The 61,145-nt window shown below is 44.2% G+C and overlaps 1 protein-coding gene across 1 annotated transcript; it reads left to right on the top strand.

The window, feature by feature from the left end:
• The first annotated feature begins 28,165 nt into the window (after nucleotides 1-28,165).
• On the top strand, nucleotides 28,166-49,880 carry LOC130272852 (neoverrucotoxin subunit alpha-like). The gene is made up of 3 exons (XM_056518815.1): nucleotides 28,166-28,723; nucleotides 47,295-47,399; nucleotides 47,978-49,880. The coding sequence occupies exons 2-3, from the start codon at nucleotides 47,318-47,320 to the stop codon at nucleotides 49,423-49,425; spliced, it is 1,530 nt and encodes a 509-aa protein (XP_056374790.1). The 5' UTR covers nucleotides 28,166-28,723; nucleotides 47,295-47,317; the 3' UTR covers nucleotides 49,426-49,880.
• The last annotated feature ends 11,265 nt before the right edge of the window (nucleotides 49,881-61,145 follow it).

The raw sequence follows: 61,145 nt of genomic DNA on the forward strand, positions 1-61,145 counted from the left end.
ATTCCGCAGTCTTCTGGTGGGATCTTTCCTATACCCAGACCCTGGGAGTCCAAGCTGGGTTCTCCTCTGCTCTCCCTCCATTCCCGTTCTGTCGGGATGTTTCTCAAGGCTGCTCAGGTCTCCTCGGTCCATGGTTCCCTTATGGGGCCCTGTCCTGCGCCGCTGCAGTGCTTTCCTTTTGGGCAGCTATCCCATTCCTTGAGCTTCTGATGGTTTCTTTCTCTCTAGTTGATCCAGGAGCTTGGATCTCTACAGAGAACGGACCTTCCTTGGGTTCTGGGCCATCTCCTTGGTTGTGAAGTCTTCCGGGTCCTCCTTTTCTGCGCCTAGTGTGCCTCCGTCCGGCTTTCGGACATGTGAGTTCACTCTTGGGACTGTCTCCTTTTCGCTGTTGGTTGTTTTTTCCCACCCTAGGGGACTGCTTTGGTACGTCCCATCAGTTCGGTGTCCCCCAATGAAGAGCGTCCGAGAAAAGGAGATTTTTTTGTACTCGCCGTAAAATCTTTCTCGTAGACTTCGTTGGGGGACACCGCACCCACCCATTTCTTCTTCTTTGTATGTTCTTGGGTTCTCCGGGATTCCTTTCTAGGGTCCTTCCGACATGTTTCCTTGTGGCTTCTCCTACTGCTTTGTGACAAAACTGGTTGCTTCACTGCAGGTGGGCAGGAGCATATACCCATCAGTTCGGTGTCCCCCAATGAAGGCTACGAGAGAGATTTTACGGTGAGTACAAAAAAAAAATCTCCTTTTTCAATGTGTTGTGTTTTTTATAATTGAATTTTCAGGCTTAGTAGTGGAAGCTGTCTAATAGACGGAATCCATTACTATGCCAGGGCTTAGCGTTGGCACCAAAAACAGCTAGCGCTAACCTCCAATTATTACCCCGGTACCCACCGCCACTGGGGTGCTGGGAAGAGCCGGTACCAACAGGCCCGGAGTGTCAAAAAATGGCGCTCCTGGGCCTAGGTGGTAACAGGCTGGTGTTATTTAGGCTGGGGAGGGCCAGTAACAATGGTAATGTCAGGCTGCTGCTTGGCTGGTATCTGGCTGATACTGAAAAAAATGAGGGAACCACACACTTTTTTTTATTTATATATAATAAAAAAAACGCATAGGGTTCCCCCTATGTTCTGTATCAGCCAGATACCAACCAAGCAGCAACAGCCTGATGTTACCAGGGTGGGTTAGGACCATTGTTACTGGCCCTCCGCAGCCTAAATAACGCCAGCCTGTTACCGCCTAGGCCCAGGAGCGCCATTTTTGACGTTCCGGGCCTTTTGGCTCTTCCGGCACACCTGTGGCGGTGGGTACCGGGGTAATAATTGGGGGTTAACGCTAGCTGATTTTGGGGCTAACACTAAGCCCTGGCTTGGTAATGGATTCCATCTATAAGATGGCTTCCACTACTAAGCCTGAAAATTCAAGTATAAAAAACACGACGCATTAATAAAAAAAAAAATCACTCCCCCACAGCCCTCGTTAACCATTTTATTGAAATAAAAAAAAACAACAACACGCTGGTCATCGTCACAGTCCACCGAATCTGATGTAGTCCTCCGCATTCATGTATCTGAAATGAGAAGAAAAAAAAAACAAGAAATATGAGTTAGTCCATTTTTTGCGCTCTCCCCTGGGAAGAGCGCACATATTGCAGTGTGTTTCTAAACAGGGAGCCTCCAGTTGTTGCTAAACTACAACTCCCATCATGGGGGGCAGTAGTTAAGCAACAGCTGGAGTCTCCCTGTTTGGGAACACACTGCTCTGTTCCCATTATGCAAAACGCATAATGTGAACTGAGATCTGTCCCTCTGCCCTTGGACTACTACTCCATCATGGGAGAGTCTGTCCCATGATGGGAGTAGTTGTAGTACCGCAGCGCTGCTGAGGGATGGCACTTGCACATCCCCCAGCTGCGGGACTTTAAGAACTACTACTACTACCACCATCATGGACAGACTCTTTCCATGATGGGAGTTGTAGTCCAGGGGCTGAGGTGCAGATCGCACCGGGTCATTCTGCAGAGACCCGCTACGATCCGCATTTGTTAGGAAGCCGGGCAGTACATGCATCTACATCGCGCTGCCCATGGCTTCTATATACACTGACCTAATTCATAATCCCTGCCGGGAGAGGGGAGCTCTTATTGGTCAATAGGTATTCGCCAATCAGAGCTCCCGTGTTCCGGCGGCGGGGATTATGAATTATGTCAGTTTAGATAGAAGCCGCGGGCAGCGCAATGTAGACACATGTACCGCCCGGCTTGTTAATTTAAATGCGGATCGCAGCAGGTCATTCTCTGGAGATGCGCTGCGATCCGCATTTATTAACTATACAAAGCGGCGGTACATGCGTCTACATTGCGGCTTCTATATACACTGTCATAATTCATAATCGCCGCCGCCGGAACACTGGAGCGCTGATTGGAGAACAGCTATTGACCAATCGGAGCTCCCCTCTCCCGGCGGGGATTATGAATTATTATAGTGTATATAGAAGCCGCGGGTAGACGCATGTACCGCCCGGCTTCATAACTTACATGCGGATCGCAGCGGGTCTCTGCAGAATGACCAGGTGCGATCTGCACCTCAGCCCATGGACTACAACTCCCATCATGGGCAGAGTGTCCATGATGGGAGTAGTAGTCCTATAAAGTCCCGAAGCCGGGGGATGTGCAAGTGCCATCCCTCAGTGCTGCGGTACTACTCCCATCATGGGACAGACTCATGATAGGAGGAGTAGTCCAAGGGCAGAGGGGCCGATCGCAGCAGATCATTCTCCAGAGACCTGCTGCAATCTGCATTTATTAACTATACCAGCCAGCGGTACATGCGGCTACACTGCGCTGCAGGCCGGCTCCTATATACAGTTCTTATAATTCATAATCCTCGCCGGGAGAGGGGAGCTCTGATTGGTGGATAGCTATTGACCAATCAGAGCTCCTGTATCCCGGCGGCGGGGATTATGAATTATGACGGTGTATACAGGAGCCGCGGGCAGCGCAGTGGAGCCGCATGTGCAGCTGGCTTTTTAAGTTAATTAAATGCGGATCGCAGCGGATCTCTGCAGAATGACCTGCTGCAATCTGCACCTCAGCTCCTAAACTAAAACACATTCTCCTGCACTCATCAAGAACAGCGGGGATATTGAATTTTACACAGTGTGAACTGTCGGGAAGTATTTCACCTGCACTATAACCCCGTGTATTATCGGGTGTATGGGGTTAGACTGCGGGGGAACGGGTGATCACAAGTGTCCATAATCATAACATTGTTATTAAAAGGTACATGGAAAGATTTTAAGTATCACAGAGATAATCTGACTGTCGGCAGAAGCAGAGTAATCTCCGCAATCTGCTCTGAACATGACATGGATGATTTAGAGCATCTCGCTAAGTGCAGTCCAAGACGGCTTATATTTGCATTCAAAAAAAGGTACTTGCGGAAAATTTTGGGGTGTAAAGGAAAAGTACGCAGTTAATAAATCTGTGCCTACTATAGATGTCACTCCAAGGTACCCCATATCGTGACATCAGGAGGAAGTGCTCTATCAGAATGTACGCAAAAAAGACTCAAAAAACAGCTTGCGTAAAATTTTGCGCAAGAATTTACACACAAACTGTGTAAATTCTTTGATGCATGTCCCCCATAGTCTCTGAAACAGGTAAGATGATTGAGGGTGTTGGTCAGGTACCTTTATTGTTTTACCTAAGTAATAACAGATATAAATAGTGAAGTCTGCACAAACCTTCTTTCTGCGTTGTTGAATCCTGAGGCCACCCAATATACGGAGATTACGACACACACAGCTCCCTTCTGCTTAGTGTATGGGTGTAATGGATGCGCGCGTGTGTGTGTGTGTATATATATATATATATATATATATATGTGTGTGAATATATGTATGCAGCATAAAATGGCCATTTTGACAAAGCCCAAGGCCCATCCCCCATGCTACCCTACTCCTTTCACCCCCTCCATCAAGAGGGATGTCCTGGAAAAAGGAGGCTTTGGAGCCCCCCAAAATCTAACAGAGGACCATACCTTATATGGTATGCTAGGGCTAAGAACACCCCCCCTGTGAGGGTGAACTTATGTTAATTGCAATGGTGATATAAGCTTGGACGTTTCAGAATAAAGCTCAGAAGCAGAATTTTGAAGTACTTGTAACTGACATGGCTCCGTTTGATTTATTCTGGTATATACATTACGGCTTATGACTTGGCCGGGAGTACGATAGTTACTAGGTAACTGATAAAATCCATATCAGTTTTGGCGCCCGAACCAATAGGGACCTGGGTTTTGGATCATAAGCCAGTCACGCAAGACCAGGCATCATGTTGGGCCAAAAGAGTGTCAGTGGATCATCTCCGGGAATACGGTAGGACACCTTGTACCTAGCCACAGTACCACTGTATCCCTTTTGATTTATCTTGGTGCCTTAACTCGACTGAATCGTGACCAACTAGAGGCAGGTAACTCGCCCAGTTTTATTACCATGTACCTGTCATAAAGTAACTATCTACTACCAGAGTGCTTATAAAATGTGAGTGAGTGGATTCGCAGGATCCTGGCGGGGAGGGGCTGGGTCATAATCGTGGAATATTTAATTGTGGAGTAAACTGATTAGATCAGTGGAGAGTGGCACAGGATGCTGGTTATACTGTCATAAGTAGACACTGAAGGCGTGTCTAGGACGGAGTGTACACGGGACTCTCCGCAATTTTCCTGGGACCTGTCCCATTGCAACGGATTGTATATGTGGTATATGTGTCATGTGTAGTGTTGAGCGGCATAGGCCATATTCGAATTCGCGAATATATGGACGAATATTCGTCATATATTCGCGAATATTCGCATATTCGTTATATTCTTGTTTTATTTTCGCATATGCGAACATTCGCGTATGCGAAAATTAACATATGTGAATATTAGTATATACAAAATTAGCGTACGCGAAAATTCGTATATGCGAAAATTAGCATATGCTAATTTTCGCATATGCGAATTTTTGCGCGCCAGTCTCACACAGTAGTATTACAGCCTTCTTTACACCACACAAGCTGGAAGCAGAGAGGGGTGATCACTGTGATGTGTACTGTGAAAAAAAAAAAAAAAAAAACGAATATTCGTAATTACGAATATATAGCGCTATATTCGCGAATAATATTCGAATTGCGAATATTCGTGAGCAACACTAGTCATGTGTCCATGGATTATTGTTAAATTAGCTAATGTAGACTAAGAGAAGGGAGTAGATCTTCCCTTTCTAATACTAGACCTTGTTAAAAAGGCAGAACTGCATTTAAATGGGTCTGTTAATTGAACTTTAATGTTTTAGAGAGATCTAAGGAAAACAGAGGTTGAGAAGGGATTCTTAGCAGCTGCAGGGCCCACAAATAGGTACCACCTTAAATGAAACAAGGGTGGGGGGCGGGCTCTGGGCTAGTTGCGTTCAACAGGGAGAAGCAGAGGGTAAAGGTTACAGAGCTGCAGTTTTAAACAGAACTCAGTTACTCACTGTGTTGAAAGGGGGAGGGGAACTGTATGGGGCCACCAGCCCTGCAAAAGTGTATGTGTGTGTGTGTAAAGGGATGAATAGAAGGTATGATGGGAGTTGTAGTACAAGTGATAAAACAAGTGAAAGGAGCAGATTGTTGTTTAGCAGCTTGATAGGATTAGAGAGAGAAACACAATGAGGTTATGATGGAAAAGCATGGGGTGAGTGAAGAATGGATATTAAGGCAGTTGATGGACAAAAGTATTCATATACAGCAGTGATTCTTGAGAGCAATTATGATTTGATTTAGTATTGTCGTCATCTGAATGGGTATAGTTAAGTCAAAGTTGTTGGCTAAAAGTATGATGAAAATAACACTGATGTACAGACATACATTTTGGTAACCTGTTGATAGGATGTTGAATAAGAGAAATATCATATATTCAATGAAGATAGCCTTTGTTTTAGGGTGTGGATAATAACTCCCAGATGTGTGAGATTCCATGAATGGAATGGAGATTGGATGTATTCACCGAGGAAAATGCCAGGTGAAATACAGCGAGATAAGGTAAATGCCCCTGTACAGGTCACCGGTCTAACCCAGGAAGAAGTACAGTGCCGCCTAAAAAAAAAAAAAAAAAAATCAAAATAGACAAATCACCAGGTCCAGATGGCATTCACCTGCGTGTTCTAAAGGAATTAAGTAATGTAAAAGACAGACCCCTATTTTTAATATTTAGGCACTCTATAATGACATGGACTTTTCCCCAGTGTGGTGCCAATATAGACCTGTTAGTTTAACCTGGGTTGTATGTAAATTGTTTGAGGGTTTTCTAAGGGATGCTATTTCGGAGTATCTGGATAAAAATAAATGTATGACTCTATATCAGCATGGCTTTGAGGGATCGGTCCTGTCAAACTAACCTGATCAGCTTCTATGAGGAGGTGAGCTCCAGACTGGACCAGGGGAATCGCTGGATGTCATATATCTGGAATTTTCCAAAGCATTTGATACGGTACCACATAAAAGATTGGTGCATAAAATGAGAAGGATAGGGCTGGGGAAAAAGTGGGTAAGTAACTGGCTCAGTGATAGGAAACAGAGGGTAGTTATTAATGGTACTTATTCTGATTAGGTGACTGTTACTAGTGGGGACCACAGGGGTCAGTCTTGGGTCCTGTTCTATTTAATATATTCATTAAATACCTTGTAGAGGTGTTGAATAGTAAAGTAGCAATCTTTGCAGATGATACTAAACTCTGTAAAGCTGTAAACACTATAGAGGACAGTGCACTGTGTATAGTAGATAACACAATAGAGGACTGTGCACTGTTACAAATTGATCTGGATAGGTTGGCGGTTTGGGCTGGGAAGTGGCAGATGAGGTAACACTGATTAATGTAAGGTAATGCACATGGGGAAGAAAGATCCGGGCTGGGATTATGTATTAAATGGGAGCACACTTGGGACGACTGACATGGAAAAGGACTTGGGAGTCTTAGTTAACAGTAAATTTAGCTGTAGTGACCAGTGTCGGGCAGCTGCTGCCAAATAGTGGAGCTGGAGAGGGTTCAAAGACGGGCAACCAGGGTAATATGGGGAATGGGAGGACTACAGTACCCAGAAAGATTCAGAATTGGGGTTTAGTTTAGAAAAAAGCAGGCTTTGGGGGTGATCTAATAATAGTATGTATAAATATATCAGGGGGCAGTACAGAGATCTCTCCATGATCTATATATACCTAGGACTGTATCTATAACAAGGGGGCATCCTCTACATCTGGAGGAAAGAAGGTTTTTACACCAGCACAGACGGGGGTTCTTTACTGTAAGAGCAGTGAGACTGTGGAATTCTCTGCTTGAGGAGGTCATGGGGGAACTCTGTAAAATAATTCAAAAGGGGTCTGGAAACATTTTTGGAAAATAATATTACAGGTTATGGATGCTAGATTTATAGGGACAGAACGTTGATAGAGGGATTTATTTTGAAACCATATTTGGAGTCTTGAAGGAATTTTTACCTCTAGTATGAGTTTTTTTTTTTGCCTTCCTCTGGATCAACTCCGTAGGGACTCATTAGGGATATAGGTTGAACTTAATGGACTCTGGTCTTTTTTTAACCTTATGAACAATGTATATATTAGAATGGGGGTAGCTGTGAGAAACAAAAGAATGTGAAGCCTGAGAAGGTTCTTAGCATGTGACTTAGTGGCAGAGAGAGGGAATGTGAAAATAGTACCGTCTGTATACAGTGCTGGAGTATGCGGAAGTGGCAGCCATATTACCACTCCTGGAAGTGACTGTTCCTCCCACTTCCACCCCTGGCAGCCATCTTAGGATACCTAGTATAGTGAAGTATGTATGATGTGGATTAATGAATCAGGAATACAAGGAGTATAACCAGTGAATGCTGTTTATGTAAGTGTTTGTGTTGTAATGGATCCTTTTAGATTGGTAAAGAACAAAAGAAAATCCACTTAGTATTAATTGAACATATTTGATGATATTTTTATTAATTTCCTAATAAGTTTTGTTTTCACAGTTGCGCAGGATGGGTGCCAAAAATGAAATGTATGAGGAAGTGCAATTGCCTGGTTATTTTATAGGAGTAACAAGAGAAGAAGTTCGGCCAAGAAAAATAAAATAAGATATAAAAAAGCGATTATTATTTAATTGATGAATATTACCTTAAGGATTTAAAATCAGTTAATGGTTTATTGATTATAAACAATGCGCATTGAAGGTGATTTTTCCCAATTTTTGAAAGAGCTCTGTTTATTTATTTTTACATTTGTGGTGAGAATGTGGGCCCTGTGTGTTGTACCTTGAGTATTTGTATATGTCTGTATTGTTACATGTGTCTTGTAAAAGAAACACAGGAATCCAGGCAGATACTAGACGTTCAAGGTTTATTGAAGACTGACCAAACCTGAGGGAGAACAAAAAGCCAGACTCAAAGGGGCGGTTACCAGTGACAGGAGTGGGAGGAGAAAGGTGGGGCTTATAGGGAGATTGATAGCCTTGGTCTACAGATACACAGTCACATTAGATTTATATATCTACTGTTTGAACTTGAATATGTTTATAGTACCTGCATACACAATGTGATATACCTATACTACATTGCATTTATTTGCATAACATCAATTTTGAGTGGATAACTTTAATAATAATTTAGTGTAATATGAAGATGCTGATTGTCTTGAACTTTTGAGGTTAAAAAATTCAAGAGCTATGATAGGATATCAGAGAGTCCATTGTTGATGCTGAAATGTAAATGTAAGCTTACTCCAAGTGATGCAAAGATGTAATCCATAAGCCAGGATATATGGTGACCACACGCAGAATGAAGTTCTACTTCAATAAACCACTCGATCTGAGCTGTTGGTTCAGAAAGTAGAGTTATATATTCACTGAGATGTGTAAGATATCTGAAGGTATTACACAATGAGTATGGGTACAATTTTATTACCGCCCACAAGTATGGGCCTATTGGAGTAAAGGTTTTCTTGAATCCTTGGGCAAACCAATCTGTAGTTTGTAATTCAAGTGTTCAAAGTCCTAGAGCTGCCAGAGAAGGTGGCCCTCATAAAGATCAGACCCACAAGAAGGAAACAACCTCAGAAGCCAAGGGGACTGGATGGTGGAGGAGGGTGCCAAGACTGCCGAGCTCCTGTCCTCCCACAGTTATGGTACAGAGTGTACAGGTGGATGGGGAGATGTGGATCTGTCTGATTAGGTCTCTTACAGGAACCAGCAATACATGCTGAGAGAGAACAATGGAAGAAGAACGAGGTGGTACAGGGCAAAGACGGCATCTGGAGAGTTGGAAAGAAACTGTGTGTGCCAACAGGCTTTTTTCCCATGGTAACAAATATGGCCCCATACACTAAGCAGAAGGGAGCTATGTTTGTAGTAATGTCCGTACATTGGGTGGCCTCAGGATTCAACTATGCAAACAGAAGGCTTGTACAGACTTCATTATTTGCATCTGTTATTATCTAGGTAAAACAATAAAGGTACCTGACCAACACACTCCATAATCATCTTACCTGTTTCAGAGACTGTAAGTTGACTTCATCTAACTGCCTAAGGTGTGCCAATATAAGTATGTCCTTATCTGACTGTACTGATTCCCTAACCATAGATGCAGTAAAGAATATAACTAAGAATCTTTTGTAAAGATGTGCCTAGTTCAGATTCTGTAATTGTTACACAGTTCCTTAAACCTATGAGAGTGTGTCAGGAAACAAGTGAGGAAAGAGACGCTTACATATTGTCGGGGTTAATAACTCATTTATGAATTATGGTCAACAAAAATATGAAAAATCTTATGACCGTTATGAATTGCCAAAAATAAACAATGCAATTCACCATATCTGGGCCCGACTATGTTCCCAGATGTGAGTTCTTTTAAGTAGTGGTTAGAAGTAACTTTTGCAATATAATAAAATAATAACGCAGTTATTAAAATATTTACATTTATTGGTTACAATTGATTAACATTAAAGAGTAATAAACAGACCATGATAAATGAAATTATATAAGGAATATCAATGACAAATTAGTAAGTTATTTAATAAGATTAATCTTAGTCACAGAAGTAGGTCAGTTCAGATATCAATAGATTACTTTGTGTAGAGATCATTACATGATATTTAATGGACATTTTACATGTATAAAATGGGAGTAAACTCCGCCCAGATCTAACCACAAATATTTCTGGTAAGATACGGTACTAAATATACAATTTATAGTACGTAACTAATTCGGAAGACTTAAATTAAGTTTCCTTGTGGAAATTATGTCATGTGTTGGAGCAGAGGAAGATCCCATTAGACTATGCTAATATACAATATGATCATTGTATTGATTCTCATAAGACGCGCCCTGTTCATCTGCAGTAGAAGGGGGTGTGGCTGATAAACTACTATTACCATCTCATAATTGAGGTTATACATAAGCCAGGTCTGCTAAGCTACATGACATAATCCCATCCACATTAAAAAGGAGGTAACTTAATCAAATAAGAAACCTATGTATCTTCCCACCTAGAGTACTTCTGGATAAAAGAAAGATGGCTGCCTGGGGTCCATGGTAATGTAGAGAGGAGTGGGCTTATGGGACCTAGCTTTCTCCCTGGTTCTTCATGGCTCCGCCCCTTCAGGTAGCCTCTAGGAACTTCTGTGATGAGGATGGGGTCCCTCTTTCTGTGTTCCCCTGTTTCCGTTCCCTGATGCCTCTCTCACCCAAGTTTTAACCTCTTTTCCATACTAAGGATCCACCCAAACAATATAATGTCATCCAATGATGACTGGTGGGTGTTTACTATGTAGGTTCAGAGTCTAGTTACATGACATCACAGCTAAACTTTCATTTACTATAATTTTGTTAGAGATGCAACAGATTATTGTGGCACCTTTATTTATTTTATTTATTTATATAACGCCTACAGATTCCGCAGCGCTTACAATTATGGGGTACAAACAAAGACAAGTATCAGACATAAAATTACACAATAACTATTCAAACAAGAGGTGTGGGGATATATTGAGGATATGTTGAGGCCAATTAGAGACTGTTATAGGCCTGTCTGAAGAGATGTGCTTTTAGGCCATGTTTGAAACTATGGATGTTGTTGTTGAGTCTGAGGGATTGAGGGATAGCATTCCAGAGAACCGGTGCAGCACGAGTGAAGTCTTGGAGACGGGAGTGAGAAGTTCGGATTATAGAAGATGTTAGTGTGAGATCATTAGCAGATCGTAGAGAACGTGTAGGATGGTAGACAGGGATGAGAGAGGAGATGTAGGGAGGTGCAGCATTGTGGAGAGCTTTGTGTGTGAGACTGAGGATTTTGTACTGTATTCTGGACTGAATTGGTAACCAGTGTAGTGACTGGCACAGGGAGGAGGCATCGGTGTAGCGGCTGGAGAGGAAGATGAGTCTGGCTGCGGCATTAAGGATGGACTGGAGAGGAGAGAGTTTGGAGAAAGGAAGGCCTATTAGTAAAGAGTTACAGTAGTCAAGGCGGGAGGGAATCAAAGCAATAAGGAGAGTTTTAGCAGTTTCAGTAGTGAGAAACGGTCGGATTCTGGAAATGTTTTTGAGATGCAGGTGACAAGAACGTGAAAGAGACTGAATATGGGGAGTGAAAGACGGATCAGAGTAAAGTATAACTCCAAGACAGCGAGCCTGCTGCCCGGGAGTTATGGTAGTGCCACATACCGAGATGGAAATGTCAGGGGAAGGTACAGGATCAGTTGATGGAGAAAAAAACAAGAAGTTCTGTTTTAGAAAGATTTAGTTTCAGATACAAAGAGGACATGATGTCTGAGATGGCAGAGAGACAGTCACTGGTATTCTGTAGGAGTGCAGGGGTGATGTTGGAGGAAGAGGTATAGAGTTGGGTGTCATCAGCGTAGAGGTGGTACTGGAAACCAAATCTACTGATTGTCTTTCCAATGGGGGATGTGTAGAGTGAAAAGAGTAGAGGAACCAGGACCGATCCCTGGGGAACCCCGACAGCAAGGGGAAGAGGAGAAGAAGTAGAGCCAGAAAACGAGACGCTAAAGAAGCGGCCAGAGAGATAGGAGGAAAACCAGGCGAGAGCAGAGTCCTTGAGACCGATGGAGCGGAGAGTACTGAGGAGGAGTTGGTGATCCAGTGTCAAAAGCCACAGAAGGGTCCAAGAGAATCAGTAAAGAGAAATTGCCATTTGATTTGGCCGTCAGAAGATCGTTAGTGACTTTGGTTAGGGCCGTTTCTGTGGAGTGAAGGGAGCGGAAACCAGACTGTAAGGGGTCAAGGAGAGAGTTCTCGGAGAGATAGCGGATAAGGCGGGAGTAGACCAAGCGTTCCAGGAGTTTGGAGATAAAGGGGAGATTTGAGATGGGTCGATAGTTGGCTGCACAGGACGGGTCCAGAGATGTTTTTTTTCAATAGTGGGGTTATGATAGAGTGTTTGAAGGAGGAGGGAAAGACCCCAGAAGAGAGGAAGAGGTTAAAGATTTTAGTGACAGCTGATAGCAGGAGAGAGAGACTGGATGAGGTGTGAAGGCATGGGGTCACTAGAGCAGGTAGTGGGGCGGGCGGAGGAGAGGAGCCTGGAAACCTCATCCTCCGTTACAGGCTCAAAAACTGAGAGTGATGAAGAGGAGACATGGCTGGGAATTGGATCAGAACTTTTAGTATCACCTGTATACACATAATAAAAGACAATGTCATTGATACTTCTCAGGCATCTCAAATAGATGGACAGAGATATAGATAAATAGAATGCACATACAACCCATTGTTACACACACCTGTATCCAGGTATACAGTGCGGACCCCCCATTGTGTACAGAGCGGACCCCCCATTGTGTACAGAGCGGACCCCCCCCCCCCCATTGTGTACAGAGCGGACCCCTCATTGTGTACAGAGTGGACCCCTCATGGTGTACAAAACAGACCCCTCATGGTGTACAGAGCGGACCCCTCATTGTGTACAGAGCGGACCCCCCCATTGTGTACAGAGCGGCCCCCCCCCCCATTGTGTACAGAGCGGACCCCTCATGGTGTACAGAGCAGATCCCCCATTGTGTACAGTGCGGACCCCTCATTGTGTACAGAGCGGACCCCTCATTGTGTACAGAGCGGATCCCCCATTGTGTACAGAGCGGACCCCTCATTGTGGACAGTGCGGACCCCCCATTGTGTACAGAGCGGACCCCCCATTGTGTACAGAGCGGACCCCTCATGGTGTACAGAACAGACCCCCTCATTGTGTACAGAGCGGATCCCCCATTGTGTACAGAGCGGACCCCCCATTGTGTACAGAGCGGACCCCCCATTGTGTACAGAGCGGACCCCCCATTGTGTACAGTGCGGACCCCCCATTGTGTACAGAGCGGACCCCCCATTGTGTACAGAGCGGACCCCTCATGGTGTACAGAGCGGACCCCCCATTGTGTACAGAGCGGACCCCCCATTGTGTACAGAGCGGACCCCTCATGGTGTACAGAGCGGACCCCCCATTGTGTACAGAGCGGACCCCTCATGGTGTACAGAGATGACCCCTCATGGTGTACAGAGCGGACCCCTCCATTGTGTACAGAGCGGACCCCCCATGGTGTGCAGAGCGGACCCCTCATTGTGTACAGAGCGGACCCCCCATTGTGTGCAGAGCGGACCCCCTCATTGTGTGCAGAGCGGACCCCCCATGGTGTACAGAGCAGAACCCCCATTGTGTACAGAGCGGACCCCTCATTGTGTGCAGAGCAGACCCCCCATTGTATACAGAGCGGACGCCTCATTGTGTGCAGAGCGGACCCCCCATTGTGTACAGAGCGGACCCCCCATTGTGTGCAGAGCGGACGCCTCATTGTGTACAGAGCGGACCCCCCATTGTGTACAGAGCGGACCCCCCATTGTGTACAGATCAGATCCCCCCATTGTGTACAGAGCGGATCCCCTCATTGTGTACAGAGCGGACCCCCCCATTGTGTACAGAGCGGACCCCTCATTGTGTACAGATCAGATCCCCCCATTGTGTACAGAGCGGACCCCCCATTGTGTACAGATCAGACCCCCCCATTGTGTACAGAGCGGACCCCCTCATTGTGTACAGAGCGGACCCCCCATTGTGTACAGATCAGACCCCTCATTGTGTACAGATCAGACCCCCCATTGTGTACAGGAGTTTCACTCTGCAGGACTGTCCTTGGAGATACGTCAGACATCATGGTCTTGTCTTGAGTTGTTTGTCATTCCCCCAGATCCTATTTCTATGTCTTAGAAGAGACGACACCTTTACAAACATTCACAGGTCTGTGATCTTATAATGAACTCCACTTAGGCCTCCGGAGAATTCCTACAACATGGCGGACACTTCATGCTATTATTCTATTAAACATAGTGATTCATTTTTGGGCCTACAATAAGTACCACAATATGACGATCCCGTATAGACGTATCTAAGATATATTCTCTGATAAATCTATGTCTGTACATAAACCATGGTTGTTCTAGAAGGAAAGATAATCACAATGGATTGTTAGGATGTGACCTTGTATGAGGGGAATCAGTGGGTGAACATGTACAAATAGCGGGGTGAAATAAGCATCTTAGTGGGTGATAATGTTATATAGAAAAGGAATACTTGGTGTAAGGTTATAGAAAGGAAAAGCTTAGCTAGCGGGATGAGTACCGTATGTTTCGCCCTATAGGACGCACCGGCGTATAAGACGCACCCAATTTATAGGTGCAAAATCTAAAAAAATAAACATTTTGAACCCATTAGTGGTCTTCAACCTGCGGACCTCCAGATGTTGCAAAACTACAACTCCCAGCATGCCCGGACAGCCGTTGGCTGTCCGGGCATGCTGGGAGTTGTAGTTTTGCAACATCTGGAGGTCCGCAGATTGAAGACCACTGCATAGGAGGTAATACTCACGTGTCCCCGCTGCCCTGGATGTCGCTCCATCGCTGTCCCCGTCGCTCCGGAACGTCTCTGCTGCCGGCCGGGTATCCTCGCTCTCCGTCGCCGCCATCACGTCGTTACGCACGCCGACGCACGTACGCGACGACGTGATGACGAGGAAGGAGAGCGCCGGCCATACAGGGGATCCCTGAACGTAGAAGACACCGAGGAGGCAGGTAAGGTCCCTCCCGGTGTCCTGTAAGCACTAACCCGGCTATTCAGTCGGGCTGTTCGGGACGCCGCGGTGAAATCGACTGAACAGCCGGGTTAGTGTCACTTTCCCTTCAGACGCGGCGGTCAGCTTTGATCGCCGCGTCTGAAGGGTTAATACAGGGCATCACCGCGATCGGTGATGTCCTGTATTAGCCGCGGGTCCCGACCGTTGATGGCCGCAGGGACCGCCGCGATAGGGGTGTATTCGCCGTATAAGACGCACCGACTTTTCCCCCCCAGTTTTGGGGAAGAAAAAGTGCGTCTTATACGGCGAAAAATACGGTAAATGGTAACTACCATAAGGTATGGGATACTTGGGGATATGAAGCTTAGAACCCGATTAGAAGGGAATTGGACTGGAGAATGCACATTAGCCAAGACTCTTCTGCCCATACACACTTCCATTACCGGACCTACAAAGGAACCAAAACCACACTCTAGGAGTAATCATACAGCCCCCGATGGGAGCCTTGACCCCCATGTGTATATTGATGCTATTGGAGTCCCAAGGGGGTACCAAAAGAGTTTAACCCCTTAAGGACGCAGGTCATTTTCACCTTAAAGGGGTGCTACAGTGGAAAACTAAAAAAAAAAAAAAAAAAAAACTGGTGCAGGAAAGTTAAACAGATTTGTAAATGACTTCTATTTAAAAATCTTAACCCTCCCAGCACTTTTTAGGGGCTGTATACTAAAGAGGAAATGCTTATCTTTTTAGATTTCTCTGATGTCATGACCAGAGTGCTCTCTGCTGACCTCTGCTATCTATTTTAGGTACTGTCCAGAGCAGCATACGTTTGCTATGAAGATTTTCTCCTGTTCTGGACAGTTCTTAAAATGGACAGCAGAGGTCAGCAGAGAGCACTGTGGTCATGACAGCAGAGAAATCTAAAAAGATAAGAATTTCCCCTGTAGTATACAGCCCCTAAAAAGTACAGGAAGGATTAAGATTTTCAAATAGAAGTAATTTACAAATCTGTTTAACATTCTGGCACCAGTTGATTTAAAAAAAAAAGTTTAACACCGGAGTACCACTTTAACCCCTTAAGGACTCAGTTTTTGCACTTTAGTTTTTTCCTCCTTACCTTTTAAAAATCATAACCCTTTCAATTTTCCACCTAAAAATCCATATTATGACTTATTTTTTGCGTCACCAATTCTACTTTGCAGTGACATTAGTCATTTTACCCAAAAATTCACGGTGAAACGGAAAAAAAATCATTGTGCGACAAAATCGAAGAAAAAACGCCATTTTGTAACTTTTGGGGGCTTCCGTTTCTACGCAGTGCATCTTTCGGTAAAAATGACACCTTATATTTATTCTGTAGGTCCATACGATTAAAATGATTCCCTACTTATATAGGTGATTTTGTCGCACTTCTGGAAAAAATCATAACTACATGCAGGAAAATGTATACGCTTAAAAATTTCCTCTTCTGACCCCTATAACTTTTTTATTTTCCCACGTACAGGGCGGTATGAGGACTCATTTTTTGCGACGTGATCTGAAGTTTTTATCGGTATGATTTTTGTTTTGATCGGACTTTTTGATCACTTTTTATTCATTTTTTAATGGTATAAAAAGTGACCAAAATACGCTTTTTTGAACTTTGGAATTTTTTTACGTGTACGCCATTGACCGTGCGGTTTAATTAACAATATATTTTTATAATTCGGACATTTACGCACGCGGCGATACCACATAAGTTTATTTATATTTTTATTTACACTGTTTTATTTTTTTTTATGGGAAAAGGGGGGTAATTCAAATTTTTATTAGGGAAGGGGTTAAATGACCTTTATTAACCCTTTTTTTTAAACTTTTTTTTGCAGTGTTATAGGTCCCATAGGGACCTATAGCACTGCACACACTGATCATTGTTATCCCATAGGAGACTATAACACTGCACACACTGATCTCTCATGCTGATCACTGGCGTGTATTAACACGCCTGTGATCAGTGTTATCGGCGCTTGACTGCTCCTGCCTGGATCTCAGGCACGGAGCAGTCATTCCTCGATCAGACACTGAGGAGGCAGGTAAGGGCCCTTCCTGTAAGCTGTTCGGGACGCCGCGATTTCACCGCGGTGGTCCCGAACAGCCCGACTGAGTAGCCGGGATACTTTCACTTTCGATCAGCGATGTGTGGTATTAGCCGCGGGTCCCGGCCGTTGATGAGCGCCGGGACCGACGCGATGTGATGCGGCCCTTTTTCGCAATTCTGACCACCGTCACTTTAAGCATTAATAACTCTAAGATGCCTTTACCGATTATTCTGATTCCGAGTGTTTTTTCGTGACATATTCTACTTTATTTTAGTAGTAAATTTTCGTTGTTACTTGCATCCTTTTTTGGTGAAAAATCCCAAAATTTCATGAAAATTTTGCATTTTTCTAACTTTGAAGCTCTGCTTGTAAGGAAAATGGATATTCCAAATACATTTTATATTGATTCACAAATACAATATGTCTACTTTATGTTGGCATCATAAAATGGACATATTTTTACTTTTTGAAAAAATTAGAGGGCTACAAATTAGAGCAGCAATTTTCAAAATTTTCATGAAAATTGCAAAATCAGAAGTGACAGATGTTACAGAACTACAACTCCCAGCATGCCTGGGCAGTCTAGGCATGCTGAGAGTTTTAGTTTGGCAACATCTGGAGGGCTACCGTTTGGGCACCACTGTAATAGTGGTCTCAAAACTGTGACCCTCCAGATGTTGCAAAAGTACAACTCCCATAGGCGTGCGCACGGGGTGTGCCGGGCACACCCTAATCACCTGCCCGCTGCTGCAGGCCTTTTTTTTTTTTTTCTCACTACTAAACCCCAGCCCCACCGGACATCCCTGACATCACCAGCCCGACTACACAGGGGTAGAATTAGTCCCATAAGCCTCATGGTAAATTCTAGACTTGTCCTCCTCCCTACAATTATAACTATATTGCACCTAATGTGGGGGAACATACTGCACCTAATGTGGAGGAACTGTGCTACTAACCTAATGTGGGGGACTATACTGCACATAATGTGGAGGGAACTGTACTACTAACCTAATGTGGGGGAACTGTACTGCACCTAATGTGGGGGACTATACTGCACATAATGTGGAGGAACTGTACTGCACCTAATGTGGGGGAACTGTACTGCACCTAATGTGGGGGACTATACTGCACATAATGTGGAGGAACTGTACTACTAACCTAATGTGGGCGAACTGTACTGCACCTAATGTGGGGGACTATACTGCACATAATGTGGAGGAACTGTACTACTAACCTAATGTGGGGGAACTATACTGCCAACCTAATGTGGAACTATACTACTAACCTAATGTGGGGGAACTATACTGCCAACCTAATGTGGGGGAGCTGTACTGCACCTAATGTGGGGGAACTATACTGCCAACCTAATGTGGGGGAACTGTACTACTAACCTAATGTGGAGGAACTATACTGCCAACCTAATGTGGGGGAACTGTACTACTAACCTAATGTGGGGGAACTATACTGCCAACCTAATGTGGGGGAACTGTACTATTAACCTAATGTGGGGGAACTGTACTGCTAACCTAATGTGGGGGAACTATACTGCCAACCTAATGTGGGGGAACTGTACTATTAACCTAATGTGGGGGAACTATACTGCCAACCTAATGTGGGGGAACTATACTGCCAGCCTAATGTGAATACAAAAATATAAAATTGTACTATTCTGATCCCTATAGCACTTTTATTTCTCTGTATATGGGGATGTATGAGGGTCATTTTTAGCGCTGTGATTTGTAGTTTTTATCGGTACCATTTTTTTTTTGCTTTTTAGATATTTTTTATGGTATTTGAAGTGACCAAAAATGTGCTAATCTGATTAGTGCACTATTACGACTTTTGGGACCCCACTTCTGATTTTGCCCAGGGCCACGCTAAGCCTAAAACTGGCCCTGGATCCAATCCTCCTATACTATGCAAGCAGGAGTGTGCGTGTGTGTGTGTATATATATATATATATATATATATATAGATATATATATATATATAAATATATATATATATATATATATATATATATACACATATACACATATATAAACACACACACACACACACACACACACGCGTGCGTGGAGTGAGTTTGTGCTTTAGGGTGCACACCCTAATGCAATAGGCTGCGCACACCTATGACAACTCCCAGCATGCCCAGACAGCCTTCGGCTGTCTGGGCATGCTGGGAGTTGCAGTTTGGCAACCACTAGAAGGGCAGCAGTAAAGATCACTTTACTGCCCCCTTCCTCCCCCCACTCCCCCCCCCCCCCCACCGTCGCTTCCCTACCTGCGCTGTGATCTCCACTGATGCCACCAATGATCGCCGGTCCCACCGCATCTTCTCCTCCAGGTACCGGCCTCCATCTTCTCCCCTCGACATTCAGGGGTGGGCAGAGCGGGGGTTTCCATGGCAACCCCCTGTCGTGTGCTGCCATTGGTCAGAATTCATTTCTGACCAATGGAGGGGGATAGGAGGAGATCGCATCACTGCGACCTCGCGCCTATCCCTCAGGATGATCGGGGCTGTCACTGACAGCTCCAATAATCCCTATTTTCTTGGCGATCGGGTCACCAGAAACCCGATCAGCCCGGAATAGCAGAAAATCGCATGTCTGAATTGACATGCGATTTTCTGCGATTGCCGACATGGGGGGGGGGGGGGGGGGGGTCTCAGGACCCCCCTGGGCGATGTGCCGGGATGCCTGCTGAATGATTTCAGCAGGCATCCTGGTCCGGTCCCCAACCGGCTAGCGACGGGGACCGGAATTCCCACTGGTGTATGGATATGCCCCACGTCCTGAACAGGTTAAAGCTATAGGTCAAGTAAAAGCCGGATTTGAGTTTATAATACCCCAGATTTTCAAAAACAAGAATGTAGACTGGATTAATCATATCTACTATAATCAGCAGATATTCCTAAATTTCTCAGTAAATGCTCTTAAAGGTTCGGCCACATTCACGGCATTAGATATGGTGTTAGCGGAAAAGGCAGGATATGTAAAATGTTTGGGGAGACCTGTTGCACATATATCTCAGCCAATACAGGACCCAGATGTAAAATAACCATATTTATCATTCTGATCTTGCTTTTGTTGTGTTTTGCCTTGCCTAAAGATTTGTGAGAAGGCCATCGAAAATGAAACGCCAGTGATGACTAATTTGGATTACAAGACAACAGATGAAGCCTATACCCCATTAAGGAGTTTCAATGCCATCTATAAAACCAGTAAACCTTAAGGACAGCATCTGACTCCATATGTGTAAAGTCTGAGGCTAAGGGGGTCCATGGACAAGCCATGGGTCGTCTAAAGTACAGTGAAGTGTTTGAGAAAACACATTGGGGCAGATGAGTTTGGATGATGGAAATTAGGGGAAGGTAAAATGGTCATTTTAAGGGGGGATTGTAATATATATATGTGTGTGTGTGTATATATATATATATATATATATATATATATATATATATAGTAAATTTGAGTAGCCGTATTAGTCCAGTGAGGCAGATGCAAACCATAAAATGTCGCAGTATCCTGTAATAACCTTTTTTATTGGACTAACAGCATTTTGTAGAGAAGCTTTTGGGATTCTTCCCTTTATCAAGTCCAAAGCAAATCTAAGCGCACAAGTAGAAGACACAGGTTGTGAGATGTAACCTGTGTCTTCTACTTGTGAGCTTAGATTTGCTTTGGACTTGATAAAGGGAGGAATCCCGAAAGCTTCTCTACAAAATGCTGTTAGTCCAATAAAAAAGGTTATTACAAGATACTGCGACATTTCATGATTTGCATCTATATATATATATATATATATATATATATATATATATATAAATAAATGTGTGTGTGTGAGGGTGGGAACGTATGTTAATTGCAATGGTGATAGAAGCTTGGACGTTTCAGAATAAAGCTCAGAAGCAGAATTTTGAAGTACTTGTAACTGACATGGCTCCGTTTGATTTTCTCTGGTATATACTATATATATATATACATTCTGATGATTTGGTCGGGAGTACGATAGTTACAAGGTAACTGATAAAATCCATACCAGTGTCAGTAACTGTTATTACCCTAGGGGCAGATGTTATTAACCCCTTCTTGTCATGATGCCAGGGCGTGGTTTAGCCTTAACCACCTGCAGGTAATACCGCTGGTCCTGGGCTAGGCACGGGGGCAATGAAGACACCAACGCCAAGTTACGGACAACAGTAGCTTTACTGAGTGTAGACAGGTGATACAGTCTATGCAGTACAGCCAATATCCCAAGGAGGTTACCAGTGACATTGGGACCTCACAGGCTTGCTGGGATTTGCAGTATGTAGAGACACTTTAGTGCAGGACACGGTGACTATATAGAAGACGACTGACTTGACATGAAGATGACTTTATCTTACTTGAGATGACTTGTGGCTGTAGACTTTAGGCTTGAGGCCTCCAATGCTCTGGACACTGAGACGACTGCACTGGACCTCAGGAGGAATAGCAATGACCTAAGAGAGAGATTGCAGCCCCTCCCCTGGTTTTATAGGGGGGGCTGTGCAAGGAGCCCATAGGTCACTTGGGGGGGGGGGGGGTCACTAGTGCCTCCTGGGTAACAATCACATGGTAACAGCTATTAAAGAAACAGTACATTTTATTATACAACTTATGTCCATAGGGGACATGGAGAGACTCTGCCTGACAGGGCAGGAGAAGTATGGGGACACACCATCCTGTATTGGGCTACCACACAGACGTGGTGAAGTGCTTACATGGTGACATGGGGGTGCAAGATAGTTCTTGTCAAGTCGTGACACCAGGGCACCGTTATCCTATACATGGTCCAAGGTGGAGACAGCCCCCCCCCCCCCTGGGCCAAACAGGGGGGTGTTAAGAAACACACTGATGTTGGGTTAGGGATAACTGTCTTTTACTGAGCAGGTGCAGGTACAACCCACAGTTCGGAGCAAAGGAGAAGGGATGCAGTGTAACCCCTGGGAGCCCGGTTTCCTTACTGAGACTTATGGTGCTTTTCACCCACTTGGAATTAGATAAACTTAAGACGACTTGAGAAGTAAGAGATCTACCACGCTGACTAGGGTCCTGACAAGGTCCAATCACTAACACCTCCAGGGTATGACTCACCACTGTACAAGAAACTCTTGCAGAATAGCGGGGCTGACTTGATTCAGAGGTTTTCCTCAGGCTTCCCTCTGGATTCATCACACACATCTTCTACCTCCTTTCCACACTGTACTCAGCACTGAACTTAGGCTTAGACTTTGTCAACTCCTCCTGCTCTACACTATGTACTGCAGAATTCGGGGGTTCCCATTGGGCAGACAGGGTCACCTGGTTTTGACTGCATCTCTTTCTTAAAGGCACAGTACATTCATAATACAAAGAACATCACACATGTAATAAAGTGCAAGAATACACTGCTCAAAAAAATAAAGGGAACACTAAGATAACACATCCTAGATCTGAATGAATGAACTAATCGTATGAAATACTTTTGAATGCGCTGACAACAAAATCACACAAATTATCAATGGAAATGAAATGTATCAACCCATGGAGGTCTGGATATGGAGTCACCCTCAAAATCACAGTGGAAAACCGCACTACAGGCCGATCCAACTTTATGTAATGTCCTTAATACAAGTCCCAATGAGGCTCAGTAGTGTGTGTGGCCTCCACGTGCCCGTATGACCTCCCTACAACGCCTGGGCATGATCCTGATGAGGTGGAGGATGGTCTCCTGAGGGATGTCCTCCCAGACCTGGACTAAAGCAAGTTATTAAATTTGCCAATCTTGGTGTTCTCTGGTAAATGCCAAACGTCCTGCACGGTGTTGGGCTGCAAGCACAACCCTCACCTGTGGACGTTGGGCCCTCATACCACCCTCGTGGAGTCTGTTTCTGACCGTTTGAGTGGACACATGCACATTTGTGACCTGCTGGAGGTCATTTTGCAGGGCTCTGGCAGTGCTCCTACTGCTCCATCTCGCACAAAGGCGGAGGTAGCGGTCCTGCTGCTGGGTTGTTGCCCTCCTACAGCCTCCTCCACATCTCCTGATGTACTGGCCTGTCTCCTGGTAGGGCCTCCATGCTCTGGACACTACGCTGACAGACACAGCAAACCTTCTTGCCACAGCTCGCATTGATGTGCCATCCTGGATGAGCTGCACTACCTGAGCCACTTGTGTGTGTTGTAGACTCCGTCTCATGCTACCACTAGAGTGAAAGCACCGCCAGCATTCAAAAGTGACCAAAACATCAGCCAGGAAGCATAGGAACTGAGAAGTGGTCTGTGGTCACCACCTGCAAAACCACTCCTTTATTGGGGGTGTCTTGCTAATTTCCTATAATTTCCACGTGTTGTCTGTTCCATGTGAAATTGATTGTCAATCAGTGTTCTTCCTGAGTGGACAGTGGGATTTCACACAAGTGTCAGTGACTTGTTGTTTAGGTGTTCCCCTTATTTTTTTGAGCAGTGTGTAAGTAACATGGTAACAATGGGCCCAACACAAGAGCAGCATGCAGGCCTGAGGACATCTGCAGCCCACAGGACAACCTTCGGTGCTGGGACACCACACTTAGTTGTCTCCACGACTGGAGGTACATGGATGTGTGACCCCCGGCCACCTCATCTCTTCTTTTCTAATAGTCTGCAGACGCCATCTCACAATAGGTGGGAGTCTCAGGAGTGGAACCCGGACTTATCAGACTTTTCTAGAATATACTGTGAAATGCCATAAATGTCTGCTTGTTGATTTGTTCTCCCCTTCTGCTAAAATTATTATAGGGGTAGTCCAGGAAACTGAACCTTTTAGACACTTATACCCTATCCACATAATAGGGGTAGGTGTCTGATTGCGGGGGTCCGACTGCCGGGAGCCCCTACAATCTCCTGTATGAGGCCCCGGCTACTTACGTGTTCTTGGCGTAAACAGGAGATGAGCGTCTAAAATGTGTAGTTTCCGTGAGTACCCCTTTAACCCCTTAAGGACCCAGCTATTTTACACCTTAGGACCAGGGAGTTTTTTGCACATCTGACCACTGTCACTTTAAACATTAATAACTCTGATGCTTTTACTTATCATTCTGATTCTGAGATTGTTTTTTCGTGACATATTCTACTTTAATATAGAGGTAAAATTTTGTGGTAACTTGCAACCTTTCCTGGTGAAAAATCCCAAAATTTGATGAAAAATTTGAAAATTTAGCATTTTTCTAACTTTGAAGCTTTGAAGGAAAATGGATATTCCCCCAAAAAAATTTTTTATTCACATTTCCAATATGTCCACTTTATGTTTGCATCATAAAATTGACAAGTTTTTACTTTTGGAAGACACCAGAGGGCTTCAAAGTTCAGCAGCAATTTTCCAATTTTTCACAAAATTTTGAAACTCGCTTTTTTTCAGGGACCAGTTCAGGTTTGAAGTGGATTTGAAGGGTCTTCATATTAGAAATACGCCACAAATGACCCAATTATAAAAACTACACCCCCCCAAAGTATTCAAAATGACAAATAGTAAGTGTTTTAACCCTTTAGGTGTTTCACCGGAATAGCAGCAAAGTGAAGGAGAAAATTCACAATCTTCATTTTTTACACTCGCATGTTCTTGTAAACCCAATTTTAGAATTTTTATAAGGGGTAAAAGGAGAAAATGTATACTTGTATTTGTAGCCCAATTTCTCTCGAGTAAGAAAATACCTCATATGTCTATGTAAATTTTTCGGCGGGCGCAGTAGAGGGCTCAGAAGGGAAGGAGCGACAAGGGGATTTTGGAGAGTACGTTTTTCAGAAATGGTTTTTGGGGGGCACGTCGCATTTAGGAAGCCCCTATGGTGCCAGAACAGCAAAAAAAAAATAAAAACATATGGCATACCATTTTGGAAACTAGACCCCTTGAGGAACGTAACAAGGAATAAAGTGAGCCTTAATACCCCACAGGGGTTTCACGACTTTTGCATATGTAAAAAAAAAATTTTTTTTTTCACTAAAATGTGTGTTTCCCCCCAAATTTCACATTTTTGCAAGGGTTAATAGCAGAAAATACCCCCCAAAATTTGTAACCCCATCTCTTGTGAGTATGGAGGTACCCCATAATTTGACCTGAAGTGCACTACGGGCGAACTACAGTGCTCAGAAGAGGAGGAGCACCATTGAGCTTTTGGAAAGAGAATTCGTTTGGAATGGTAGTCAGGGGCCATGTGCATTTACAAAGCCCCCCCGTGGTGCCAGAACAGTGGACCCCCCCACATGTGACCCTATTTTGGAAACTACACCCCTCACAGAATTTAATAAGTGGTGCAGTGAGCATTTACACCCCACTGGCGTTTGACAGATCTTTGGAACAGTGGGCTGCGCAAATGGAAAAGGAAATTTTTCATTTTCACGGATCACTGTTCCAAAAATCTGTCAGACACCTGTGGGGCGTAAATGCTCACTGTACCCCTTATTACATTACATGAGGGGTGTAGTTTCCAAAATGAGGTCACATATGGGGGGGTCCATTGTTCTGGTACCATGGGGGCTTTGTAAACACAAGTGGCCTTCAATTCCGGACAAATTTTCTCTTCAAAATTCCAATGGCGCTCCTTCTCTTCTGAGCATTGTAGTGCACCCATAGAGCACTTTACATCCACATAGGGGGTATGTTCTTACTCAGAAGAAATGGGGTTACAAATTTTGGGGGGCTTTTTTTATTTTCCCTTGTGAAAATGAAAAATTTTGGGTGACACCAGCATTTTAGTGAGAAATTTTTTTTTTCATTTTCCCATCCAACTTTAATGAAAATTTGTGGGGTGTTCAGGCTCACTATACCCCTTCTTACGTTCCGTGAGGGGTGTCGTTTGCAAAATGGGGTCACATGTGGGTATTTATTTTTTTGGGTTTATGTCAGAACCGCTGTAAAATCAGGCTGGTGTAGACCCCAACTTTTCTTTTTCATAAGGGGTAAAAGGAGAAAAAGCCCACAAAATTAGTAGTGCAATTTCTCCCGAGTACGGCGATACCCCATATGTGGCCCTAAAATGTTTCCTTGAAATAGACACGGCTCTGAAGTGAGAGAGCGCCATGCGCATTTGACGACTAAATTAGGGATTGCACAGGGGTGGACATAGGGATATTCTATGCCAGTAATTCCCAAACAGGGTGCCTCCAGCTGTTGCTAAACTCCCAGCATGCCTGGACAGTCAGTGGCTGTCCGGAAATGCTGTGAGTTGTTGTTTTGCAACAGCTGGAGGCTCTGTTTTGGAAACACTGCCATACAATACGATTTTAATTTTTATTGGGGAGACAGTGTAATGGGGTGTATATGTTGTGTTTTACCCTTTATTACGTGTTAGTGTAGTGTTTTTAGGGTACGTTCACACTGGCAGAGGTTTACAGTGAATTTACCGCTAGGAGTTTGCGCTGCGGCGAAAAATTTGCCGCAGCTCATACTTGAAGCTGAAAACTTACTGTAAACCCGCCAGTGTGAATGTACCCGTTCATGCTGGGAGTTGTACTTTTGCAACAGCTGGAGGCACACTGGTTGGAAAACCTTCAGTTAGGTTCTGTTACCTAACTCAGTATTTTCCAACCAGTGTGCCTCCAGCTGTTGCAAAACTTCAACTCCCAGCATGTACTGATCGTCGAAAGGCATGCTGGGAGATGTAACAGCTGGAGGTACACAACTACAATTCCCAGCAGCATGCACTTTTGCAAGATCTGGAGGTGCACAGTATAGAGATCACTGTGCAGTGGTCTCAAACTGTAGACCTCCAGCTGTTGCAAAACTGCAACTCCCAGCATGCCTAAACATCTCTCTGGGCATGCTGGGAGTTGTAGTTCTGCAACATCTGGAGGGCTACAGTTTAGAGACCACTATAGTGGTCTCAGACTGTAGCCCTCCAGATGTTGCTAAGTAACTCACCGGCTTCCTTTGGATCCAGGGAGCTGCGTCGCGGTCCTCTTCTTCCGCTGATCGTCGCCCGCTGCCGCCGCCGATGGGTAAGTGGATCTTCGGCGCCGGTCCCTGTCGGTTTCCCCGTTCTGCCCCGCCTATTGTGGGTGGGCAGGACTGGGAAACCGAAAGTAAACCCCTCCGCCCCCGATCTGCTATTGGTGGTCGCGTCTAGACCACCAATAGTAGAGATAGGAGGGGTGGCACCTCTGCCACCTCACTCCTATCGCTACAGGGGGATCGTGGGTGTCTAGTACATCCGCGATCCCCTTTATTTTCCGGGTCACTATAGACCCGTATGACCCGGAATAGCCGCAAATTGCAAGTGTGAATTCACTTGCGATTTGCGTCGATCGCCGACATGGGGGGGTCTGATGACCCCCCTGGGCATTTGCGCGGGGTGCCTGCTGATAGATATCAGCAGTCACCCCGGCCCGGTCCCCGCCCGGCGGGGACCGAAATTCCCACGGGCATACAGGTACGCCCTTGGTCCTTAAGTACCAGGGAGCAAAGGCGTACCTGTACGCCCTTGGTCCTTAAGAGGTTAATATTTCTAGAAGAAGGGGAGATGAGTACAAATCAACATGTAGATATTTATAAGACATCACAGTGTGTTCTATAGAATCTGATCAGTGCGGTTTGCACTTATTAATCTCCCACCTATTGGGAGATTGTGATCTGCAGAAAAGAAGAGATGAGGTGAGGTCACACATTCTTGTACAGACTTAACTGACGGAGGAGAAATGAAACTGAAAGTGTTAAGGGAGAAAACATAGAGTCTCCACCCTGAGAGTCTCCACCTCTGTACAGTCACCAGAAGAGAGAAGAACGAAGAGCCTCCATCCCGAGCCGTCTGTACAGTCACCAGAAGAGAGAAGAACGAAGAGCCTCCATCCCGAGCCGTCTGTACAGTCACCAGAAGAGAGAAGAACGAAGAGCCTCCATCCCGAGCCGTCTGTACAGTCACCAGAAGAGAGAAGAACGAAGAGCCGCCATCCCGAGCTGCCTGTACAGTCACCAGAAGAGAGAAGAACGAAGAGCCTCCATCCCGAGCCGTCTGTACAGTCACCAGAAGAGAGAAGAACGAAGAGCCTCCATCCCGAGCCGTCTGTACAGTCACCAGAAGAGAGAAGAACGAAGAGCCTCCATCCCGAGCTGCCTGTACAGTCACCAGAAGAGACAAGAACGAAGAGCCTCCATCCCGAGCCGTCTGTACAGTCACCAGAAGAGAGAAGAACGAAGAGCCTCCATCCCGAGCCGTCTGTACAGTCACCAGAAGAGAGAAGAACGAAGAGCCTCCATCCCGAGCCGTCTGTACAGTCACCAGAAGAGAGAAGAACGAAGAGCCTCCATCCCGAGCCGTCTGTACAGTCACCAGAAGAGAGAAGAACGAAGAGCCTCCATCCCGAGCCGTCTGTACAGTCACCAGAAGAGAGAAGAACGAAGAGCCTCCATCCCGAGCTGCCTGTACAGTCACCAGAAGAGAGAAGAACGAAGAGCCTCCATCCCGAGCTGCCTGTACAGTCACCAGAAGAGAGAAGAACGAAGAGCCTCCATCCCGAGCCGTCCTGCAGAATCTGCTGGGTAAGTCCTGATCCTCCTCCTATGAGCTGTAATCTCTCTCTTCATGGACGGCGCAGACTGTATTGTTAGATCTCTAAAGGGGTACTCTGATGGAAAACTTTTTTTATTTTTTTTAATCAACTGGTGCCAGAAAGTTAAACAGATTTGTAAATTACTTCTATTAAAAAATCTTAATCCTTCCAGTATTTATCAGCTGCTGTACAGTATGCTACAGGGGAAGTTCTTTTCTTTTAGGATTTCTTTTCAGTCTGACCACAGTGCTCTCTGCTGACACCTCTGTCCATTTCAGGAACTGTCCAGAGTAGGAGCAAATCCCCATAGCAAACCTCCCCTGCTCCAGACAGTTCCTAAAATGAACAGAGCTGTCAGCAGAGAGCACTGTGGTCGTGCCAGAAAAGAAATAAAAAAAAATAAAAGAATTTTCTCTGTAGTATACAGACGCTAATAAGTACTGGAAGGATTAAGATTTTTTAATAAAAGTAATTTACAGATCTGTTTAACTTTCTGGCACCAATTGATAAAAAAAAAAAAAAACGTTTTCCACCAGAGTACTCCTTTTAAGGATCTAAAGTTTGATGGGAGGACCCCCAATCACTCAACTTTCATTCCAACATGGGGGAAAGGAGAGGTGGGATCTATGTCCTTATGGAGCTGCTGCCTCAATGGAATAGAGCAATGTCAGTAGAGGACAAGCTCTGATATGTGATAGTCTGGGGGATGTAGGGTATGGGGAGTGTAGCTGGGCAGTAATTAAAGGGTGCTTGTTAACCCTTGCTATTCGTGATGCCAGGGTGGGGGCTCCTCAATAATGCTTTTCCTACCGCCACCCTTCCCAACGATAGGAAGGTAGATAATAAGAATAGTTTGTCCACAACCGGAGAGTTTCTGAAACAGTAGTAACTTTTACTGAAGGCTTTTTGCAAGCTTCAATATTACAACAGTCTCTAAGCATAACAAAGGCTTTCCTTGGAGATTGACAATGGTTGGGACTTTAGCATTTAGAGTCTTTAAGTACTGTGCGTTGTTCCACTGGATTTAGTTGCGGTCCAGTAGTCACGCTAGCATTAGTGGGGATTTAGATTTGAATTTAGATTTGAACAGTTTTGGTTCCGCTGAGGCCGGAGGTTTTGAGGCCTAGCGTGTCTTTGAAAGTTGCGTAGCCCCGTCCTGTTAGTCCGGCATCCACGAGAGCAGCAACCCAAGAGAGCGATAATTGGACGCAGCTCCCTTATATGGGCAGGGGCTGGACTAGAGCTAATTGGTCCAATACTTCTGTCAATCACCATTACAGAGATTTGTGGGTAACACGTGACCCAAGGACCTCCCAAGGTCCTACAACATACCATAGAGGTTACCAGCATGGTCACATGACTGACGGTCCTGCGACGCTGAACAAGGTAAGTACTATACATTACTATAGAATATAGCTATAATTATTAAATATCTACATTTATTATTATGAGAGATAGACTTGAGGAGAGGCGACTAGGGACTGTCCCACCTGAGGGACCCTACCTGAACGCCGCCGTTGGCTGTCCGGGCATTCTGGGAGTTGTAGTTTTGCAACATCTGGAGGTCCGCAGGTTGGAGACCACTGATATAGTGGAACACCTCAATAAAGTATCATATTAAAACAGATATACGGTAATTAAATATTGCCTTTTACATTTATCATATAAGAATGGTTATTAGTACAAAATACCTGCCGCGCAACGTCAACCGTACACCAAACAGATGTCACAGTGTGCGCCAACATACAGGTTCTAGATAACAGAGCTCATTAATAATATAAGTATGTAATGTCAAACAGATAACATGCATAGCAACACACATTTAAGCCACATAACACACAGCAGCGATTATGTAGGTACAGACAGACAATGCAGACTACATATATGCAATGTGAATGCCGGCCGTCTAATAAAGTCAGTATCAACCAAAATGCACCAAAAACATGAGCTACAATAAACATGCATATATCCCTGCCAAAACCTATCCAAGGTAAACACTGTGCAGGAGGATTATACCATTAAAAATTATACCCAAATAAACCCATATCCCAGAAACATCAGAACAATATTGGATATGAAAGGTTAAGAACGTATACTTATACAGAATGATGTCAATGATGCCATATAGCCTCCCAGCGTGTTTCTTTCATCACGGATCATCAGGGGAGAGATAAGATAGATGATTAGGCTCAAACCCCTATGCAGAGATCCCATATCGAGTGGCAGCGGTTCCTTTCTCATTCAGGCTCCCTTTTAAATGCCTCGGAGTTCCGGCATACCTGTCCTAGACTCCGCCCCCACTTGCTGATAGGATGGCCATGGAACGCATCTCTCCATCGGTGCGTTCCATGGACCAGAACTGACAACGCACGTCACCTCCCTTGTGGGAGAAAGCATTAGTGTATCCATGGCAATCTGGAAGTGACGTGAATGCTTCCTTGTGTCAATAGCAACAGAGCGGAAGTAACGCGCCGCGCCGTCTCCGTAATTATTTCAAATATTATACTGTTAGTATATAATATTGCATCCACCCTTATGCTGATGCTGGATGATAAAGCAGCATTTTACTTGCATTCACACCACGTTTTGTACATATGGGTGCCGGATCCGGCGGGGGGAGGGGCTCCAGGCTGCACTTTCTGTGTTTGGGCTTCCGTCCTAAGTCTGTGTATGAGTTGGGGGAAAATGTGCTCTTGAGCTTTTTTAAGTACAAATAAAACATAGAAAACTTAAAACCGGGCGCTCCCGTATTCTGGCCGGATCAACCCGTGGCTCCATTTACTTTAATGACCCGACCAGAGTCAAACGGGGACTCCGGTCGGCTCAGTTTTGACCCGTATGCAGTTTTGGACCAGACCTAAAACCGTAGTAAACTACGGTTTTAGGTCCGGTCAGGAAACCGCATACGGGTCAAAACTGAGCCGACCGGAGTCCCCGTTTGACTCCGGTCGGGTCATTAAAGTAAATGGAGCCACGGGTTGATCCGGCCAGAATACGGGAGCGCCCGGTTTTAAGTTTTCTATGTTTTATTTGTACTTAAAAAAGCTCAAGAGCACATTTTCCCCCAACTCATACACAGACTTAGGACGGAAGCCCAAACACAGAAAGTGCAGCCTGGAGTGCTGAGGGGGGGGGGTGTCCAGCCTCATCCAATCACAGCTCCTCTCACACTTAACTGCCATATGCTGTTGGTTGGACCCCCCCCCCCCCCCCCCTCAGCACTCCAGGCTGCACTTTCTGTGTTTGGGCTTCCGTCCTAAGTCTGTGTATGAGTTGGGGGAAAATGTGCTCTTGAGCTTTTTTAAGTACAAATAAAACATAGAAAACTTTTTTTTTTTAACCAAAGTACATTAGAAATATATTTTATTTACCATAAGGAGGGCAATAGCAAAAATAAATTTTTATGAGAGTGCCAATTTAAAGGCCATGCATAAAAAGGATATATGGAAAACATAATGTGAGACACAGAGATGTTCAAATAAAGCAGTTAAAGACCCCTGCCTCATTTAAACCATGGGGGGCTTGTGATCTGATCCTATAGATCCATTGCAGTTCTTTTTGCAATAGGGTCCTATCAAAATTCCCCTTTAGAGGGGAAGGATGTACAATTCCCAAAAACTGTAAACTAGCGCCCTCATAGTCTTTGGGGCAAGTACATTGACAGACATAGATCAGACCCCTAGACTTACAATTGGCAAATTCCCATGAGTATAATATTTGAAATAATTACGGAGACGGCGCGGCACGTTATTTCCGCTCTGTTGCTATGGATGCAAGGATGCTCATTTTCTTTGCATATGGCACCAGAAATGAGCGTTCACGTCACTTCCAGATTGCCATGGATACACTAATGCTTTTTCCCACAAGGGAGGTGTCGTGCGGCATCAGCTCCGGTCCATGGAACGCACCAATGGAACGCACAGCGGTCGCAATGCTGGGACGCTCGGTGGCTAGAATGAGAGATGCGTTCCATGGCCATCCTATCAGCAAGTGGGGGCGGAGTCTAGGACAGGTATGCCGGAACTCCGAGGCATTTAAAAGGGAGCCTGAATTAGAAAGGAACCGCCACTATTCGATATAGGATCTCTGCATACGGGAACGCCGAGAGTTTGAGCCTAATCATCTATCTTATCTCTCCCCTGATGATCCGTGATGAAAGAAACGCGCTGGGAGGCTATATGGCATCATTGACATCATTCTGTATAAGTATACGTTCTTAATCTTTCATATCCAATATTGTTCTGATGTTTCTGGGATATGGGTTTATTTGGGTATCATTTTTAATGGTATAATCCTCCTGCACAGTGTTTACCTTGGATAGGTTTTGGCAGGGATATATGCATGTTTATTGTAGCTCATGTTTTTGGTGCATTTTGGATGATACTGACTTTATTAGACGGCCGGCATTCACATTGCATATATGTAGTCTGCATTGTCTGTCTGTACCTACATAATCGCTGCTGTGTGTTATGTGGCTTAAATGTGTGTTGCTATGCATGTTATCTGTTTGACATTTGTGTCAAGGTCGTTGGGCACTGTGAGGACTGTTGATGGAGACTGTGGGTGGGAGTGGATACACTGCTGACTGTGGATAAGTGGTGGTGCTCAGATAGAAATAGCGAAGAAAAGGAATACCGGCAACTCACCAACTTCTTTATTGAAGCATGTACTCACATTTCTTCATAGGGAGGGGACATAAGACAGGGGGGGGGGGGGGGGACCACAGGCGACAAGCTCCGTTTCGTACTGCACTAGTACTTCATCCGGCCACTGTGACATCTGTTTGGTGTACGGTTGACGTAGTGCGGCAGGTATTTTGCCTAATAACCATTCTTATACGACAAATGTAAAAGGCAATATTTAATTATATCTGTTCTCATATGATACTTTATTGAGGTGTTCCACTATATTATACCCACAGGTTAGGGTATGATAGATAAACCATTACATATATTGGTATAATAAGGTTGATCATGTGATTTATTATTTTGTGCCATTATCTATATAGTTACATAGTTACATAGTTAGTAGGGTTGAAAAAAGACATACGTCCATCAAGTCCAACCAGGGAATTGAAGTGAAGGGGATAAGGGGATAATGATGTAGTTTTATAATTCTGCATAAGCATTAATGTTATTTTGTTCCAGGAATGTATCTAATCCTGTTTTAAAGCTGTTAATTGTTCCTGCTGTGACCAGTTCCTGAGGTAGACCGTTCCATAAGTTCACAGTCCTCACGGTAAAGAAGGCGTGTCGCCCCTTGAGACTAAACTTTTTTTTCTCCAGACGGAGGGAGTGCCCCCTCGTCCTTTGGGGGGGTTTAACCTGGAACAGTTTTTCTCCATATTTTTTGTATGGGCCATTAATATACTTATATACGTTTATCATATCCCCCCTTAAACGTCTCTTCTCAAGACTAAACAATTGTAACTCCTTTAATCGCTCCTCATAGCTAAGATGTTCCATGCCCCATATTAGTTTAGTCGCGCGTCTCTGCACCCTTTCCAATCCGCAGTGTCCCTTTTATGGACAGGTGCCCAAAACTGAACAGCATATTCCAGGTGAGGCCGTACCAATGCTTTATAAAGGGGGAGTATTATGTCCCTGTCCCTTGAGTCCATGCCTCTTTTGATACATGACAATATCCTGCCGGCTTTGGAAGCAGCAGCCTGACATTGTGCTATTCTGTAGTCTGTGATCTACAAGTCACCCAGATCCTTCTCTACCAGTGACTCTGCCAGTTTAATCCCCCCTAAGACATACGACGCTGCAGGTTATTATTACCCAGATGCAGAACTTTACATTTATCCACATTGAACCTCATTTGCCAAGTGGAGGCCCAGACACTTAGTCTATCCAAGTCATCTTGTAACCTATACACATCCTCTATAGACTGTACTGTGCTACAAAGCTTGGTGTCATCTGCAAAGATAGAAACAGAGCTGTTATTACCATCCTCTATATACACAGCCCCCTCTATATACACAGCCCCCCTCTATATACACAGCCCCCCTCTATATACACAGCCCCCCTCTATATACACAGCCCCCCCTCTATATACACAGCCCCCCCTCTATATACAGAGCTGTTAATATCATCCTCTATATCATTGATAAATAAATTAAACAACAGCGGGCCCAGTACTGAACCTTGGGGTACACCACTAATAACCGGGGACCAATCAGAGTACGAATCATTGACCACCACTCTCTGGGTACGATCCATGAGCCAGTGTTCAATCCAGTTACAAACTAAAGTTTCCAAGCCCAAAGACCTTAACTTACCTGTCAGACGTCTATGAGGGACAGTATCAAACGCTTTAGCAAAATCCAGAAACACTATATCCACAGCCATTCCTCTGTATATACAGCCCCCCCCTCTATATACACAGCCCCCCTCTATATACACAGCCCCCCTCTATATCCACAGCCCCCCTCTATATACACAGCCCCCCTCTATATACACAGCCCCCTCTATATACACAGCCCCCCTCTATATACACAGCCCCCCTCTATATCCACAGCCCCCCTCTATATACACAGCCCCCCTCTATATACACAGCCATTCCTCTATATACACAGCCCTCCTCTATATACACAGCCATTCCTCTATATACACAGCCCCCCTCTATATCCACAGCCATTCCTCTGTCAAGGCTTCTACTCACCTCTTCATAAAAGCAAATTAGATTGGTGACAACTTCTATCCTTAGTAAACCCATGCTGGTTATCACTTATAATACTATTATCCCCTATGTATTCCTGTATGTAATCCCTTACAAGTCCTTCAAACAATTTACCCACAATGCACGTTAGGCTTACCGGTCTATAATTGCCTGGCGAAGACCTAGAGCCCTTCTTGAAGATTGGCACCACATTAGCCTTGCGCCAGTCCCTTGGCACAATACTAGACACCAGAGAATCTCTAAATATCATGAACAAGGGTACAGATATTACTGAACTTACCTCTCTAAGAACTCTTGGGTGTAGTCCATCCGGCCCTGGAGATTTGCTTACATTTACTTTACTTAACTTACCTTGTACCATCTCTACATTAAGCCAGTTCAGTACATTACATGATGTGTTACCAGCACTGACCTGTACATGATGTGTTACCAGCACTGACCTGTACATGATGTGTTACCAGCACTGACCTGGCCAATGTCAGCTCCTTTTTCCATAGTGTATACAGAACTAAAGAACCCATTCAGTAGCTCCGCCTTCTCTTGATCGCCTGTGACAACCTCCCCATTATCATTATTAAGGGGTCCTACATGCTCTGTCCTTGTTTTTTTTTTAATTTATATATCTAAAAAAATATTTAGGATTAGTTTTGCTTTCTTTGGCCACCTGTCTCTCATTTTGAATTTTTGCTGTTTTTATTACATTTTTACAGATTTTATTAAGCTCCTTGTACTGTTTAAATGTTATAGCTGACCCATCAGATTTGTAATTTTTGAAGGCTATTTTTTTGTTGTTTATTGCTCTTTTAACATCATGTGTCAGCCATGTAGGATTTAGTTTTAATCGTTTATATTTGTTCCCCTTTGGTATATATTTAGCTGTATAGTTATTTAGAGTTGATTTAAAGATGTCCCATTTACCTTCTGTATCAGTATTTGAGAACCCCTCCCCCCAGTCTATGTCCTGTAGTGCAGCCCTCAGCCCAGGGAAATTTGCCTTTTTAAAGTTATATGTTTTTGCCTTCCCCGTCTGTCTTTGTTTTCTACATTTTAAGTCAAAAGTAACTATATTGTGGTCGCTATTACCAAGGTTTTCCCGCACAGTTACATTACCAACCAGCTCTGCGTTGTTGGAAATGATCAGATCCCACAAGGCATCACTTCTTGTTGGGTCCTCCACAAACTGGCCCATAAAATTATCCTGCAATAAATTTAGGAATTTTCTCCCCTTTGTAGTTTTAGCCAACCCCGGACCCCAATCTATATCTGGATAGTTAAAATCTCCCATTATTACCACTGTACCTGCCCGGGCGGCCCTCTCTATTTGTTTATACAGCCGACCTTCTATCTCTTCAGTGATATTAGGGGGTCTGTAGATTACACCAAATATTATTTTTTCAATATTTCCCTATTTTCATAACCACTTCCAATCACGCATCACTTCCTCTAAACAAACTTGATCCACCGTGACAATTCCTTTTTCTTCCCAATTCACATATTCTATTATTTTCTTTATCTCTGGGAAGTACTCATTATACCATATGGGGGTGCACCAAATGCTACTCAATATACCTGTTATTTGCTTCATCTTCTCCCACACCTGGGTCAACAAATGTACCACTGTGGTCCCTCCTGTTATATCCTTCTTCAATCTCCCACTTTCTAACAGTTCCCAAATTGATCTACATTCTAGACCGTCATTACAAAAAAATCTCATCAGGGTTTGTTGTTCTTCTATCTTCAAAGGTAATTGGACCACAATAAAATACAGAAAAAAATTGGGTATACCTAAGCCCCCTCTTTCTAATGGTAAATTCAGATTCTGGCTCTTAATCCTTACCCTTTTCCGATTCCAAATTCATTCATTTAATTTCCGCTCAAGCCTTTTGAAAAAACTATTTTTAATCCACAGGGGAGTAGCTCTCAGATAATGTATAGTCATTGGGAGTATCACCATCCTCACTAATCCTATTCTGTCTGCCATACTGAGCCTCATTTTACTCCATACATTTATTTTTCCCCCACCTTTCTACTCAGGGGTTCAAGGTTAAGAATCTCAAAATCAGAAGTCTGGTTCGAGATCCTAACACCAAGATATTCTATATTCACTTTGAGCCTGCTCCAATTTTTTCCCATCAGATTTTTTCTGCATTCTTCCAATACTCTTCCTCTAAATATTTTATCTGTTTCACCAGTTTCTCTTCCCTACTCCTCAGCTGTTTCTTGAAGTAACAAATATTTTTCACTAGGATTCCTCTCAGGTATGCTTTTAGGGCATCCCACACCATCAATAGATCTGCCGAGCCTTTATTACTACTCCAAAACCAACTAATCTCTTCTACAATTCCCTTTATTACTCCTTCTACTTCCAACCAATGTGGATTAATATTCATACTTCTGTTTTGAGAAGTGCCTTGGTTTCCGCCCCTTAAATTACACACCATCATGGCATGGTCAGATAAACCTTTGGGCTCATAGCTCATTTTTTGTATTGCCTTGATCCCACTATCATTGGCCAGTATCATATCAATTCGGGAAGTGGTTTTATGCTAAAGCCTTCCTCCCTCCTCTTACTACTCCCCCCCTCCGGTCCCTTTTGTTGTCCATAACCAAATTAAAATCCCCCATGATATACAGATCATTATAAAATTACCCATTTGAGAATTCCATAAATTTTAACAATACATCTGGTTTCAAAGGAGGCGGAATGTATACAAACGCAAGTATCACCTTAATCCTGTTCCAATCTACATATAGAAAGACAAATCTCCCATTTTCGTCACACTGGGCCTTTATCACCTGCATGTTAACTTTTCCATGTATTAAAACCGTCACCCCATATGAATAATTAAACCCAAAAGAGTGGAATTCCTGACTAGCCCAATTTTTCTTAACTAAATATACCTTTTTTTTTTTTTTTTTGGTCAATTGGGTTTCCAGTAAACATACAATTGCAGGTAGATAATTCTTAACCCTATCCATAATAGCCACTCTTTTAATCTTTTCCTTAATGCCCCTTATTTCCATACTAAATCCTTAGTACATTGGTTTTTTCCACCCCGCTTAGTATGGAGCTCAACATTAGATTACTTAACTCTCCACTGTCTCCCTCCTCCATTAAATTTTCTTCTTGTAGGACTGCATATCTAGAGACGTTCATACTCTCTCCATGTCTTTGGGTCCTTGTCTTAATTACGTCTTTAGGGGATTTAAAAAATGTATCCAATTTCCCTGCTTCCCCCGTAGCATTTCCACCTGATCTCCTTGGCTGGATCTTAGGGGCCATTAACTTACTTACCAGTCTTAGTTCTCACGTCCGGGGAAGATACCTATACCAGGAGCAAAGTAAAGATGCATAACAGTCTTATCGGGCCCTGGGGTACATTGAAGCTTATGAAAATTTCTTGCCACAACTTTACAGTACACACTTACGGTTTGAGGCTTTACTATAATTCCCTTCTATACGCTGGTCCCCCCGTTCACTGCAAAGTCCTACAAGACAATGCATGTCATTATGAAGAGCACACAACAAAGCATAACTTTTCCTCTTATGGCCAGTCGGCCTATTTTATCCTTTCATATTATCCCTTCACAACAAAGCCACTCTCCCCTCCTTAGTGACTTACAGTTCTGTGGTCTATTTTTCATTGGTTCCTATTGAGTGTGTTGGAGTCGAGGAGTCGGAGGAAATTTTGGGTACCTGGAGTCAGAGTCGGAGTCGGCAAACAATGCATCGACTCAGACTAAATTTCTATTGAAATTAGTGTACCACTATCCTTCTTTTCACAGACAGCCTTTTAAGGCCTAAATGGAGAAATGGCAAAAAAACTTGGTGTTTCTCTGGAAAGAGAAAGTATAAGGAAACTTATAATTGAGGAGGCCAAATGTAAAAAGGAAGAACTACAGAAAGTTCTGAAAGGATGTTTTGTCTTCCTTAAAATGGATGCATGCACACATCACAGAGTCAATTATTTCGCTATTAATGTTAGATTTGTGGATGAAAATAACAAAACAATAACACGGACCCTCGGATTAAAGGACACTCAGGCACATCACACCAGTGATTACCTTCAGAAGTTAGTGGAGGGTGTTCTAGAAGTCTTATGAGGTCCTGTGAAATCATATACATAAAACCATATTTTCAGTACAGGGCTACCCATCTTCCATTCCACAATCACAAAGCTGAGATTTAAGGGGCACCATTAAAAACACAGTCTCTAGCTTCACACAGCCTCAGTCCTCCTCCTTTCATAGTGCACATTTGCCTATGGGGCACTAATGCGCCAAAGACCCAGCCTGAAAGCACATATGGGGGGGTGATATTGTTCATCTCACCAGCTTCACGGAGTCGCCCAGCTGGCATCCAGGCTCCCCTCCACCGACGCCGGCCCTCTCCTTCAACCTGCCGGCGCGTTGTTTCTCTGCAGCGGCGCTTAAGGCATGGTCACCGGACCTTCCAGCTCACACCGTGCTTCGATCACGTGTTCTTTTTCAAGCCCCCGCCTCCCGGCCGGGTCTCATCCCCCCCAGGCACACCGCCTCACCTCCACATCTCCGAAGCCGGACATAGCAACCGGTATGGCAACCGGGACCACCCCATCTCCAAACAAAGACTCTGAGGCAAGGGAACCCCAGGGCTCCGGTAGGCACATTCCTTCATCTGATCACGGCCCAGAGGCTGGGGTTTAGGGACAGTTTTCAGGACTTCAGAGGAGGGAGAGAGTTCCTGGAGCGCTCAGAGCCGACGGGATCACATCCTCCCGTCACGTGACCACCGCCACGATCAAGTTTGATCATGGCGTCTAAAGGATTAATACCGTACATCAACCTGATCGTCGATGTCCACTATTAGTTGCGGGTCCTGGTTGCTGATAGCAACCGGGACCCAGCAGATAGGAAGCGCGCTTCACATTACAAGGGCCGGCCACGAACGTGAATATACGTTCATGGTAGTTAAGGTGTTAATTTAGTGTTATTACATTTTTATTTATTCAGTTAAGATTAAAATAAACCTTCTTTTTTAAAAGCATTAACTTTGAATTTGTCATGACCGGGGATGGACAGGAAGAGTGAGCCCTAAGCTGTCCCTAGAAACACTCTCCCTGCCTACTTGCCCATCTGCCCTAAACGGCGGATCGACAACCAAGGTGCCAGTCCCTACGTGCAGTAAAGTGCATGGGCATAAAGGTACACAAATAATACTGTACATTGTCGGGGACAGGCCAGAAACATAACAGGAAAACAACCAAACAACCAGATAAACCAGAAAGGATATAAATATACAAACAAGGCAGAATATAGCGTTCTAACATACAGTTCAGAAACCGGAATCAAGATAAACGGAAGATATGAATAAAGACTAGATATGGAATAAGTATACAGCAGAAACCAGGAGATGCAGGGGATGAACAGGTTAACTGAATGTAAAACACTGAACAGGTCAGGAGACATAGAGCACTGTTCACACTGGACACTGAACAAAAAACAAACTAGACTCCACACTCCAAACATGGAGGGACATCAATGCAAACACCATATAGACTTCTAGCCAGCGGGGCACACTCCACTGTGTGATCAGGATACTGGCCTAGAAGGAAACAGAAATATAATACACGGAACACTAAACTGAGAACCAGATGAGTCTGAACAGACTCCACAAAACCAAACTCCAAAACATGGAGGAATACAGGTCAGGATACAAAACAGGAATATTACAAAACCAAACTCCAGACATGGAGGAATACGGGTCAGAACTATGAACAGGAATACTAAATACAAAGCACGGGTACAAGCAAGACTCACAGTGGGAACACAGACTGAGATATAACAAGGTTCTAAAGCAGAACGGACATACACAGTCCTAAAAACCAACAGATGTACTAAAAACCAAGCAGACTGAACTCTATCATAAACAGGCATAATAACCATGGTTAAAACTCAGATGAACAAACATAGCAAAGGTAAAACTAATAACATAGTCAGAGTAGATCTAGTTATGTTGGGGGTGACACCATTTTCTTCTGCACCGGGTGACACCAGCCCTAGCAACGCCACTGATGTAGGTACTGCCTCCAGTAAATTATGTAGGCCCAGATACTACTGCCTCCGGTAAATGATGTAGTCACAGATAAGACTGCCTCTGGTTAATGATGTAGACACAGATAGTACTGCCTCTAGTAAATTATGTAGGCACAGATAGTACTGCCTCCAGTTAATGATGTAGGCACAGATAGTACAGCCTCCAGTAAATGATGTAGGCACAGATAGTACTGCCTCCAGTAAATGATGTAGGCACAGATAGTACTGCCTCTAGTAAATGATGTAGGCACGGATAGTACTGCCTCCGGTAAGTGATGTAGGCATAGATAAGACTGCCTCTGATTAATAATGTAGACACAGATAGTACAGCTTTCGGTAAATGATGTAGGCACAGATAGTACTGCCTTCGGTAAATGATGTAGGCACAGATAGTACTGCCTCTGGTAAATGATGTAGATACAGATAGTACTGCCTCTGGTAAATGATGTAGGCACAGATAGTACTGCCTCTGGTAAATGATGTAGATACAGATAGTACTGCCTCTGGTAAATGATGTAGGCACAGATAGTTCTGCCACCCGGTACCTTTCTGTAAAGGAGAAATTGTACTGAAATCATGTTTCTTCCCACAAATAATAAATGCTCAGATACTTCTGCTCTTATGTCTCTCCCTGTAAATGGTGTAGGTATATATAAATAATAATAGAAAAAGAGAGGAAAAGCTGCAGCACTGCTCAATCCTATAAAGCTGTGGTGCCAGCACCAAACCTGATCAGTGTTCATCCAGATAAAAAAAACTCCAATGGCGCAGCACTCCAAAAAAACTAAGATGCATTTATTCAACACATGTCAAGCTGGAAAATGACTCCATAGGAGCAGAAACGTTGCTGTGTAGAGACATGTCTTGAATAAATGCACCTTATTATTTTTTTTGAGTGCTGCGCCATTGGAGTTTCTTTTAATTTTTTTTATAAATAATAATAAATAAAAACTTTTCTCTCTCAGTAACAGATGTAGGTACAGATAGTGCTTTCTCCCTTTTTCTTCCTGGAAATGATGTAGATACAGATAGTACTGCCTCTGGTAAATGATGTAGATACAGATAGTACTGCCTCTGGTAAATGATGTAGATACAGATAGTACTGCCTCTGTTAAATGATGTAGATACAGATAGTACTGCCTCCGGTAAATGATGCAGATACAGATAGTACTGCCTCTGGTAAATGATGTAGATACAGATAGTACTGCCTCTGTTAAATGATGTAGATACAGATAGTACTGCCTCCGGTAAATGATGCAGATACAGATAGTACTGCCTCTGGTAAATGATGTAGATACAGATAGTACTGCCTCCGGTAAATGATGCAGATACAGATAGTACTGCCTCTGGTAAATGATGTAGGCACAGATAGTACTGCCTCTGGTAAATGATGTAGGCACAGATAGTTCTGCCACCCGGTACCTTTCTGTAAAGGATAAATTGTACTGAATTCATGTTTCTCCCCACAAATGATAAATGCTTAGATACTTCTGCTCTTATGTCTCTCCCTGTAAATGGTGTAGGTATATATAAATAATAATAAATAATAATAAATACTTTTCTCTCTCAATAACAGATGTAGGTACAGATAGTGCTTTCTCCCTTTTTCTTCCTGGAAATGGTGTAGGAACAAATAACACTGCTTTCTTGTCTCACTGCCAATTATGTACCCAAAGATAGAACCCAGTCTTATCCTATACATCATATAGGCACTGATAGTGCTACCACCTTCCTCCTCCCTCCCTCAGATAGTGCTGCCTCCATTTTTTCTGATAAATGATGTAGGAACAGATAGAACTACCTCTTAGCAAGGAATACTGGGAGTTCTCAGCTCTAACACCTAAAGCAGCTCCAGACCACGGCTGCCAGTCATCCAAGCCGCCCCCCGAATCTCCCCTTATTCATTTGTAGTGCTGTCTGTAAGACACTGCTACAAATGAACAGCCGCAGCCCGAAGCGAGGGAATGCTGTGTTCCTGCACGGCCATGCTTCTCCTGTGATGCAGGCGGCGCATTTGGCGCTGCCTGCATCATCAGCTCTGGACAGGCCTGACAAGAAGATAAGGGAAAAAACTGTAGTTCAGCTCATCAGTATGTCAGCCTTTAGTAGACGCCAGCACAGCCCTCCTCGTGGAAGTGAACGGACAGAACTCTGGAGTTGTGTCCCCAGGTGCGGTAATCAACCATGATTAAGACTTGCTAGCAGGTCGAAACGCGTTGGTGCGTTTTCCTTTGTGTTCTTACCATTTTCATACTACTTGGATTTTGACCATGTTTGAATAAAGCTTCATTATTTTACCTGACTGGGAGCTGGATCACCTTCCTCTTTGCTGACAAGAAGATGCCAGAGCAGCGGAGCAGCGCAGAACCTGGGACAGGGAGCCAAATTTGTGTTCCCCCACCTGTGACTCTCCAGTTATTGTAGAACTACAGCTCCCATCATGACCTTCTATCCGTGCATGATGGGAGTTGTAGTTTGCAACAGCTGGAGAGTCACAGTGGCAAAGTTCCTGTGGCGGCACAGTTTATATGGAGGCAAGGTGGCATTCTTAATTCTGTGGGCACAGTGTTATCATTAATTCTGTGGGCACAGTGTTATCATTAATTCTCTGGGGCCCAGTGGCAACTTTAATTCTGTGGGCCCAGTGGCATCCTTAATTTTGTGGGCACAGTGGCATCCTTAATTCTGTGGGGCCCAGTGGCATCCTTAATTCTGTGGGCCCAGTGGCATCCTTAATTCTGTGGGGCCCAGTGGCATCCTTAATTCTGTGGGCACAGTGGCATCATTGATTCTGTGGGCACAGTGGCATCCTTAATTCTGTGGGCACAGTGGCAACTTTAACTTTGTGGGGCCCAGTGGCATCATTAATTCTTTGGGCACAGTGGCATCCTTAATTCTGTGGGCACAGTGGCATCATTAATTCTGTGAGCACAGTAGCATTAATTCTGTGGGCACAGTGGCATCACTAATTCTGTGGGCACAGTGGCATCCTTAATTCTTTGGGCACAGTGGCATCAATAATTCTGTGAGTACAGTGGCATCATTAATTCTGGGGCACAGTGGCATCATTAATTCTGGGGCACAGTGGCATCATTAATTTTGTGGGCACAGTGTTATCATTAATTCTGTGGGCACAGTGTTATCATTAATTCTCTGGGGCCCAGTGGCAACTTTAATTCTGTGGGCCCAGTGGCATCCTTAATTTTGTGGGCACAGTGGCATCCTTAATTCTGTGGGACCCAGTGGCATCCTTAATTCTGTGGGCACAGTGGCATCCTTAATTCTGTGGGGCCCAGTGGCATCATTGATTCTGTGGGCACAGTGGCATCCTTAATTCTGTGGGCACAGTGGCAACTTTAACTTTGTGGGGCCCAGTGGCATCATTAATTCTTTGGGCACAGTGGCATCCTTAATTCTGTGGGCACAGTGGCATCATTAATTCTGTGAGCACAGTAGCATTAATTCTGTGGGCACAGTGGCATCACTAATTCTGTGGGCACAGTGGCATCCTTAATTCTTTGGGCACAGTGGCATCCTTAATTCTGTGGGCACTGTGGCATCAATAATTCTGTGAGTACAGTGGCATCATTAATTCTGGGGCACAGTGGCATAATTAATTCTGGGGCACAGTGGCATCATTAATTCTGTGGGCACAGCGGCATCATTAATTCTGGGGCACAGCAGCATCATTAATTCTGGGGCACAGTGGCATCATTAATTCTGTGGGCACAGCGGCATCATTAATTCTGGGGCACAGTGGCATCATTAATTCTGTGAACACAGCGGCATCATTAATTCTGGAGTACAGTAGCATAATTAATTCTGGGCACAGTGGCATCATTAATTGTGTAGGCACAGTGGCGTCATTCATTCTGTGGGCACAGTGGCATCACTCATTGTTTAAGAGACACAAAGGTACAATTAGTAGGTACAAGGCACAGTGTTTGTCGAAAATGTATTTGGGGCATAGTGTGTGGCAGTAATATTGCAGGGGTATAGCATGTGGCAGTAATATTGCAGGGAAACAGTGTGTGGCAGTAATATACCAGGGGCATAGTATGTGGCAGTAATATACCAGGGGCACAGTGTGTGGCAGTTCTATATTCAGGGGCACAATGTGTGGCAGTATTATATTCAGGGGGCAGTGTGTAGCGGTATTATATTCAGGGGGTATAGTGTGTGGTAGTATTATATTCAGGGGGTACTGTGTGTGGCAATAAAATACCAGGGGCCCAGTGTGTGGCAGTAAAATACCAGGGGCCCAGTGTGTGGCATTATTATATTCAGAGGTAGAGTATGCTGCAGTATTATATTCGGAGGGTATAGTGTGTGGTAGTATTATATTCAGAGGGTACAGAGTGCAGCAGTATTATATTCAGAGGTACAGTGTGCGGCAGTATTATATTCAGAGGGTACAGTGTGCGGCAGTATTATATTCAGGGGTACAGTGTGCGGCAGTATTATATTCAGGGATACAGTGTGCGGCAGTATTATATTCAAGGGTACAGTGTGTGGCAGTATTATATTCAGATGGTACGGCGTGTGGCAGTATTATATTCAGGGGTACAGTGTGCTGCAGTATTATAATTGGGTACAGTGTTTGGCAGTATTATATTCAGGGGTACAGCAGTTGTGCTGCAGTATTATAATCAGGGGTACAGTGTGCTTCAGTATTATAATCAGGGGTACAATGTGTGGCAGTATTATAGTCAGGGTACAGTGTGCTGCAGTATTATAATCAGGGGTACAGTGTGCTTCAGTATTATAATCAGGGGTACAATGTGTGGCAGTATTATATTCAGGGTACAGTGTGCTGCAGTATTATAATCAGGGGTACAGTGTGAGGCAGTATTATATTCAGGGGTACAGTGTGCGGCAGTATTATATTCAGTGGTACAGTGTGTGGTAGTATTATATTCAGGGGTACAGTGTGTTGTAGTATATTCAGGGGTACAGTGTGCGGCAGTATTATATTCAGGGGTACAGTGTGTGGTAGTATTATATTCAGGAGTACAGTGTGTGGTAGTATTATATTCAGGGGTACAGTGTGTGGTAGTATTATATTCAGGGGTACAGTGTGTGGCAGTATTATATTCATAGGGTACAGTGTGTGGTAGTATTATATTCAGGGGTACAGTGTGTGGTAGTATTATATTCAGGGGTACAGTGTGTGGTAGTATTATATTCAGGGGTACAGTGTGTGGTAGTATTATATTCAGGAGTACAGTGTGTGGTAGTATTATATTCAGGGGCACAGTGTGTGGTAGTATTATATTCAGGGGTACAGTGTGTGGCAGTATTATATTCAGGGGTCCAGTGCGCGGCAGTATTATATTCAGAGGTTACAGTGTGTGGTAGTATTCTATTCAGGTCATATATCCTCCACACTTCAGTCACTTGTTTGCTATTTCCGTCATGGTACTGAGGTAGCTAGGTGTGAACCAGGCCTTAGCATTCAGCTCGGACCTTTACCGGATGGTAGACCTGAATAAGCGGACCCTCACTAAAAATAGTTGAGTACCCTTGACCTAAAGAATTGTAATTGTAGTTTTTAATAATACAAACTTTAACAAGGATTAGGACTAGTTAACAATATGATGTAACATTATTACAAAGTTACACATTTTTCTGTCTTCTTGTAAAGTGATAAATGACATTCCAAGGGGTCATACTCCCTAAGATCACTCTAAGATCCCTTGCAGATATGAGATGTGACAAACCTCATATATATTTATGTTATGCTGCAATGCTCTAGTTCCTACTAAAATTATAAACTCGTGTTTCTCTTCATTATATTACAGGTGAATTAAGGACATTGGTCAGAATGACTTTGGAAATCCCATCTCTAGGACGTCCCTTCACCCTTGGGATGTTGTATGATGCTCGTGAAGAGAAGATTATTCCAGGTATCTCTATAAGCAATATATATTGTCATTCCCATCCCAGAGAGTGATGGCTTATATATAACTAGGATTTCCTATGACTTCTTGGTTGGTTATGGTCTGCTGATTCGCCTAAACCCTTAGAAAGGAGAAGTTGGAGTATATGGATGGGGCTGTGGAGCGTCATGTTCAGGGGAAACTGTGAAGGAGCCAAGGTGCTAAACTAGTGTTGTGTTTTTTTTTCTTAGGATTGGCAGGGGTCCCAGATGTTAGATTCACCCCCACCCCTTCCCCCCCACCACCACTACCACTAACCACCACCACACCACCCACCACCACACCACCACCTCCAACCACCACCACACCACCACCTCCAACCAATCAGAAAGTAAGGAATTGTGTAATACTTTATTTCACCACTGGTGGCGGTGCTGGGGAATTGAGCATTTGCTGCAGGAGTCCCCCACAGATTACAGATAATAGTTGAGGGTCCCAGCAGTGGAGTTTAATAGTTATTTCATAGTAGTGCACAGAGAGTCATCATACAGTCTCCTCTCCCCTAAGTAATATATAATGTTCAATGTTTTCTCTTTATGTCTCAGGCATCACTCTATGGAACAATGAGGATCTGAACATAAATATTTCCACTATTTCTGTACAGTCTCAGAATAGCACAGACTTTGAAGTTCTGACCTCCGACTCCTTCTATGATAAGTCGTCTGCTCTGGATCTCTCTGGAGAATTAAAGATCAGTGTGTTGAGCGGCATGGTCAATGTCGGTGGATCTGGAAAATTCTTGAATGATACAAAGGAATCAAAGAAACAAGCCAGAGTCACACTGAAGTACAAGAGGACCACCAGGTTTGACCAATTGTCTATGAAACATCTCTCCTACAAGAACATCACCTACAAAGAAGTGTTTAGCAAAAAGATAGCAACCCATGTGGTGACTGGTATCTTATATGGTGCCCAGGCATTCTTCATATTTGACCAGAAAGTTACCAACTCTGAAGAAGTTAAAGATGTTCAAGGAAAACTTGAAGGAATGGTGATGAAGATAGGAGAACTAAGAGGAGACGTGAATGTGAATGACACCGAGAGAGAAGTAGCCAGTCAAATCAGCTGTAAGTTTTATGGGCACATCGCTCTCGAAAGAAACCCGACTACTTATGAGGAAGCAGTGGAAATCTATGCCAAAATCTGTACCCCTGAAAATCAATGCTTTCCAAACCGGATTGGTAGGAGTGGATCCGAGGCTGTGCCTTTAAAAATCTGGCTGCACCCCTTGAAAGATTTGGACTCCAGTGCTGCCCGTCTGGTCCAAGAGATAAGTGATCATCTGGTGTTCACAGCCGAGGAGATGATGCAGGAAATGTCAGAAGTCATCATGGAGTGCAATGATATGATGGGACATCCGGCTGCCATGACTTTCCCAGCTCTCGCTAACAAAATCAGACAGTTCAAAAAACATTTCCAACACTTTAGGATTATGTTCCAGAAAAAGTTGTCCCAAGTTCTGTCCTCTGTACGTGGTGAGTATATGGAAGAGTCTAGTCTGGAGGAATTTCTCACTGGGAAAGAAAAATCTCCATTCAGCGACCAGAAGATCAGAACATTTCTGCACAGAAGATGGACGGAAATGGATTATGTCCATTCAATATTCACCAAAGTGACCAAATACAGGCTGGTGACCGAGCAAAGAGAACTAATTAAAGAAATTTATGACCCAAACTATGATAGTACATGGTGCTTTAACTTTTCCCTGGGGAATAAGGACTTGTATCTCTCACACTTAGAGTCCTGGCTTTATAAGGAACCATGGGATTATCAGGAGATCTCCAGTGATGGGGAAACCAAAGAATGGTTTGAAGAGAAGGGGATATCAAAGATTGTTAAGGAACATGTGAGGAATTTCGATGCAGCTGCAATGGAAGCCACAAGTATGAAGTTTCTGGTGACTTCTGTTGTGTGCAGTGCTGGTCCTGGAATTATCCTTCATGAATATTGTAATGGAGATCCTGTGACCAACTATTGTACCTGCAGTAAATGATATATAGAAAAAGAAAAACAGTTCATCTCAGCGCCCAAAAATCGCTTAAAAATGTGTCCACACCATGAGAGCTCGTGCAGCATCTATCAGGCCGATTGTTCTCCAGGATCTATAACCATCGCCTTGTTAGTTATCTCACATCTCAGCCTCGCTCTGTTTATTTTCTACTAAAATCAGATCACATGTTCGGAAGCTTTATTATTATTATGATGATCACTATTATTATGCTTATTATTATATAATTTGTAGGTAACACTTCATATTGCATGAAAGTATTTTTTGTTAATTATTTCATGTAACCGACTTATTGTTTAAAACTTTCAATAAAAATTTTGAAACAAAAACCCATTGTCATCCAGTGTGTAATACTGCTATATAGCACCATACTGTCTAGGGGAAAAAGAAAGATCCCAGCAGTGCAGAGTATTTCAGGAGGGGGAGAGTTGATCTTGTGGGAGAGTACCTGAGGAAGGAGCAGGGTTCCCAAGCAGCACAGAGTATTTCAGGAAAGAACAAAGGAGCTCGTCAGAGACAGTGATTTGTGCAGTCATTCTTATGTTATTGAGGAGCGGCTTCCTCCAGTGATTTCTGAAAACAAAGGCAAACAATCAGCTCACCATAGGAATTGAAAGAGCTTTATTCATCATTCAGTCGTCATTACAAGTCGTATAATAAATTACAATCACACAAAGCATGACAATACAGTATACAGCACAGGTTCCCTAAGCTTTACACCGCACCACATGCTACGCTAACACTCCGCTTCATCACTCACTATCGAAGAAACAAAGTCGAAAAACAAAAACATATTACAGTCTGTGATCGGGGAAGGGCGTGGGATCAATGGGGTAGGGGGGAGGGCGGATCACAAGGTCAAACTACTGGGCAAATGTATGGGGAGGTAGGGGAAGCAGAGGGGCGTTAATCCTCTTCTTCATCACTGTCCGGACAGTCCAAGATGGAATAGTCTCTAACCCGGCTGTGGACCAGCCTGCGCAGGGCTCAAGTCCTGCAGGAACTCATGGGAACGGAGTTCCTGCACTTTCTCCACAGCAGTTCCCATTAGCAGGAGTCCTGGAGGACTAGCCCTTAAAGGGTTACTCCGCCCCTAGACAGGTTATCCCCTATCCATAGGATAGGAAGTAAGATGTCTGATCGCGGGGGACTCGGCTGCGGCACCCCAGACATCCGGTGCACGGAGCGAACTTCGCTCCGTGCCGGATGACTGGTGATGCAGTGCAGAGGCTCGTGACGTCACAGTAATGCCCCCTCAATGCATGTCTATGGGAGGGGGCGTAACGGCCGTCACGCCCCCTCCCATAGACTTGCATTGAGGGGGCATTACTGTGACGTCATGAGCCTTTGTCGCTGCACCCAACGCTCTAAACAAACACTGGGAGCAGCAGGGAGAACGTGGGGGTCCCCAGCGATGGGATGTCTAGTACCCCTTTAAGTGGAAATCTAGTGTGAGTTCCCACACTTTTTTCCCCAGGACTTGACCCCTGAGCCTGCGGCAGTCCTGGACGGACATGTCCTCCCTGTTGTAGATGAGGCTCACCATAGGAGGAGAGGAGTCTAGGAGTGAAGGATTTTCCATAAGTGCAGCGGCTGCAAACAATAGAAAAAGCCTCCAGCAATCAAAGGGTGCCATAAAATCTAAAGCTTTATGTAATCCATATAAAAGTGCAAATGAACATACAAACAGTCTTAAGACAGGAACACAAAGAAATTGACATGTTTCATGGCGGACCACTTAATCATAAGTCACTGCGGATAAAATACAGTATAAGGGCATATATGTCTGCAGCCAGTGTGTGCTAAAGTGACAACAAATGAAACACGAGCAGAAAAACGCCCTCAGAACAGCGGCACGTCAGTAATTTAACCCCTAATGTGGGCTATATATATATATATATATTCCATTTGTATACAGAAAGACAAAATTGTTAAATAGTTTATATAGTAAAATTCAGTGGTCCCTCAAGTTACAATATTAATTGGTTCCAGGACAACCATTGTATGTTGAAACCATCGTATGTTGAGACCATAACTCTATGGAAACCTGGTAATTGGTTCTGAAGCCCCCAAAATGTCATCCAAAAATAGGAAAAAGTGAGGATTAAGAAAAATAAGTAGATAACTAATAGAGATATAACAAGTCCTTATATATAAAAGTAAGAAAGATCTGCTGGGGGCTGTAATCTCTGTCTATGTCAGTGTTTCCCAACCAGGGTGCCTCCAGCTGTTGCAAAAATACAACTCCCAGCATGACCGGAGAGCCGTTGGCTGTCCGGGCATGCTGGGAGTTGTAGTTTTGCAACAGCTTAAGGCACCCTGGTTGGGAAACAATGGTTTATGTAGAGGACAGGAGCTTCTTCAGGGTCCTATACAGTACACAGTGTCCCAAATAGAGCCGCCCTTACTTGGTGTCCCAAGGAGCAGCTAACCCTGGCACAGGTAAGGAGTAGTACAGAACATGTAGTTCCTCCCTGTACTGTAGGGGGCGCTACCAGACAGTCGGTCAGTGCATACACTTCAGTAATACAGGTAAAGAGTACAGAACATGTAATACCTCCCTGTACTGTAGGGGGCGCTACCAGACACCAGTCAGTGCATACACTTCAGTAATACAGGTAAAGAGTACAGAACATGTAATACCTCCCTGTACTGTAGGGGGCGCTACCAGACACCAGTCAGTGAATGCACTTCAGTAATACAGGTAAAGAGAACAGAACATGTAATACCTCCCAGTACTGTAGGGGGCGCTACCAGACACCAGTCAGTGCATACACTTCAGTAATACAGGTAAAGAGTACAGAACATGTAATACTTCCCTGTACTGTAGGGGGCGCTACCAGACATCAGTCAGTGCATACACTACAGTAATACAGATAAAGAGTACAGAATATGTAATACCTCCCTGTACTGTAGGAGGCGCTACCAGACACCAGTCAGTGCATACACTTCAGTAATACAGGTAAAGAGTACAGAACATGTAATACCTTCCTGTACTGTAGGGGGCGCTACCAGACACCAGTCAGTAAATGCACTTCAGTAATACAGGTAAAGAGTACAGAACATGTAAGACCTCCCTGTACTGTAGGGGGCGCTACCAGACAGCCAGTCAGTACATACACTTAAGTAATACAGGTAAAGAGTACAGAACATGTAATACCTCCCTGTACTGTATGGGGCGCTACCAGACACCAGTCAGTGCATACACTTCAGTAATACAGGTAAAGAGTACAGAACATGTAATACTTCCCTGTACTGTAGGGGGCGCTACCAGACACCAGTCATTGTATACACTTCAGTAATACAGGTAAAGAGTAGAGAACATGTAATACCTCCCTGTACTGTAGGGGGCGCTACCAGACACCAGTCAGTGCATACACTACAGTAATACAGATAAAGAGTACAGAATATGTAATACCTCCCTGTACTGTAGGAGGCGCTACCAGACACCAGTCAGTGCATACACTTCAGTAATACAGGTAAAGAGTACAGAACATGTAATACCTTCCTGTACTGTAGGGGGCGCTACCAGACACCAGTCAGTAAATGCACTTCAGTAATACAGGTAAAGAGTACAGAACATGTAAGACCTCCCTGTACTGTAGGGGGCGCTACCAGACAGCCAGTCAGTACATACACTTAAGTAATACAGGTAAAGAGTACAGAACATGTAATACCTCCCTGTACTGTATGGGGCGCTACCAGACACCAGTCAGTGCATACACTTCAGTAATACAGGTAAAGAGTACAGAACATGTAATACTTCCCTGTACTGTAGGGGGCGCTACCAGACACCAGTCATTGTATACACTTCAGTAATACAGGTAAAGAGTAGAGAACATGTAATACCTCCCTGTACTGTAGGGGGCGCTACCAGACACCAGTCAGTGCATACACTTCAGTAATACAGGTAAAGAGTACAGAACATGTAATACCTCCCTGTACTGTAGGGGGCGCTACCAGACACCAGTCAGTGAATGCACTTCAGTAATACAGGTAAAGAGAACAGAACATGTAATACCTCCCAGTACTGTAGGGGGCGCTACCAGACACCAGTCAGTGCATACACTTCAGTAATACAGGTAAAGAGTACAGAACATGTAATACCTCCCTGAACTGAAGGGGGCGCTACCAGACACCAGTCAGTGTATACACTTCAGTAATACAGGTAAAGAGTACAGAACATGTAATACCTCCCTGTACTGTAGGGAGCGCTACCAGACACCAATCAGTGCATGCACTTCAGTAATACAGGTTAATAGTGCAGAACATGTAATAACTCCCTGTACTGTAGGGGGCACTACCAGACACATGTCAGTGCATACACTTCAGTAATACAGGTAAAGAGTACAGAACATGTAATACCTCCCTGTACTGTAGGGGGAGCTACCAGACAGCCGGTCAGTGCAGGCACTTCAGCAATACAGGTAAAGAGTACAGAACATGTAATACCTCCCTGTACAGTATGGGGCGCTACCAGACACAAGTCAGTGCATACACTTCAGTAATACAGGTAAAGAGTACAGAACATGTAATACTTCCCTGTACTGTAGGGGGCATTACCAGACACCAGTCAGTGCATACACTTCAGTAATACAGGTAAAGAGTACAGAACATGTAATACTTCCCTGTACTGTAGGGGGTGCTACCAGACACCAGTCAGTGAATGCACTTCAGTAATACAGGAAAAGAGTACAGAACATGTAATACCTCCCTGTACTGTAGGGGGCGCTACCAGACACCAGTCAGTGCATACACTTCAGTAATACAGGTAAAGAGTTCAGAACATGTAATACCTCCCTGAACTGAAGGGGGCGCTACCAGACACCAGTCATTGTATACACTTCAGTAATACAGGTAAAGAGTACAGAACATGTAATACCTCCCTGTACTGTAGGGAGCGCTACCAGACACCAGTCAGTGCATACACTTCAGTAATACAGGTAAAGAGTACAGAACATGTAATAACTCCCTGTACTGTAGGGGGCGCTACCAGACACCAGTCAGTGCATGCACTTCAGTAATACAGGTTAATAGTGCAGAACATGTAATAACTCCCTGTACTGTAGGGGGCACTACCAGACACATGTCAGTGCATACACTTCAGTAATACAGGTAAAGAGTACAGAACATGTAATACCTCCCTGTACTGTAGGGGGCGCTACCAGACACCAGTCAGTGCATACACTTCAGTAATACAGGTAAAGAGTACAGAACATGTAATACCTCCCTGTACTGTAGGGGGTGCTACCAGACACCAGTCAGTGCATACACTTCAGTAATAGGGATAAAGAGTACAGAACATGTAATACCTCCCTGTACTGTAGGGGACGCTACCAGACACTATTCAGTGCATACACTTCAGTAATACAGGTAAAGAGTAGTACAGAACATGTAATACTTCCCTGTACTCTAGGGGGCGCTATCAGACACCAGTCAGTGCATACACTTCAGTAATACGGATAAAGAGTACAGAATATGTAATACCTCCCTGTACTGTAGGGGGCGCTACCAGACACCAGTCATTGTATACACTTCAGTAATACAGATAAAGAGTACAGAATATGTAATACCTCCCTGTACTGAAGGGGGCGCTACCAGACACCAGTCAGTGTATACACTTCAGTAATACAGGTAAAGAGTACAGAACATGTAATACCTCCCTGTACTGTAGGGGGCTCTACCAGACACCAGTCAGTGTATACACTTCAGTAATACAGGTAAAGAGTACAGAACATGTAATACCTCCCTGTACTGTAGGGGGCGCTACCAGACACCAGTCAGTGCATACACTTCAGTAATACAGGTAAAGAGTACAGAACATGTAATACCTCCCTGTACTGTAGTGGGCGCTACCAGACACTATTCAGTGCATACACTTCAGTAATACAGGTAAAGAGTAGTACAGAACATGTAATACCTCCCTGTACTCTAGGGGGCGCTATCAGACACCAGTCAGTGCATACACTTCAGTAATACGGATAAAGAGTACAGAATATGTAATACCTCCCTGTACTGTAGGGGGCGCTACCAGACACCAGTCATTGTATACACTTCAGTAATACAGATAAAGAGTACAGAATATGTAATACCTCCCTGTACTGAAGGGGGCGCTACCAGACACCAGTCAGTGTATACACTTCAGTAATACAGGTAAAGAGTACAGAACATGTAATACCTCCCTGTACTGTAGGGGGCTCTACCAGACACCAGTCAGTGTATACACTTCAGTAATACAGGTAAAGAGTACAGAACATGTAATACCTCCCTGTACTGTAGGGGGCGCTACCAGACACCAGTCAGTGCATACACTTCAGTAATACAGGGGTTTTACCAGTAAAATGCCCATTCTCATTGGTCGGTTCCTCCAGTTGTGAAATGTCTCACAGATCTGGACTGTCCGTAGCATTGTTTGTTGAGTCTGGTTTCAAGTTACGATGTTCCAGAAAAAAAAATTGTATGTTGAAACTATTGTATGTTGAGGCCATTGTAAGTTGAGCGATCACTGTAGTTAAATAGTTACTATGCAGCAAAGGATCATGGGACTCTAACCAGTGCAAGTACCATGTTGTATCTGCTCCATTGTGCCTGCTATTATTTCATTTATTAAAAGGTAAACTGAAACAACAACAACATAACACATAACAAATGCAGGATGGTGTGTACATGGTATTTGTCAGCGACAGTACCCATAATGAATATTCGGCTGAACAGATTGATAAATTCTTAGTAATTTACTATGCAGCAAAAGAATATGAAACCTTAACCTGTGCAACCAAGTACAATGTTGTATTTGCTCCATTGTATGTGCTATGATATAACAGCGGAAAAGATTTCTAAAGCAAACGTAACAGCAAACACGGGATAGTGAGGATAACATTGTCTTAGAGATCACACCCATAGTGAATATCTGTCTCAACAGGTTTCTACCACATATGCGAGACAATATGCATTAACCCCTTAAAGGGGTACTCCGGCCCTAGACATCTTATGCCCTATACAAAGGATAGGGGATAAGATGTCAGATCGCTGCGGTCCTGCTGCTGGGGACCCCCGGGATCCCCGCTGCGGCACTGCGCTATCATTACAGCACAGAGCGAGTTTGCTCTGTGCGTAATGACGGGCGATACAGGGGACGGAGCAGCGTGATGTCATGGCTCCGCCCCTCGTGACATCACGGCCCGTTCCCTTAATGCAAGTCTATGGCAGGGGGCGTGATGACCGCCACGCCCCCTGCCATAGACTTGTATTGTAAGGGGCGGGCCGTGACATCACGAGGGGCGGAGCCGTGACGTAACGATGGTCCGTCCCCTGTATTGCCCATCATTACGCACAGAGCGAACTCGCTCTGTGCTGTAATGATAGCGCAGTGCCGCAGCGGGGATCCCGGGGGTCCCCAGCAGCGGGACCGCAGCGATCTGACATCTTATCCCCTATCCTTTGGAAAGGGGATAAGATGTCTAGGGGTGGAGTACCCCTTTAAGGACTCATTTTTTCCTCCTTACCTTTTAAAAATCACAACGCTTTCAATTTTGCACCTAAAATTCTATATGATGGCTCATGTTTTGCGCCACCAATTCTACTTTGCAGTGACATTAGTCATTTTACCCAAAAGTCCACGGCGAAACAGAAAAAAAAAATCATTGTGCAACAAGATTGCCATTTTGTAACTTTTGGTGGCCTCCGTTTCTGCGCAGGACATTTTTTCGGTAAAAAATGACACCTTTTCTTTATTCTGTAGGTCCATACGATTAAAATGATCCCCTACTTCTACTTCTGGAAAAAATCATAACTACATGCACGTAAATGAATACGTTTAAAATTGTCATATTTTGATAATGATATATTTTTATAGTTTGGACATTTCCGCACATGGCGATACCACATATGTTTATTTTTATTTACACAGTTTTTTTTTAACCCAAAATTTGATGAAAAAAATGAAAATTTTGCATTTTTCTAACTTTGAAGCTCTCTGTTTGTAAGGAAAATGGATATTCCAAATAATTTTTTTTTGGGTTCACATATACAATATGTCTACTTTATATTTTCATCATAAAATGTATGAGTTTTTACTTTTGGAAGACACCAGAGGGCTTCAAAGTTCAGCAGCAATTTTGAAATTTTTCACAAAATTTTCAAACTCACTATTTTTCAGGGACCAGTTCAGTTTTGAAGTGGATTTGAAGGGTCTTCATATTAGAAATACCCCACAAATGACCCCATTATAAAAACTGCACCCCCCAAAGTATTCAAAATGACATTCAGTAAGTGTTTTTACCTAAAATGGTTGGTTTCCCAAAATTTTTACATTTTTAAAAAGGGTAATAGCAGAAAATACCCCCCAAAATTTGAAGCCCAATTTCTCCCGATTCAGAAAACACCCCATATGGGGGTGAAAATTGCTCTGCTGGCGCACTACAGGTCTCAGAAGAGAAGGAGTCACATTTGGCTTTTTGAAAGCAAATTTTGCTCTGGGGGCATGCCGCATTTAGGAAGCCCCTATGGTGCCAGGACAGCAAAAAAAAAAAAAAACACATGGCATACCATTTTGGAAACTAGACCCCTCGGGGAACATAACAAGGGGTTAAGTGAACCTTTATACCCCACAGGTGTTTCATAACTTTTGTATATGTAAAAAAAATAATTTTTTTTTACCTAAAATGCTTGTTTTCCCAAAAATTTTACATTTTTAAAAAGGGTAATAGCAGAAAATACCCCCCAAAATTTGTAACACAATTTCTCCCGAGTACGGCGATACCCCATATGTGACCCTTAACTGTTGCCTTGAAATACGACAGGGCTCCAAAGTGAGAGCGCCATGCGCATTTGAGGCCTAAATTAGGGACTTGCATAGGGGTGGACATAGGGGTATTCTACGTCAGTGATTACCAAACAGGGTGCCTCCAGCTGTTGTAAAACTCCCAGCATGCCTGGACAGTCAGTGGCTATCTGGCAATACTGGGAGTAGTTGTTTTGCAACAGCTGGAGGCTCCGTTCTGGAAACAGTGGCGTACCAGACGTTTTCATTTTTATTGAGGAGGGGAGGGGGGTTGTATAGGGGTATGTGTATATGTAGTGTTTTTTACTTTTTATTTTATTTTGTGTTTAGTGTAGTGTTTTTAGGGTACAGTCACACGGGCGGGGGGTTCACAGTAGTTTCTCGCTGGCAGCTTGAGCTGCGGCAGAAAATTTGCCGCAGCTCAAACTTACAGCCGGATACTTACTGTAAACCTTCGCCCATGTGAGTGTACCCTGTACGTTCAGATTGGGCGGGGGAACATCCAGCTGTTGCAAAACTACAACTCCCAGCATGTACGGTCTATCAGTGCATGCTGGGAGTTGTAGTTTTGCAACCGCTGGAGACTCCGTTTTGGAAACAGTGACGTACCAGACGTTTTTCATTTTTATTGGGGAGGGGGGCTGTGTAGGGGTATGTGCATATGTAGTGTTTTTTACTTTTTATTTTATTTTGTGTTAGTGTAGTGTTTTTAGGGTACAGTCGCACGGGCGGGGGTTCACAGTAGTTTCTCGCTGGCAGTTTGAGCTACGGCAGAAAATTTGCCGCAGCTCAAACTTGCAGCCGGATACTTACTGTAATCCTCCGCCCATGTGAGTGTACCCTGTACATTCACATTGGGGGGGGGAGTAACATCCAGCTGTTGCAAAACTACAACTCCCAGCATGTACGGTCTATCAGTGCATGCTGGGTGTTGTAGTTTTGCAACAGCTGGAGGCACACAGGTTGTGAAACACAGAGTTTGGTAACAAACTCAGTGTTTTGCAACCAGTGTGCCTTCAGCTGTTGCAAAAGCTACAACCCCCAGAATGTACGGACAGTGGAAGGGCATGCTGGGTCTTGTAGTTAAGCAACAGCCGGAGGCATACTACTTTGGCTGGGGATGCTGGGGATTGTAGTTATGCAACAGCTGGAGACACACTGGTTTGCTACTTAACTCAGTGTGCCTTCAGCTGTTGCAAAACTACAACTCTCAGCAGTCACCGACAGCCAACGGGCATGCTGGGAGTTGTAGTTATGCAACCACCAGATGCACCACTACAACTCCCAGCATGCACTTTAGCTGATTGTGCAAGCTGGGAGTTGTAGTTATACAACAGCTGAAGGTACACTTTTCCATAGAAAAATGTGCCTCCAGCTGTTGCAAAACTACAAGTCCCAGCATGCCCATAAGGGCATGCTGGGAGTTGTGGTGGTCTGCCTCCTGCTGTTTCATAACTACAGCTCCCAGCATGCCCTTTTTGCATGCTGGGAGCTGTTGCTAAGCAACAGCAGGAGGCTGTCACTCACCTCCTGCTGCTGCTCCATGATGCCGCCGCACATGTTGCTCCTGGGGCCCCGATCCCAACAGGGACGCCGGGGATCGGAGTCCCCAGCACCCGGGGTCTTCTGCCCGCACCCGCTCACGTCCCTGGAAGAGGGGCGGAGTGGGTTGCGGGAGTGACACCCGCAGTAGGCGCCCTGATTGGTTGGCCGGGAAACCTCTGACGGCCCCGATCAGCCAGTAATTCCGGGTCATCGGGTCACTGGAGACCCGATTGACCCGGAATCCGCCGCAGATTGCTGGACTGAATTGTCCAGCGATCTGCGGCAATCGCCGACATGGGGCCGGAAATCGGCTGGGGCCTGAAATGCGCAGGGCGTATGGATACGCCCTGTGTCCTTAAGGGGTTAAATGGGAAAGTGTGCGTGTGTGTGTGTGTGGGGGGGGGGACTCTTACTTTTATTAGGGAAGGGGTTAAATGATCTTTATTAACTATTTTCCACACTTTTTTTTTGCAATGTTATAGCTCCCTCTAGTGGCTATAAGACTGCGCGCACTGATCTTCTACACAGATCACTGCCATGCATTAACATGGCAATGATCAGTGTTATTGGCGGTCGATTGCTCAAGCCTGGATTTCAGGCTTGGAGCAATCAATCGCTGATCGGATGCACCGGAGGCAGGTAACGGACCCTCATCTCGCGTTCTAGCTGATCGACACATCGCAATTTCACTTCAATGGTACTGAGCAGCCCAACTGAGCTGCCAGGAGTGTATTTTTGTTACTGTAGACGCAGTGATCAACTTTGAACGCTGCGTCTAAAAGGTCAGTAGCGCGTGGCACAACGATCAGCGCCGCTCGCTATTAGCCAAGGGTCCCGGCTTTCATTAGCCGCCAGGACCGACCCGCTATAGATCGGAACCGGGCCCAGAGCATACAGGTACGCCCTGCGTCCTGAAGAGGTTAACGTCAAGCAGGATGATACCATGACATGAAATATAGTTGTCAGGAGTGTGGACCCAGCACAAAGAATAAGCAGCAGACATTAAATTGTGTCTTAAAGGGGTATTCCAGGAAAAAACTTTTTTTTTCATATATCAACTGGCTCCAGAAAGTTAAAGGGGTACTCCGGTGAAAACCTTTTTTCTTTTAAATCAATTGGTGGTGGAAAGTTAAACATATTTGTAAATTACTTCTATTAAAAAATCTTAATCCTTTCAGCACTTATGAGCTTCTGAAGTTGAGTTGTTCTTTTCTGTCTAAGTGCTCTCTGATGACACCTGTCTCGGGAACCGCCCAGTTTAGAAGAGGTTTGCTATGGGGATTTGCTTCTAAACTGGGCGGTTCCCGAGACAGGTGTCATCAGAGAGGACTTGGACAGAAAAGAATAACCTTAACTTCAGAAGCTCATAAGTACTGAA

The sequence above is a fragment of the Hyla sarda genome, chromosome 5 (assembly GCF_029499605.1).
Source record: "Hyla sarda isolate aHylSar1 chromosome 5, aHylSar1.hap1, whole genome shotgun sequence".
Classification (NCBI taxonomy): Eukaryota; Metazoa; Chordata; class Amphibia; order Anura; family Hylidae; genus Hyla; species Hyla sarda.

What these genes read in the sequence shown, in the direction of transcription:
- LOC130272852 (XM_056518815.1), top strand. Translation starts at nt 47,318, where the DNA reads ATGACTTTGGAAATCCCATCTCTAGGACGTCCCTTCACCCTTGGGATG. An exon ending in TGAAGAGAAGATTATTCCAG is followed by an intron (nt 47,400 to 47,977) that starts GTATCTCTATAA and finishes TTTATGTCTCAG; the next exon opens with GCATCACTCTATGGAACAAT.